The sequence below is a fragment of the Miscanthus floridulus genome, chromosome 8, assembly GCF_019320115.1.
Source record: "Miscanthus floridulus cultivar M001 chromosome 8, ASM1932011v1, whole genome shotgun sequence".
NCBI classification, from domain to species: Eukaryota; Viridiplantae; Streptophyta; class Magnoliopsida; order Poales; family Poaceae; genus Miscanthus; species Miscanthus floridulus.
In genome coordinates this window covers 175340189-175412277 of record NC_089587.1, presented here as the reverse complement: position 1 = coordinate 175412277, position 72089 = coordinate 175340189, and the positions used below count along the sequence as shown (strand labels likewise).

Here is a 72089-nt window from a genome sequence, read left to right as displayed (position 1 = left end):
CAAGAGGCAAGTGCAGCTAGCAATGAGTCAAATTCAATCGCAATCAACGCCGGGAGTCACCATTAGCCCCGTTGGTTAGTTGAAAAGCAGTTGTGCTTCCACGGAGCTGCCAGTTATTCAAGATGATGCTGGGTTGCGCTTCCCTATTGATGACATTACCGAGCCTCTAACAACATGTGAGCTGCACATTCCAGATGGTAATAATGCATCAATTATGGTGGCTGTCGGGGTTGTATCTCCAATAGACCGAACAAAGACACCAAGAATCCATGGGTCAGTTATTCAACCTAGATATGCTAGTGTCTCGGTCAATAGAGTGCTCAAAGGTTACAGCAATGTTCCTCTTGACATTGAAGGCGGTGATGGGGAGAAGACACTAGGAGAAGCAAAGAAGACATTTATTGAATGGTGCAAATGCTTCATCATCATTCCTGGGACGCCACCGCTTCCCCTACCTCACCCTAGGTACGAATGAAAGTGAATGAAATATTATTTTCCATTAATTTTATATTGGCTTCAAAAATAATTGACTCACAACTTATTTTTGTAGCAGGGTCTCCCCCCAGTCTAGCCCAATCATTCATTCCCCATCTCATCACAGCGTCGTGGGGGGCGAGAGGACTTCATCCCCACGGCGATCTCCAACTCCTACACTGGCTCTATCGCCTCCACAACGATCTCCAACTCCTACACCGGCCCTACCGCCTCCACAACGATCTCCAACGCCTCCACGCTGGTCTCCAACACCGGCCTCATCGCCTCCATGCTGGTCTCCAACACCGCCCCCACCCCCTCCATAGCGACGCACTACAGAGACGTCTAAGGTCCCGGTGGCAAAGAAGACCCTGAAAAAAAGAGTTATTTCTCAAGAAATACTTCCTAAAAAGACTGATGAGCAAATAGCAGCTGAAGAAGACAAAGAAGTGAAAGATTTTTTTTATAGATATCCAAAAGCAGAGACAAGTGAAGCTTAAGGAGAAGTCGTACTTTTACATACCACGAGATCTGCTGAGGCAGAAGGTCGAAGCTCACAAGAAAAAGATGCTTAAAGTTTGTAAGCCTCCACCACTATCAGACTATGATCGCTCCCTCGTGAAGTCACATGATGCAGATAAGAAAAGGAAAAGAGCATCAAGGAAGGATGTCCCACAGCTCGGACAACAGAAGCAACTAATGCAAAATCTTGTTGTTGCTAATGAATATGGTTCCAACATAGAAGTCTATCGACCAGACAACTCTAGGGAAGTATCGGTTCAAGACCTTAATGCTTTTTTTGAACTAACTGGTTTAACCTTGGATCAATTGATGGGCAAAGCTCCAATCCAGAACCTAGAAATTGATACCTAGAAGACTTATAAATTTGGCAAAAGTCTGTACAACCCTACAACTCTGAATGAATTGGGTACGCAAATGTAGTTGCTCAACAAGTGGTACATGCAGGCATGTGGTAGGGGTGAGGAGTGGATCTTTGTCAGATTTAGAGACCATCATTACTTCCGTGGCGATGACATCTTACATATTAGTTTCGAAGAATTACATCAACTATACCACATGGACGCTCTGGACAAATCAATCATTAGCTCCTTTTGTTTGTAAGTGATTCATACTTTTATTTAATAAACTCACTTCCATGCGTACGTGTATATAATTATCCTCACATGTAACTTATATTTATATATAGATTCTAGATGTCAGAGCTCCAAAGAATACAAGACACCAGTATTGGCTTCATTGATCCTTATATCGTATTCAAAACTGATATTATTGCCGAGGAGCATTGGGTATCTGAAGCATAGAAGAATATCATGAGGTTCTTTGTGAAGCAGCATGACAAGACAACAATACTTTTCCCGTATAACTTTGAGTAAGTGTTAATAATAATGTAGTCTACACATTTTATGTAATATCAATACAACTTATATGCATGTACGTGTGTGTATAAACCAATGCAGGTTTCACTGGATACTCATTGTCATTGAGTTAAACTCAAGTCAGTTAGTAATCTTGGACTCGTTGAGAAAAGAGCGGGCACTATACCAAGATATGATAGACATTATCCAGGGGTAATTTTGATATCTCGCGCATAACTATTATTGAATAGACTTTGCCATAATTTATTAACGATCATACATTATTGGTCGCACAGGGTTTGGAAAGAGTTTATTCAGCAACACCGCAAGGATTGCAAGGCACCACTTAATATAGTTGAAATACCAGTAAGTTGTACTATATATACTTCCCCACGTGTTTAATTACTATATCGTACTTCAATTTACGTGTGAGATGATGAGAATAATCTTCTTCTCGTACAGTGGTGTTTGCGGCAGCAACCAGGTAATAACTTGTGTGGATACTACATTTGTGAATTTATCACTGCGCACATAAGAAGAACTCCTGAAGATGTCCTCAGAGTACGTATATATCAATTTTTTTATTTATTTTTAAATGAATATATATATATATGTATTAATACTTTTCCTTTTATTTCAAATGCAAGACTGAATGGTTGAAACAAAGGGTCATGCAAAAATACCATCTGAAAGCAGTTCAATAGTCAATAGCAGGATTTCTTCTAGAAAAAGTGCTAAATCCCAACGGCGAGTTCTACTTTGATCCTAAGGAATAAATGATGTAAATTAAATGTTTATTGATATCGTTATTTTCGAGAACAAGATTATGAAAGTGTTGTATATATACATATATATCTATAATATATATAGTTTCATACTTTATTCGAATATAATAATGCTCGAGATGAGAATTAGATGTAATTATATGCGTGCGTGTATTTATATTAGCAACGTAGAATATGTACATAAAAACATATTATATATTAAACAAATATGTGTAACTGAACTAAAAACAAATTAAACAAAAAAAAGAAAAAAAGGAACCTTTAGTCCCTGTTAGGGTTACCAACCGGGACTAAAGGGTGCGACCACGTTTGCTCGGCTGGAGGGCCTTTAGTCCCGGTTGGTAACACCAACCGGGACTAAAGGTCCCTCTTTAGTCCTGGCTCGATAACCCAGGACTGAAGGTTCCACCTTTAGTCCCGGGATCATTGTCCCGACGCGGTAACCAGGACTAAAGGCCATTACCGCTCGGGACAATAAGGCCATCCTGTAGTAGTGATATGAGCTCTTAAATGATAGAAAGCCCAACATTGCATATTTTTTGGTCTTTGGTTGCAAATGCAATATCTTAAATAAAGGCACTAGATTGGGCAAGTTTGACAAGAAATATGATGAAAGATTCCTACTTGGTTATTCCACTACAAGCAAAACATATAGAGTTTGGAATTTAGATAGTGGTACTCTTGGGGAAGTCCATGATGTTAAATTTGATGAAACCAAGGGTTCACAAGAAGAGAATGATAACTTAGAAGATGTTAGAGGCATTCAACTTTCAAATGCCATGAAGAACATGGATGTTGGTGAATTGAGGCCTAGGTAAGTGAATGATGATGAAGATGATCAAGTACAAGTGCTCTCTAACTCAAATATGCAAGATGATACAAATCAAGCTAGTGCAATTGGCTCTCATGATAATGAACAAGATCAAGTGGCTAGTATATCATCTCAACCCAATGATCAAGCAAGTGCAAGCAATCAAGTTTCAATGCTCCAACCAACAAATATTGCAAGGGATCATCCATTGGACACTATAATTGGTGATATTTCTAGAGGTGTACAAATAGGATCAAGATTGGCTTCATTTTGTGAGTATTTCTCATTTGTGTCATCCATTTAACCAAAGAAGATAGATGAAGTATTAAAGAATATTGATTGGGCGAATGCTATGTATGAAGAATTGAATAATTTCATAAGAAATCAAGTATGTGAATTAGTAGAAAGACCAAAGGGACACAATGTGATTGGAACCAAATGGGTCTTTAGAAACAAGCAAGATCAAGATGGGATAGTAGTAAGGAACAAAGCAAGATTGATAGCACAAGGCTATACATAAGTTGAAGGTCTTGACTTTGGAGAAACATATGCTCCGGTTGCTATGTTAGAAGAAATTAGAATCTTGCTAGCTTATGCTTGTGCCCACAACATCAAGCTCTATCAAATGGATGTCAAGAGTGCATTTCTCAATGGTTACATCAATGATGAAGTATATGTTGAGCAACCTCTCGGTTTTAAAGATGATGAGAAGCCCGACCATGTGTATAAGTTGAAGAAGGCATTGTATGGCTTGAGGGAAGCACCTAGAGCATGGTATGAGAGATTGAGGGACTTCCTACTCTCTAAAGGGTTCATAATGGGCAAGGTTGATACCACTCTTTTCATCAAGAAGATTGAAAAAGATTTATTTGTGTTGCAAATATATGTTGATGACATCATATTTGGATCAACCAATCATGACTTTTGTGAAGAATTTGGAAAAATGATGGCTAATGAGTTTGAGATGTCCATGATTGGAGAGTTGAGTTACTTCCTTGGTCTTCAAATCAAGCAATTGAAGAATGGTACATTTGTGAGTCAAGGCAAGTATATCAAGGACATGATCAAGAAGTTTGGTATAAGTGATAGCAAAGCCATTAGTACACCAATGGGAACAAATGGCAACTTGGATAGTGATACAAGTGGCAATATGGTGGATCAAAAATTATATTGGTCTATGATTGGAAGCCTACTCTATGTGACCGCATCAAGACTGGATGTCATGTTTAGTGTATGCATGTGTACAAGATTTCAAGCCTCACTAAGAGAGAGTCATTTGAAGGCTACAAAGAGAATATTGAGGTACTTGAAGCATACATAAAATGTTGGTTTGTGGTATCCCAAAGGAGCAAAGTTTGAGCTAGTTGGTTACTCCGACTCGAATTATGCGGGATGCAAGGTTAAAAGGAAAAGCACCTCAGGCATATGTCAATTGTTGGGAAAATCACTTATTTTATGGTAATTAAAGAAGCAAAATAGTATTGCATTATCAATCGCCGAAGCCGAATACATATCCACCGGTAGTTGTTGTGCACAAATACTTTAGATGAAGGCCACTTTGAGTGACTTTGGAATCAAGTTCAAGAGAGTGCAATCAAGTTGACCAATAATCTAGTTCAACATGCAAGAACAAAGCACATTGATGTCCGCCACCATTTCATAAGAGATCACCAACAAAAAGGGGATATTTGCATTAAGAGTGTAGGCAACGAAGATCAACTTGCCGATATATTCACCAAGCCATTGGATGAGAAAAGGTTTTGCAAGCTAAGGAACGAGTTGAACATATTGGATTTCTCAAATATGTGTTGATGCACCCCTCACTTATATGACATGCCTCTCCTTCGAGCAATCCAAGGTAAAAGTTGATTAGCATGGCATACATCCTTGCTAAGGACATGTTTAGTGTATTTAGTCATTTTCACATTTAATAGACTCATTCATGAAAATCAAATGAATTTGATGATTGTATGGTACCACTATTGCTTCAATGCTTGACTTGATCTAGTGGTAGTATATGATATGTTTGTGGGCTTGTAAACCTAGTGTTTAATCTAGAAAATGAGCTCTAAGTGTTTAACTCAACATGGTACAAGATAACCCTTATTTGGAGGTGTGAAGAAGCTTGTCCTTGGATCAAACCGAGTTAAATATCTTTGGCAAATGATCAAGATTGGACCAAATTTGAGAAAATGATCCTCACCCCATTGATTAATATTGATAATCTCAACCTATCTACATTTTGAACCTTTGTGGTCATTGATGACAAAGGGGGAGAAAAATAAATATATTAGTACTATGGGGAGAAAAACAAAGAAATAGTATACTAAGATAGTGAAACGACAACAAGGGGGAATTTGACATAGGGCGAGAGATATAACAAAGGAAACAGATCAATTAAAATTTTGAGCACACAAGTAGGGGGAACAAGCTCATGAACTTGTATGGTGCATTTGAATGTGCATTTCATATGTTTGCTTTCATGGCCCAAGCTTTAAATTTCAATATCCATGCTTATGTGGTGTATGCTAGTTGTAGGTTTGAATGATGAAATGAAAATCTAGCATGCATTGGTTATCTAGTGATTTCATTTCCAGGTGGTATCAAGCTAACCATGGTGCTAAGGATGGTATAATGGTGCACCCCAATTGGTATCACGCTTCAAAGGTGTAACACCTCGGGTGTTTAAATATTAAAATATGCCATGTCATCATATGCATAGCACCTCATTCATGTGGAAGTGAAAATTTTGATATACATACACTAAAACAAGTTTACCTTTACATGGTATGTGTTGAATTGTATTGTTTGAATCAAGTTAAAAATTTGGTTTGGATTTGAATTTTCAAGAAAACCCTGATTTTCAGTATTTAAATCCTACCCTAAAAACTCATTTTAAAATCTTAGCATATTTTGGGGTTGGGCCTAAAAGCAAAAGTGTAGAGCTTGTCAAGTTATACAAAGTTTGTTTTTGGAGTTTTCAATGTTGTTATGAAAAATTTGAAAAGGCGAAATTCGTTAAATGTCCCCTATTTGAATTCAAAATTTCATTTCAAAATGTAGACCGAATTAGGGGGTGGTTATAAAAGCAAAGTTGTAGAACTTTGAATTTTGAGCAACTTTTATTTTTGGAGATTTTTGAGTTGTTATACAAATTTGGGAGTAATTTGGATTTTTAAAATGAATGGCAATTCTGTAATTAAGTGGAACAGTGCCACGACCACCGCCCCACCGCCGGCGTCCTTCTCCTGGCTTCCATTCGCGCCTATGGCCGCTCTTGGCTTCGCGCTGGCGCAGAGAAGGCCACTACGTGTCACCTCCTTGCTTCCTTGGCTGCTCTATAAAGCCCTGGTGCCGTCGCCGTTCTTCCTTTCTATGCTCTGCTTTTCCCCGTCGCCATTGTTCAACTCCGGCGAGCTTCCACCATCGCTGTAGTGCCTCCACCATCATAGCTAATCCAGTCCCAGCTCTATCTCCTTCTTGCACATCCATCCAGGCAGCTTTGGTCGCTTGATTCCGCCTGGAACCCGCTGTGCGAACCTTTCTTCCTCGCGGCCGGCAACCTCACCGTCGCAAGCGCATCTCCGTGGCCAGCGCTCTCTGGTGAGCCATTGCCCTTGCTTTGTGTACCTACAGCTCTGTCTCGATGCCGTGTGCTTAATACCTTGTTGCTTGGTCATTTTGTCTAGCACAGTCGCTGGAGCACCACCGTCGTCGTCGCTTGTTCCGTCGTGGCCACTGTGAACGTCGACCCACGTCACCGTTGCTCCTCCGACCTTGCTCCAACGCGTTCGGGGTGAGCTACTGATGCTTCCTGGACCCTTTGTTTAACTGCTACCAGTCTCTTATTGCCAGCGTAGCATAGCCATGCCACCGTGCCCGCCATGGCCGTCAGCAAGCTCGTGTGTCACTGTAATTAGTCTCGATAGTGCGCTCAATCGATGCGGGGTGACGAGGGGAGTGTGTTGGTGCCTTGGCCGTCTCTGGTGACCTCATCATCGATGAGAAATCATCGGTCAGCGCCGTCGTCGCCATAGTCAAACGCCGAAGGTTGAAGATGACATGTGGGGTCAGTTTGTCAGTGACTGTGAGTTCAAAATGGAATTTTTCTATTTTCAGAAATGGGTGAATAGTATGAGATTTTGTTATTTTTGTGTAGATTTATTTGGAGCTCCAAAAATTATGAGAATTTTTATGCGACCTCTCTGTGATGTATATTATTTAAGAAAAATATGAAATGTTGATTTTCAGCACTTTTTGAATGTGATAAAAATTGCTCAATTAATTAATAAATGGGCTTCCATGATTTTTTTAGGCTTAATTAATTATCCAAAAATTATGAAAATTGTTTTGCCACTTAGTTATCATGTGATGAACATTTACAAAAATTTTAAGCTCAATTGGAATAAGTTGATTTATTTCTTAATTTTGAATTAAATAATTAATTCATAAAAGCAAATAGTAACCTTTAATGATTTAGGTTTTGTTTGAAATTTTGGATTGAGTGATGACCTTGAATCATTAGTTGGTAATGATCCTTGGCAATTGATGTATGTGTTACGAAAAAGGTTTAGTTCGGTTGACTTGCAACTGTACCGCGAAGGAAAGTTGTATTCGAATTGTTAATTTTACATCCATCATCAAGCATCATGTTTCGTATTCCGCATCATATTAAACATGGCATTGTTACTACATGTAGTGAACGAAGGTGAACATGTGGTAGTTAATCAAGTTGCGGAGGAGGTTAATCCGTCTATTGAGGTCGGATCTAATACTTGTGGAACGTCACAGGAACCTAACTTTTCCGTCAACGAAGGCAAGCCTCGGATGCATTTAACCCTACCTTGTGTTTTACAAATTTTATCGCTTTTGTTTTTATATACTGCATTAAGTGATTAGGAGTCCAGTGGAAACCTAATTGGTGCATTACCAACCTTGTTTTTCCATATCTACCTTGTTACCAGTTTTAATTCGTAAATAACTAGTTATGCTTAGTCATGCTTAGTCGGGTGATTACCTGTCACCTGCGAGTTTCAAATGGATCTTTGGTTACTTATGTTATCATGAGATATGAGCATGTGAAGTAATAAATCTAGACCAGACAGACTCGGTGTGTGAGAGCCACAAGACATGGAGGTCTTGTGAGCGACTTCTTTCCGCCTGTGTCGATTAAGGTCTGTCCGTTGTTGAATTGCATGAGATGAGACTTTGTAGTACTAACCACATACTCCGGTAAGCCTTAACTTGGTGATTCTATTACGAGAATGGCTACTCGCACACTAGGAGTGGAGAGATGGCTGGAGTAGCGTGTACCCACGTGGCCATGGGCTAGATTGGTGGAGTACTGTATTCTCGGGTTGCGCGGACCCATTCTTGTTTTAGAAGATCCGAGGGTAGGTTGATATATGCAAGTCGGGGACCTGCATATGTCGTGTGGTCTAGAATCCCCAGCTAGGTTTATAATCGGTTCGAATCATCATTGCTCCTCGGTTATGGAGACTCAACTCACTGTTCATCATCGTAGTTAATAACTGAAACTAGAGCTGGATTTGAGAAAGAGTTTGATATGAAGTTCATGATCTCATTATGGATCATGGCAGATTCATATATTGTTCTTATGAAGTTTAAATGTTGAAATACTAAAATTTTGTAAAGAGCTTTTACGCAAAAGAACTTTGAGTATTGCTAAAGCCATACCTTGATTCCCTGAGCCTGCATTCCTGAGTCTTCTTAGTTTTTATTTTGGTTAAGTCTTGTTGAGTACTTTTGTACTCAGGGTTCGTTAACCCTTGTTGCAGGTGAGCCTCATGAGCAGGTCTATTTTGGACCTTGCTGCATGACTGTTGTTCCTATCGATGACGATAAGTGAATGTGTGATCCTTGGGCAGGATGCTTATTTTGTGTGTTATGTTACGTTAATTATGCCACTCCACTACTACTATGGTTTGTAATAATTATCGAACTTAGTTTGTAAGGTTTGAAACAACTGGTTTGTAAATTAAGTTATCGTAAGACTTCCGCTATTTTACTCTGATGTATATATTTGAATAAATATTGTAATACTGCAATGACTCTGTAATGTGATCCTGCTCAGAAATCGTGGATTATTCGGGGTTCCTCGAGGACACCCAACAGACTTCTTAAGTTACCAAGAACATATGCATAGTTGTCAAAGGTCGTTGGACAGTGACAAGTACATGTGGGTCCTATAATTTAGGAGAATCTACCACAAAAGGTCCATCTTTCATACCTTAGCATCATTTGATAGACATTGTCTCCTATATTTCCTATCTAAGCATATGTGCAAGCTACAATCCAAACTCTTAGCATATATGTAGGGAGAGCAATTGCTACCATATGGGGTTCATGAAACTTGTCCATATCCTTTTCCACATAGTAAATATGCTTGGGCAAGCAACATGGATTCAATTGAATTTCAATTCATATCTTTGTATAAGGGTTGTTATCAATTACCAAAAAGGGGAGAGATTGAAAGCTCTAGTTTGATTTTGGTGAATTGATGAAACCCTAAGTGCTAACCTAGTTTATCAGAGTGATTATGAGATAGGTGGCACTACTCCAAGTGACGAAGCAATTGTGAAGATCATGATGATGGTGATGCCATGGTGATGATCAAGCGCTTGGACTTGAAAAGAAGAAAGAAAAATAAAAGGCTCAAGGCAAAGGTATAAATGGTAGGAGCTATTTTGTTTTGGTGATCAAGACACTTAGAGAGTGTGATCACATTTAAGTTCGATAGCCGTACTATTAAGAGGGGTGAAACTCGTATCGAAATGCGGTTATCAAAGTGCCACTAGATGCTCTAACTCATTGCATATGCATTTAGGATCTAGTGGAGTGCTAACACCCTTGAAAATGTTTGTGAAAATATGCTAACACATGTGCACAAGGTGATACACTTGGTGGTTGGCACATTGGAGCAAGGGTTAGGAACTTCACCGACAGAGTGTCCACCCATTGAGTACGGACAGTCCGACGATGCAACCGATGCCCTATATAGCAAAGACAGAGGTCACTGTGAGTGACCGGACGCTGGTCTCGAAAGGACCAGTGTGTTCGGTCTATAGAAGCAGCGAAGACGCTGGTGTTAGTCTCTGACCGAATGCTGGGTCACTTAGTGATCGGACGCTGATGGGGTGCATCTAGTCCTGCTGACATGGTAGCACACAGAGGAGACGTCGAGTGATCAGACGCTGGGTGAGTCCGGTCAAGCATGACCAAACATGTTCGATCGTGATTTCTCGCTTCTGGATGCGTACTGGAAACGACCGAACGCTGAGGTCCAGCGTCCGATCACTTCACAGCAGCGTGTCTGGTCATCACTTGACCGTTGGGATTGAGTGCTTAGTATTTGAATAGAGGGGACACATGGCGGGCATCGCACAACGAAACGCTGGGTCCAGCGACCGGTCAATCTGACCAGAGCATCCGGTCGCCCCATGTTCAGTGCAGCGAGGAGCCCAACGGCTATATTCATAGGGGCTCTCTATTTAAGCCCCATGGCCAGCTCAAGTTCACTCTCTTGGCCATTTGCATTGACATAGCAACCTTGTGAGCTTAGCCAAAGCCCTCCCACTCATCTCCATCATAGATTCAACATATTTGTGAGATTGGTTAAAAATCCAAGTGCATTGCTTGAGTGTTTGCATCTAGAGGCACTTGGTGTTCGTGTTTCCCTATGGGATTCACTTGTTACTCTTGGTGGTTGCTGCCACCTAGATGGCTTGGAGTAGCGAGGATCGTCGAGCGGAGGTTGGTGATTGTCTCTGGCTCCGATCGTGGTGATTGTGAGGGTTTCTTGACCTTTCCCCGGCGGTGAGCCAAAAGATACTCTAGTGAATTGCTCGTGGCTTATGTGATACTCATCTTGTGTTGGTTGTGTGGCACCCTATTAAGGGTTTGGCGTGTGATGCCAATTAGCACGTGAACTTCCAAGTGAGTGAATCGCCACAGCGAGGACTAGCTTGCCGGTAAGCAAGTGAACTTCGGTAAAAATATCATTGTGTAATCATTTGATTCTGAGGTGATTGGTCTTCATTGGTATTCATTTTTGTGATTGATTGGCTCCTTCCTCGACACAACAGTATAACCATCTTGCTCACTCTCTTTACATTCCCATAAACTAGTTGTCAAGCTCTTTAGTGTAGCTAGTTGTGAGAGCTTGTTAGTTTGGTTAGTGTGGCTCTTTAGTTAGTCTTTGAGAGCACACTAACTTAGTGTAGTGACATAACCCTTGTGTGGATAGAGACTATAAAAACTAGAATTATGGTTTGTAGCTTGCATTTTTAGTAGGCTAGCGCAACACTTGCTTCGCCTTATAATTGTCTAATCGGTTTGTTAAGTGTTGTTGTAGAATTTTTAAATAGGATATTCACCCCCTCTAGCCATTAGGACCTTTCAAAAGGTCTCTCCAAAATCTAACCGTTCAACTTGAGAGAACTCCTTTGCAATTAGTCTTGGCTTATTCCTCACAATAACGCCTTGATCATCTTGCTTGTTGCGGAACACCCACTTTGTTCCAATGACTCTTGCACCTTGTGGTCGCTCTTCAAGAGTCCAAACTTCATTGAGGACGAAGTTGTTCAACTCTTCATGCATGGCATTTATCCAATCAGAATCTTGAAGAGCTTCTTCTACATTCTTAGGTTCAACACAAGAGACAAAAGAGTGATGTTCAATAAAAGAAGCAAGCTTTTGAGATCGAGTCATTACACCCTTTAATGGACTCCCTATGATGAGATCTTGTGGATGAGCTTGTAGTAAAGGTGAATTTCTTCTATCAACCACTTGAGGGAGAGATTGTGAAGCATCAACATCTTATGCTTGTGCCACCATTTGATCATGGGAGACATGAGTGTCTTCATTTTTTACTCTCCCACCTTTATCACCATCTTGTGGCATATTTGATGAAGAAGGTGGATTGATCACTTGTACATCATCTTCATCATCTTGAGGCTTGATGTCTCCAACCGGAATATTCTTCATAGCCTCCCTCAATGGTTCTTAACCTACATCATCAAGATTCTTATGTGCTCCTTAGGAGCCGTTAGATTCAACAAATTCTACATCATATGTTTCTTCAACCAAGCCAGTGGCATGATTAAATACTCGATAAGCTTTGAACTTTGATGAGTAACCAACAAGAAAACCAATATCACAATGTCTTTGAAACTTCCCTAGGTGTTGCCACTTCTTATAGATGTAATATTTGCAACCAAACACCCTAAAGAAGGAGATGTCCGACTTCTTTTCATTGAGCAACTCATACGGTGTTTTGCTAAGAAACTTTTGAAGGAATAGGCGATTGGATGCATAACATGCGGTGTTGATAGCTTCCGCCCATAGAGCTTTGGGTGTGTTGTACTCATCAAGCATTGTTCTTGATAGTGTAATTAGTGTTCGATTCTTTCTCTCAACTACACTATTTTGGTGAGGAGTATATATTGTGGAGACCTCATGCTTGATCCCAACTCCATCACAATAAGCTTCAATGTTTGTGTTGTCAAATTCTTTTCCATTATCACTTCAAATCTTCTTGAGCTTCACTTCAAACTCATTTTGTGCTCTTTTGGCAAACTTATTGAAGTATGATGCAACTTCGGATTTGTCATAAAGAAAGAACACCCATGTATATCTTGAGTAGTCATCAACAATCACAAGACAATAAAGATTTCCTCCCAAACTCTTGTATGTTATTGGTCCAAATAAGTCCATGTGAAGGAGCTCTAGCACTCTTGTGGTTGACATGAAAGCTTTTGTAGAATGAGTGTTTACAACTTGCTTGCCGGCTTGACATGCACTACAAAGCTTGTCCTTCTCAAATTTCACATCCTTCAACCCTCTCACCAATTCATTCTTCATAAGCTTCTTGAGTGAACTCATTCCAACATGAGCAAGTCTTCTATGCCATAGCCACCTAAGTGATGTTTTGATGAATAGGCATGTCTTCAAGTTAGCATCTTCGGAGGTGAAATCCACTAGATATAGGTTGTTGTATCTAAATCCCTTGAATATTACTTGATCATCATCCTTCTTAGATACAACAACTTTCTTCTCGGTAAACAAGCATTGGAAGCCAAAATCACACAATTATCCAACGGATAGCAAGTTGAAACTCAAGGAAGCAACATATAGCATATTTGAAATAGAGTGATCATTTGATATTGCCACTTTGCCCAATCCCTTGACTTTGCCCTTTCAATTATCTTCAAATGTAATTCTTTCTTGACCATATACTTCTTCATCTAGTGTGTGAACATACGAGGATCACCGGTCATATGTTGTGTGCAACCACTATCAATTACCCAATGACTTCCACCGGTCTTGTAGTTTACCTACACATAAGAGATTAAGCTTTAGGGACCCAAACTTATTGAGGGCCCTTGACTTTCTCAACAAGTGACTTTGCAACCTAAATTTTCTTAGGCCTATTCTTGTTGGGAGGTCCAAAGAACATGACTTTCATTTTACCACTAGAATCCTTTCTAAGCATGTAATGAGCATTGAAAGCAAAAGGTCTAGCATGCTTGGGCAAGGGTTGTGGTGGTGGAGTTTGACACTCATGGGCAAAGTGGCCTTCTTGTCCACACACAAAAAACATCTTTGGCTTTAGCTTTGGCTTTGACTTGTGTTGTTGTTGTTGAGCTTGAGCCTTCTTCTCTTGATTTGCCAAGTATCCAATTCCACTTCTATCCATCTTCATGATGGTGTTCATGAGTAGCTCACTTTGAAGATGCTTGCCTCTTGTGAACTTGCTCAAGCTAATCTTAAGATATTCTTTCTCCAACTTGAGCTTCTTGTTCTCTTCTTTTAGCTCATCATGACTTCTCTCTTGCTTGTGTCTCTTGTTCTCCTCTTTGAGTTTCTGAAAGGTCCTTGTTTGGTTTTGGTAATTGAGTGACAACTTAGGTGGACTAATTGTGTTTATGTGAGATACATAGGTGATTAGTCCACAGGTACATGTGTGTGAGCAACATATGCCATGGAGGTGAAAATGGCTTGGAGATGTTGCAAAGCTCACACATGTGATGATGAAGGAGCTTAAATGCCGCTCTTGGATGCTTACTGTAAACGACCGGACGCTGGATACTCAGGGTCCGGTCACCACTAACCGGACGTGTCCGGTCGCACTTTCTCAAGTCTGGACCCTTACTGGAGTCGACCGGACGCTGGCCCTCAGCGTCTGGTCACATGACCTTCCAGCGTCCGGTCACACCAGACTTGTTCTCCTCAGTCAAATGAACTGACCGGACCCTGCGGCCAGCGTCCGGTCGCACCGAAGCCAGCGTCCGGTCAGTATTTGACCCTCCATTCACTTCCAACTTTCGATCATATGTGAATGAAGTTTGCTCCAAAGGATTTTAGGCAATCATAGGAGCTACCTAGAGCTAGTTTTCACAAGTGTGCACCACACCTAACTCACTAGACTCAACTAGGTCAAGCTACCCGTTCATACCCCCCTTCATAGTATAGCCAAAGGAAAAACAAAGTCCTAAACTACTCTAAGTGTCTCTCCAACTTCAATCGACACTTAGAACTAGTCATCCTTAACCTTGTCATCCATCCTTTAAAAACCGAAACGATTTCCATCGTAGGGGCATGACAACCTCGATTGCCCAATTGATCTCCATTACCATGACCTAACATAATTACCTCTGCAAAACACACGTTAGTTATAGTAATCTTGTATTGACATTAATCACCGAAATCCACTTAGGGGCCTAGATGCTTTCACTCTTGTCCTCTAGCTTGGTGAGGACTGGCTTCGTCTTCCTGACGTGGCCGATGTAGCCGAATGTCCGGAGGAAAGACACGCTTGGCTTGTGCCCATACCAAGCTTCGAATGGCGTCACGTCCTTCAGGGCCTTTGTGGGCTCGCGGTTGAGGATGAACACCGTCGTGGTCACCACCTTACCCCTAGAACCTTGCTGGCATGCTCTTGGCCTTCATCTTGGATTGAGCCATGCCGACCACTGTGAAAGGTCCTTGTTTGGTTTTGGTAATTGAGTGACAACCTAGGTGGACTAATTGTGTTTATGTGAGATACACAGGTGATTAGTCCACAGGTACATGTGTGTGAGCAACATATGCCATGAAGGTGAAAATGGCTTGGAGATGTTGCAAAGCTCACACATGTGATGATGAAGGAGCTTAAATGCACATGAGACATGACATTGAGTCATGTGATCAAGGTGGAGAAGATCAAAACAAGACTTGGCTTGATGGACCGGTTGCAAGCATGAAGGGCAAGTCGAAGGCTTTGGAGTGATGGACCGCGTGGCGGTGAAGCTTGAGCAAGACTTGGCGCCGATGGACGATGGCAACGATGAAGAGCAAGTAGAGTCAAGATCGATGAACCAATATGATTATGTGATGATATGAAGTGGATCATATCATTGTTGATCATGTTGGTGCATGTGTTGCATCGACATTGAAGGAGATGGAATGGAATGCGCAAGGCAAAGGTATAACCTAAGGCATTTCATTTCACCGGTCATAGGTGTGTAGAGAAGTTTATGACCGGGTTTAGGATAGATGGTCGTACTATTAAGAGGGGCAAACTTGTTTGCATATCGGTCATCTAGTGCCACTCGAGTGATCTAACTTTGCATTGTCGCTAGGATCGAGTGGCGTGGCAAGTTGAGTGGCTAACATCCTTTGGGAAATGATTGTGAAAATGCTAACACACATACACATGGTGGTGTACACTTGGTGGTGTTGGCACATTTACAAAGGAGGTGGTGTTTGTAAGGTTGAGATGGGTTTGGGTCCCTCTCTCCCTCCCACCGAGCAAGCTCGGCGGGATTCGGCGCTTTCGGGAAAATGGAATGCCTATTTTCTATTACGCCGGATGCAAATTCTTGTGGTAAGCTCATTGGAGCAAGGGTGAAGAAGTTAGAAGTGAAAACTAGTAGTTCATGAAGATGCTGGCGTCGGTCAACTGACCGGACGCTGGATCTGAATGCACCGGACGCTGGCTGGCTGCATCCGGTCAGGTTGACGTACAATGACGCAGAAGCTGGAGTATGACTGGACGCTGGCTGCGTCCGATCAAGTGTGACCGGACACGTCCGGTCGAGGTCGGTACCTTACTGGAAACGACCGGACGCTAGGGGTTCAGCGTCCGGTCAGTTGTGTGCTGCTGCGTCCAGTCAAGTCAAGTAACCGTTGGAACCGGAACACGTGGCCGTCTGCGGGCAACCGGACGCTGAGGTCCAGCGTTCGGTCAACACGACCGGAGCGTCCGGTCAGCCCGACCGTTGCCCAGTGAAGGGGTAACGGCTAGTTTAGCCCTTGGGGCTATAAATATTAGTGGCCTTCGACCATGGCTGGAGCTGAGCACCTCAAGGGACTTAGTGTCCATGCTTGTGAGTGCTTAGGAGCCCTCCATCTCACACATACTTGATAGTGATCATCCGATTATGTGAGTGAGCGATTCTAGTGCGATTGCATCATGAGGTTGCATCGAGTGGCACTAGGTGATCGAGTTGCAAGCCGGTGGTGCTTGTTACTCTTGGAGGTTGCCACCTCCTAGACGGCTTGGTGGTGGTCTCCGTCGAAGCCCGCAAGAAGCTTGTGCGGCGCTCCGGAGAAGTGCTTGTGAGGGGCACTTGTGCTCACCCCACGGGAGTCGCAAAGAGCAACTTTAGTAAAGCGTGTCATTGAGCTACCCTCACTCAAGGGGTAGGTTCTTACGGCGCCCGACGTGCGGGCTTAGCGGGTGATGCTAATTAGCCGCCGAACCACCAAGTGAGCGGTCGACACAATGGGGACTAGCGTGTTGGCAAACACGTGAACCTCGGGAGAAAAATCATCGTGTCAACCTTGTTCTTCCCGTTGGTTTGCATCCCCATTACACAAGCTTGCAATTACTTTTATACATATTAAGCTTGTGTAGTTGCTCTTGTAATTAGATAGCTTGTGTAGCTTGCTAATTACCTTCTTGCTTGTGTAGCATAGAAGTAGCTCCCTTGCGTGGCTAATTTGGTTTTAGTAACCTTGTTAGTCACATTGCTTAGTTTGTGTAACTAAGTATTTGCGCTCTCTAATTAGGCATTAGTTGCCTTGTTATTGAGCATTGCTAGTGAGCTTAGTTAGCTTTGTGCTTTTACTTACTAGCATGTGTAGGAGCTCCCTTGTTGCTTAAAGTACTAGTGGCATAGGTTTGTGTAACCTTGCTCCTAGAATTGTTTAGGAGAGCTCTAGCTAGCCCGGTACCTTTGTTGCATAATTGTTATCTTTGCAAGGTGCTAGTGAACATATATAGTGGGGTGTAGTCTTGGCCAGACCGATAGTTTTAATTCCACATTTGTATCGGTTAGCCGACGCGATTAAGTTTTAGAAAAGACTATTCACCCCCCCTCTAGTCCGCCATCTCGACCCTTCAGTTTCTCATTCTCTTCTTTGAGCTCTATATCATAGTCATGATCAAGGTTCTCTAACACAATGGTATTGGTGGTTGGTAGCTTCTCAAGATCTTTCTTTAGCTTCTCATTCTCATTCTTGACCTTGACATATTCATCATAATTATCGGACTCAACCACTTGCTTGCCTTTGCTACTAGAACCTTGCTCAATGCTCTCAATGATTAAATCATCACATGATGTAGCTATATCAATCTTAACAATATCGTTAGTAGCATCATGTGGCTCACTGGATAAAAACTCATGAGAGATAACAAGATTATCATGATTAATCTTGAGGTTTGTATATTCTTCTTTTAGCATGTTGTAGCTAGTGATGAGCTCTTTATGCATCCCCTCAAGTTTATCATGTTTATCTTTAAACTCTTTCTTAGAAGATTTGAGCTCCTTGAGTTTGGATGACATAGCATCATTTGCTTCTCTAAGCTCAACACTAGCCTTTTCCGCTATGTCACATTTAGCTAAAAGAGTCATTCTTAATCTCAAGCTTTTCATTCTTAGCTCTTGACTTTCTAATGATCTTAGTGTATTGATTTAGCAATTTAACAAGATCATCATATGAAGGTGATTCAAATTCATCATCATCACTATCACTATCACTATCATCATTGTTAGCATGATCATCACCACTACTATCATCATCATTTGATACCTTTCGTTCACCCTTGGCCATAAGGCATAGGTGTGTAGAGGATGATGGTGGTGGTGTCGGTGAAGATGATAAAGAGTCAATCACAATGGCGGGCGCCTTCTCGTTATCACTATCATCATCAGATGAGCAACTAGATGAATCAATGTCCGTGAGCCAATCACCGATGATGTATGCCTTGCCATTTTTTTCTTCTTCTTGTGGAAGTCCTTCTTCTTGCCATCCTTCTTCTTGTATGACTTGTTTTTGTTCTTCTTATCTTCATCTTCATCACTCGAGTCATCTTTCTTGCCCTTGTACTTCTTCTTGTACTTGTCTTTCTTGGGCTCGGTGCATTGATGAGCTAGATGACTAAGTTCTCCATAATTGTAGCAATCCATCTCGGAGATTGGCTTCCTTCTAGTGCTAGTAAAGAACTTATTTTTCTTGTCATCAAACTTGACGCCATTCTTGTTGAGCTTCTTTAGCATCTTGGCGGGTTTTCTCACCATGAGAGCACGACTTACATCATCAACTTCATCATCACTTGAGCTCTCATACTCAATTCTAGCTTTACCCTTCTCTTGGCTAGCCTTGAATGCTAAGTCTTTATCTTTCTTCTTGGTAGAGGATGAGCCATCTTGTGGTGTGATGTGCTTGTACATCTTATGGGCATTGATCTTTCCTAAGATTTGAGTTGGTGTAGCGGTGGAAAGATCTCCTTGATGAAGCATGGTCACAATATGCCCATATTTGTCAATGGGGAGGACACTCAAGATTTTTCTCATAACATCGGATGGTTGCATTTGAGTAAGTCCAAATCCATTGACTTTCTCTATAAGAACATTCAAGCATGAGTACATTTCATTAGCACTCTCTTTAGGAAGCATATCAAAAGAATTAAGCTTTTTCATTATGAGATGATAGTGTTCCTCATGCTCACTCTTTGTTCCCTCATGGAGCGCACAAATGTCCAACCATAGTGCATGGGCATCCTTGTGGTTCCTCACCCGGTTAAACACATCTTTGCAAAGGCCTCTAAAGATGGTGTTTCTAGCCTTTGCATTCCATTTTTCGTAGTTCACTTCATCTCCTTGAAGGTGCATGGGATCCTGAGGTTTTGGGAATCCTTGTGAGGCAGCTCTAAGTATTCCAACATCTAGAGCTTCTAAATACGTCTCCATGTGGATTTTTAATAAGAAAAATCATCTCCCTTAAAGATAGGAGGAGGACCATCCCCGTGAGACATCTTTCTCTAGGCGGTTAAGCCTAAATACGTTAGCATGAGGCTTCGATACCAATTGAAAGGATCAAGATACCCAAAATGGGGGGATGAATTGGGCTAATTCTAAAATTCTTTGCAATAATTAAACTCTACACTTAGCCCACTTTACCCCTTGTGCCTAGAAAGTGTTTCTAATATTCTACCGCACAAAAGTTTTACAACCTAAATTCCAATCCTACTCTAGCATGGCAATTCTATAAATGTAAAGACAAGAATTGAATTGCTCAAAATAAATGCTTAAAGTAAAGAGAGAAGGAGGAACGCGGCGATATTTTACCGAGGTATCGAAGAGTCACCACTCTCCACTAGTCCTAGTTGGAGTACCCGCGCAAGGGTGTAGCTCCCTCTTGATCCACGCAAGGATCAAGTGCTCTCTACAGGTTGATTCTTCGATACTCCATCGTGGTGAATCACCCACAAGTTCTCACAACTTGAGGTTGTCATCCACAAGCTCCACCAGATGATCACTAAATGCCCAATCACCATCAAGCCGTCTAGATGACAGCGATCACCAAGATTAACAAGCAAGAACTCTCACTTGACCACAACAAGCCTAATGAGAAGGGTAGATGCACACTTGCTACTCTCACTAATGAGGTCTCTCTCTTGGATTCTCAAAATCTCAATCACCTCACTAGGACCTTTGAAAGGGTCGAGATGGCGAATAGAGGGGGGGTGAATAGTCCTTTTTAAAACTTAATCTCGTTGGCTAACCAAAACAAGTACAGAATTAAAACTATCGGTCTAGCCAAGACTACACCCCTCTATCTATGTTCACTAGCACCTTGTAAAGATACTAATCAAGCAACAAAGGTGCCGGGCTAGCTAGAGCTCACCTAACTAATTCTAGGAGCAAGGTCACACAAACCTATGCCACTAGTACTTTAAGCAACAAGGGAGCTCCTACACATGCTAGTAAGCAAAAGCACAAAGCCAACTAAGCTCACTAGCAATGCTCAATAATAAGGCAACCAATGCCAAATTAGAGAGCGCAATTACTTAGCTACACAAACTAAGCAATGTGACTAACAAGGTTACACAAACCAAATTAGCCACACAAGGGAGCTACTTCTATGCTACACAAGCAAGAAGATAATTAGCAAGCTACACAAGCTAACTAATTATTAAAGCAACAACACAAGCTCAATGTATATAAAAGTAATTGCAAGCTTGTGTAATGGGAATGCAAACCAACAGGAAGAACAAGGTTGACACGATGATTTTTCTCCCGAGGTTCACGTGTTTGCCAACACGCTAGTCCCCGTTGTGTCGACCGCTCACTTGGTGGTTCGGTGGCTAATTGGCATCACCCGCCAATCCTGCACATCGGGTGCCACAAGAACCTACCCCAGAAGTGAGGGTAGCTCAATGACACGCTTTACTAAAGTTGCTCTTCGCGGCTCCCGCGGGGCGAGCACAATGCCCCTCACAAAGCACTTCTCCAGAGCGCCGCACAAGCTTCTTGCGGGCTTCAACGGAGACCACCACCAAGCCGTCTAGGAGGTGGCAACCTCCAAGAGTAACAAGCACCACTGGCTTGCAACTCGAACACCTAGTGCCACTTGATGCAACCTCACGATGCAATCGCACTAGAATCGCTCACTCACACAATCGGATGATCACTATCAAGTATGTGTGAGATGGAGGGCTCCTAAGCACTCTTAAGCATGGACACAAAGTCCCCCAAGGTGCTTAGCACTAGCCATGGCTGAAGGCCACTTCTATTTATAGCCCTAAGGGCTAAACTACCTGTTACCCCTTCACTGGGCAAAAGTCAGGCCGACCAGACACTCCGGTCGTGTTGACCGAACGCTGGACCTCAGTGTCCGGTCGTCCGATGACAGCCACGTGTCACCTGCGTTCAACGGTATTCTTCCGATCTCAACGGTCATCTTGACCTGACCAGATGCAGCAGCTTCAACTGACCGGACGCTGGACCTCAGTGTCCGGTCATTTACAGTAAGGTACCGACCTTGACCGGACGCGTTCGGTCACACTTGATCGGACGCAGCCCAGCGTCCGGTCACACTCCAGCTCCTGCATCACCATGCGTCAGCCTGACCGGATGCACTCAGCCAGCATCCGGTCACTTCTAGTGCCAGCGTCCGGTGCACCCAGTGAGACTCTGTCTTTTCTGTGTAGGGCGCCGGTGGCACCGTCGGACTGTCCGCACTCTACGGGCGGACACTCCACCGATGGAGTTTCTTCACCAAGTTGATCCACATCAACTCCAACTCCATCTCCTTTGTAAATGTGCCAACACTACCAAGTGTACACCACCATATGTATGTGTGTTAGCTTTTCACAATCATTTCCCAAAGGATGTTAGCCACTCAACTTGTCACGCCACTCGATTCTAGCGACGATGCAAAGTTAGATCACTCGAGTGGCACTAGATGACCGATATGTAAACAAGTTTGCCCCTCTTAATAGTACGGCCATCTATCCTAAACCCGGTCATAAACTTCTCTACACACCTATGACCGGTGAAATGAAATGCCCTAGGTTATACCTTTGCCTTGCGCATTCCATTCCATCTCCTCCAATGTCGATGCAACACATGCATCAACACGATCAACAATGATATGATCCACTTCATGTCATCACATGATCATATTGGTTCATCGATCTTGACTTTACTTGCTCTTCACCGTTGTCATCGTCCATCGGTGCCAAGTCTTGCTCAAGCTTCACCCCACGCGGTCCATCACTCCAAAGCCTTCGACTTGCCCTTCACGCTTGCAACCGGTCCATCAAGCCAAGTCTTGTCTTGATCTTCTCCATCTTGATCTCATGACTCAATGTCATATCTCATGTGCATTAAGCTCCTTCATCATCACATGTGTGAGCTTTGCAACATCTTCAAGCCATTTTCACCTTCATGGCATATGTTGCTTACACACATGTACCTATGGACTAATCACCTGTGTATCTCACATAAATACAATTAGTCCACCTAGGTTGTCACTCAATTACCAAAACCAAACAAGGACCTTTCAACCTTGCTCTCCTTGGCACTCTCAAAGGTGCTTCTCAGCTGTTGAAATGAGCAAAAGTAATCCCTTGAGTGAATAGAGGAAGTATTTATAACCCTTTATTCAAAATAAACTGTTATGTGCCACTACAGGGTGATTGGACGCTCCGGTCAGTTCTCCCCACTACCGAGCAGTTAAGTTGTGACCGAACACTAACCAGCGTCCGGTCAGCACTAAATAGACGGGTCTGATCACAAAAATTGCTCTTTAGAACCTTACTGATGTTGACCGGACTCTAGAACCCAGCGTTCGATCACTTTGCTGCTCAACGTCCGGTTAGTAGCCGAAACCTGACCAGCGTCCGGTCAGCACTGACCAGACATGTCCGATCAGCACTGACCGAACACGTCCGATCAGCACTGACCGAACACGTCCGATCAAAATTCTCCTTCTTTGGGACCTTACTGGAGTTGACCGGACTCTGGAACCTAGCATCTGGTCATATTTCACTCAGCGTCCGGTCACAACCAGACAACTTCACCTTGATCAAATGAACTAACCGAACTCTACGCCAGTGTCCGGTCACACCGAAACCAGCGTCCGGTCAACATTTGACCCTCCATTCACTTTCGACTCGAAATCATATGTGAATGAAGTTTGCTCCAATTGATCTAAGGGCTATTTAGGATCTACCTAGTGCTAGATTTAATAAGTGTGCACCACACCTAACTCGCAAGACTCACCTAGGTCAAGCTACCCATCCATACCCCCCTAATAGTATGGCTAAAGGAAAAACAAAGTCCTAAACTACTCTAAGTGTCTTTTCAACACCAAACGACACTTAGAACTAGTCTATCCTTAACCTTGTCGTACATCCTTTGAAAACTAAAATGATTTTCATCGTAGGGTCATGACAACCATGATTGCCCAATCAATTTCCATTACCATGACCTAACTTAATTGCATCTGCAAAACACACGTTAGTCACAGTAATCTTGTATTGTCATTAATCACCGAAACCCAACTAGGGGCTAGATGCTTTCATGGTGCTCGGACATCGCCAGCTACGTCGAGGACTCCTCAGCGTTTGGATTCTTCGTGCAAGCATCGTCAGCTAAGCTGAGGACTCCCTTGGTGGTTGGATCTTGCTATGTCTTATCGGTGTGCTATCAAGCTGCTCCATGCTGTTTGAATCAGGGTGCTGATCTTGGATAGCACATCTGGGGTCTTGATACGCGCATGTCAGATGGCGTCGGCAAGCTTTTAGACATCTTTTCTTTGACCCTGCTACAAGATTCATTCTTCATCTTCCAGCAGGCTCAGGGACTAAGTGGCTATACTTCACCTGGCGGTAAATGTAGTGCTTATTTCTTGATTTACCCTCTTTATTGACGGAGTCTAAGCGGCTACACTTCTCCTAAGTGGAAGAATTTTCAAATTTTATCTTGAGCCCCTTACATCCTTCTAGCAAGCCTTACTTGACTAAGTTCGAGGTCTCCTAACTAGTTAAACTGGTCGGCATTGACTTTCACCGTCCAGGTCACCAATTAAACTGGTCGGCTTCGACCTTCACTGTCTAGGTCACCAGTTAAACTGGTCGGCTTCGACCTTCACCGCCCAAGTCACCAGTTAAACTGGTCGGCTTCGACCTTCACCGCCTAGGTCACTAGTTAAACTAGTCGGTTTCGACTTCCACTGCTTGGATTACCAGTTAAACTGATCGGCTTCACGTCAAAGTGCTCGGACTTGTTCAAGACAGTGTTGCTCAAAGGATACAAGGCGCTCGGGGACTAGCTGTGGGGGATATGACCCCCGGTATCTATAAGACAAGACATGGGCCGCACCATCAGAGGTGGCCCGGCCCACAAGATCAAGACGTGCACGACACTGGTCGACGTGCACCGCAAGATATTGTATAATACCAAATAGGATACTTTCTTTGTAACCCTACCCCTCCAGAGTATATAAGGAGAGGCAGGGGTCCCCTAGACAACATCTACCTACGTCTCATATTCAATACAATATAACAACAACACAGGACATAGGGTATTACGTTGATCAGACGGCCCGAACCTATCTAAATCGCTGTCTCTGCGCCTTGTGTCACCGTCTGGTTCCTGTCATGCGCACCTCCACCGATCAATCTACGTTCGTGGGATACCCTCCGGAGGACTGCCGAATATCTTTTGTCGACACCAAGAGAGACATAACCCAAATCTGAGTATCATCTCTCCTGAAGACCCATTTATAGAAATGATTATCTTTTGGGTCTTGTTGTCAGATAAGACCAAAAATAGGTATTGAACTCTTTGTCTGTAGCGCTATCGAAAGAAAGAATGGGTCTCGTATTTTAGGGCACGGTTGTTGAAGACAGTCTAAAAGGGGAATATCAACCTCTCTCTTAGTCCTCTTCTTTTTTTCTCCTTTTCCTTTTCTTCGGCTCCATTTATGGTCAAAACTTCATCGAGGGAGTTTACGGGGCCTGTGTATTTAGGCTAGGGCCAGGGGAGTCCCTTGCACCCCTTAAATCTGGATACGTGAGCGCCTGTTTTCTTGTTACATTACCTGTTTTCATTGAGGAAGCATTATAAGAATTAGCAGGGAAGATCAAGCTGAGTACTAGCCATGCCAGATAAAATATGTTACATCAATTATTGGCGATACTAAATTTGTATCCTGTCCACCATCAATGGTCTTGTTCCTTTTTTTTGTGAAATATTCTAAGCGTACTTTTTAGCTTCACACACTTCATCAAAAGTTGTAATTTACCGATTATTATAATTAATTAATCTTGCAAAGCAGTCCTTTCTACACGTGGCAGCAGATTACAACCTTTACTGATTCATAGGAAAATAACATTTTATTCTACTTCTATTGGAATGTTTGATCAACTAAAACTTTAGAAAACCGCGGCAAATTACAAGTTAGCTAATTAAAAAATCGACTGGTAAAAAGTTAGAAACTGTTTGAATCGCTCAGTTTATAGGTATATTACATGCATGTAGATTATTGTTTGTTACTAATGTAAATGTCTTTATTAGCTGCTATTAGTTGGTTGGAGGCAGCTAATAAATTATTGCTAGTTGTTTTTTTTTGCCTTTTTTATTAACTATACTCCGTGAGCATAAGCTGAACCTTTTGGAGCATCTACAATTTTATTAATAATTTTGTTGTTAGTTTTAATTGGCCCATATATACTAGATGTAAATAGTTCTACTCATTTATTACTTTCCAAATGTAAAAAAATATCACGGCCATTATTACTCCCTAAATCAAGTCTTATTTGGTAGAGTATTTTCCAATTTATTTCAACTTTGAAGTCAAAGAAGTCGAATAAGCCACGCTTAGATGGTTTCTACCACGATTAGGTGGCTTCACCCTTTTAGTGAAAAAAACAACAGCTCTCTTCCCTTCTCTCACAAAGCTGTTTTATAAATTAGTGTTTAGTAGAACTTTATAAAAAAAAACCAAAGCTGAAATCCCTCGAGAAGCCTCGCTAAATAGGTCTAGAATTACACAAAATGTATATCGTTACGGTTACGAGTATCCAAACCAGGCTGCCAAAACCGGCACATTTCCTATGTGCGCCCGAGCCACACGTGACACACCTCCTCCCCTTTGCGCAATTTCCCCAAACCACAAGGCTCTCTCCACCATGACCGGAACATTAGGGTAGTTGGGCTTCCACCTCCCGCTTCCGCTTCCGCCCCCAAAAATTGGAAACAGGCCCCCCTCCTCCACTCCAACGGACGCAAGCAGCCAGTGAAAAGGCGAGGGCGGGCGGGCGCAGCAGCGGCTGCCGCGCCGCGCCCACCTCCCTCTCCGCCTTTCCGTTTTCCCGCACCTCTATTGCAACCGCCACAGCCCCTAGCACCAGCAACAACCAACTCCCCCTTCTCCCCTGTCCCCTCTTCTCCCCAATCTATTTCCCGCTCCAAAATGGCGGACTCCCAGGTGAAATTCCTCTCCCTGTACCCCGCCGCCGCTGCCGGATGCTGTTCGAGCTGATCGGGGGTTTTTTCGTGTAGGTGGAGGCGATGAAAAAGGCGTACGCCGGGATCATGCTCAACATGGCGCAGGAGTCGGCGGCGCGGGTGCTGGCGGCGGAGCGGCGAGCGGCGGCGCTCGCGGCCGGGCTCGAGGCCGCCAAGGAGGACGGCGTCGCCGCGCTCCTGCGGCTCAAGGCCATCATGGCAGCCAGGGTATACCTCTCCCTCCCTCCGCTCTCTCCGCTCGAACCGCTCGCTTTGGTTGGGTGCTTCGTGAATCGTTTCGAATTATTTTTTTTTGGATTTTGCTGGTGTGCGCATGATACGAGCAGTTTGGATTGGAGGATGCGAGGCTTTGCGTTTTAGGGGAGGTTTTGGGATTGATTGTATCGGGCGGAGTTCGGAATTCTTGTTTCTGTTCGCCGGATGTTGGTGGTGAAGGCCCATTTCAAATTTGGAATTCGGGTGACTGGGATTTGGAGCTCGTTGGATAGGGATTTCGTCTTCTCGGTTTCGTGGCCCTGGTTTCTGTTTTAGGGATGATGGCGGTGAAGGCCCATTTCAAATTTGGAATTCGGGTGACTGGGATTTGGAGCTCGTAGGATAGCGATTTCGTCTTCTTGTTTCGTGGTGCTGGTTCCTGGTTTCAGGATGGTGGTGGTGAAGGTCCAGTTCAAATTTCGCATTCGGATGACTGGGATGTGGAGCTTGTAGGATAGGGATTTCGTCCTCTCGATTTTGTGTTCCTGTTTTCTGCTATCGGGATGTTGGTGCTCCAGTTCAAATTCGGCGTTCGTAACACCTGGGTTTGGAGCTCGTAGGATGGGGATTTCGTCTTCTGGATTCTGTGCTTCTTGGTTCTGCAATCGGGATGTTGGTGGTGCAGTTCAAATTTCTTATTGGGATGTTGGGATTTAGAGCTCGTAGTATATGAATGATGGATTTCGTCCTCAGGATTTTGCAATTGTGCATTGTTGTTTTTGCAGTGGTATTGTTAGAACTTAGATAGCTTTGTATCTTTTCCCCTCGGCTGGTTCATAGAATCCAGAATAAGTAATACATTCTTTTGTGCGTGGGTGGGAGAATGGTTATTAGACTTGGAATCACCGAATATGTTTGAAAAAACAAATATCATGCTTTGGGATTGTTAGTTCTTAATGCAGTAGCATTACAGATTTGCCACGACTATGGCTGTGGAGTAGACCAGTATTCAGGGGCTAATAGACTAACATGTGTTAAACGCCCAGCTGTATGTGCTTTGTCTTACAGTGTTAGCATCTGTGTTTGAGTGCTTCTAAGTTTGCAGGGGCATGGTGCACAATCTGTTGATATTGTTGGAGTCGTCAAGCATCTGAAGGGGTATTCAGATTATTCTTTTATTCTGATAACTCAGAGGAGGGTGCTGCTGTGGTTGCTGGAAGCCTAAAACCATTAGACTGATTGGGACGCACTGGTTTTTAATTATTATAGGCTTTTGATGTGCCCTTGCTGAAGGGCGGGCCTGGTGCAAGCGGTAGAGTCTTACCGCCTGTGACCGGAAGGTTCCGGGTTCGAGTCGCGGTCTCCTCGCATTGCACAGGCGAGGGTAAGGCTTGCCACTAACACCCTTCTCCAGACCCCGCACAGAGCGGTAGCTCTCTGCACTGGGTACGCCCTTTTGATGTGCCCTTGCTACCGTGTCTTCACTGATTTGTTGCATTTGCCTTGACAATTCCTTTGTTTTTCCCACCTGTCTGGATGTTTTTCCCTGTGTTAGGAATGTGCTATTTCTGTCTAATGCTGTATGCCTCAAAATATAGCATATCTAGCCAGTACTGGTGATTTTGGCAATACTGCTGGTAAAAAAATGGGTTTATGCTTGTTTGAGGGTAATGCTGAATCAAATAAATTATAATTGCAACTTTTGGTGTCTCCTTGATTGGAACCCAGAGTTGGGGCATAGGGGCAACTGTCCTGCAGAAAATTGCTCGTGAATATATTTTCTTTTGGGTTGATTTCCATACCACACTATTGTTTTTGGTTTCTGCCAGATTGTACAGTGCAGCAGTTCCCCCTGGTCTTATTGTTAAATTTACACCAATCATTGTGATCATTTCTTGAAGGGCGGGCCTGGTGCAAGCGGTAGAGTCTTACCGCCTGTGACCGGAAGGTCCCGGGTTCGAGTCGCGGTCTCCTTGCATTGCACAGGCGAGGGTAAGGCTTGCCACTGCTTCCCCAGACCCCGCACAGAGCGGGAGCTCTCTGCACTGGGTACGCCCATTGTGATCATTTCATATTTAGAGTGATTCTTGATATTTTAGCAGACTATTTTTGGAACTTCAGTGTCGACTTTATTTCCATGTAATGCATAGGATTGGAATTGTCAATGTTATGGCCAGGTCCACTACAGAAAGGGTCCACTGCTGTTTCATGCTACCTTCAGAGACTTGGTGCAGTTTTGATTGTGAAGGTTCATGGAAACAATACATTCACATTGTGTAATGGCCAAATTGTCATATGGATTGTTACAATCCAGATAGCGATGCCTCTCCACATTAGGTTACTGTGGTGAACTAGTCCCAGTCACAGATTCATTGTATGTTATGTTCTGAACTAGAGTTATTACCAATTTTGAGATTTGATATATAAGGTCTTTTGCAATGTAAATTCATTACTCATATCCACCTACTATTTTCTTAGGACGTTGTAGAAATAATATGATTTGTCATTGGTGCCATGTTTTGATTTAGCATCCTTCTATGGTGCTTACCTATGCTAAATTTGTCAATTTTTTCCCCATGTGCATATGGTAATATTATGATCTGGCCGGTTTTTCTTTGAAATGAGGTGGAAAAGGAATAGCTGGATCTGCTCAAAGCATGGATGATCAATTAAGAAGCATATTTTTTAATTATATAATATGCTAATGCATATTTGATTGTCAAAAAGAGAACAGCTCTGCAACTATAGCTTTCAACCAGCCTAATCTTCGAGTCCATTATCCATGGCTGGTTTAGTGCTATCATCTTGTAGACTTGTACAAGGAGCTACCCAGACAATTTACAAGTCTAGAATGAAGTAGAAAAGGTCGTTTACTACAATTTTTTTTCAGAATACGAATAGAAGAAGCTAGCTATAGATCACTTGGTAGACTGCGCTAAATAGGACATCCACCATCCACCTAGGCTCAAACCACTCAACCCGGGCACATCCAAATTTGGGTACCTCCCTGAGATTTCTTAGTTCTTACTCGTTTGATGACACTAACAGGCGCTTTGTACGGAGGATTCAAGAATCGGAGGTCAGAGAAGCCTTGAAAAGGATGAAAGGGGGCAAAGCGATGGGCCCTGATGGTATCCCAATCAAGGTGTGGAGATGTCTCGGGGATATAGCTATAGTATGGCTAACCAAGATGTTCAACAATATCTTTCGATCGAATAAGATGCCTGAGGTGTGGAGAAGAAGCATATTGGTACCAATCTACAAGAACAAGGGAGATATCCAAAGTTGTACTAATTATCGGGGAATTAAGTTGATGAGCCACACTATGAAGTTATGAGAGAGAGTCATTGAGCAGCGCCTGTGAGGAACGACGTAGATATCAACAAACCAATTTGGTTTCATGCCCGGAAGGTCAACCACAGAAGCAATCTTCTTAATAAGACAGGTTATGGAGCGGTTTAGAGAGCAGAAGGACCTCCACTTGGTTTTCATTGACTTGGAGAAGGCTTATGACAAGATACCAAGAAATGTTATGTGGTGGTCTTTGTAAAAACATAAAGTCCCATCAAAGTACGTGACCCTCATCAAGGACATGTACCATAATGTTGTGACTAGTGTTCGAACAAACGATGGTAACACAGATTACTTCCCGATTAAAATTTGACTTCATCAAGGGTCAGCCTTAAGCCCGTATCTTTTTGCTTTGGTAATGGATGAGGTTACCAGGAACATACAAGGGGATATCCCTTGGTGTATGTTGTTCACTGATGATGTAGTGTTAGTGGATGAAAGTCAGGCGGGAGTAAATAGGAAGGGGGAATTCCTTGTGAGCCATTAAAAAAGATCGCAATCTCTTGTGAGCCACTGGAAAAGTTCAGTGGACTTCAGCGCCACTGCTTCAACTTTTTTTTGCCCTCCATGCCACTGTCGTCAGATTGAGCTCTAACGGTGTCAAACTGCAGGTGTGAAAAGTCGAAAATACCCTTAAGTCTAAATATGTTATTAATTTATTTTGAGCATCTTAACGACTTCAAATGAAAAAACTCAAAACTAGAAAGTTGTAGATCTCGTCGAGATCTATAATTTTCATATAAAAATTATCTTCATTTAATTTCGCAAAAAAAGATATGATTTGATATGATTAATATATCTTAGAAAAATCATATCTTTTTTGCGGTATTAAAAGAAGATAATTTTTATATGAAAATTATAGATCTCGACGAGATCTACAACTTTCTAGTTTTGAGTTTTTTTCATTTGCAGTCGTTAAGATGCTCAAAAAAAATTAATGACATATTTAGGCTTAAGGGTATTTTCGACTTTTCACACCTGCAGTTTGACACCGTTAGAGCCCAATCTGACGGCAGTGGCATGGAGGGCAAAAAAAAGTTGGAGCAGTGGCGCTGAAGTCCGCTGAACTTTTCCAGTGGCTCAAAGGAGATTGCGATCTTTTTTAATGCCTCACAAGGAATTCCCCTAAATAAGAAACTAGAGTTATAGCGGCTGTCGGTGTTTTGGAACCGGGGGTCCCTCAACCAACGAGTGAATTTGTGCTGCGTGCCCCTAATCCCGGATGGTGATGCAAAGAGACACAAGGTTTATACTGGTTCAGGCAATCGAGGCCCTACGTCCAGTCTGAGAGATCGATCTTGTATTCCTTGCACCGGAGAGCTCGTAGTAGGGGTTACAAGCTAGGTGAGAGAGGGAGCTAGCCCCAGGTCTCGGCGAGGGTGGCGCGGGCTGCTTGAGGCGTTGTTCCCAAGCAGCGTAGAAGTGTGTAGTTCTATCGGTGTGTTCGTCTTTCTGCTTCCTTTCCCCCCCAGAAATGGCCCCGGTCCCTCCCTTTTATACTCTAAGGGAGAACCGGGAACGTACATACGGTGCTGCATAGCGCTTCTATAAATGGGGGTGGCGTGTCCAAGTCCTGTAGCCGGCCACTGTTGTGGTATGGTCGATGGAGTGGCCCTGTCCTTGTCGTGCAGAAGTGACGCGCCGGTCATACTTGATCTTATGCGTCGTGGGGCTCCAGTACAGCTTGATGCAGGACACGGCGGGCGACGTGCTGGTCACCGTGCGATGACGTCGTAGGGAGCTGTGGCTCTGCAGATGCCGAGGCCGAGCCATCGCGGGGGGCTCGGCGGACATGGATCCTCAGGCTGCCGAGCCCCTGAAGCCAACTGCCGAGGCCTTGGAGGGAATTATTGGTCCTGGGTACTGATTTCGAGGCCACAGTAGCCCAGACGTGGCTCCCCACGCTGCGTTGTCCTCGGAGCAGGAGTTGGCAGCACAGTGAGGCATGGGCGTCAACCATGTGCGTGGTGGTTAGTACAGTGGCGGGTAACCCCTGCCCAGTTCGGGCGACGTGCAGGTCATCGTGTGATGACGTCGTAGGGAGCTGCGGCTCTGCAGGTGCCGAGGCCGAGCCATCGCGGGGGGCTTGGCGGACATGGATCCTCAGGCTGCCGAGGCCCTGGAGGGAATTATTGGCCCTGGGTACTGATTCCGAGGCCACAGTAGCCCAGACGTGGCTCCCCACGCTGCGTTGTCCTCGGAGCAGGAGTTGGCAGCATAGTGAGGTACGGGCGTCAACCATGTGCATAGTGGTTAGCACAGTGGCGGGTAACCCCTGCCCAGTCCTGCCTCCTGTCCCGTCGGCCATTCCGCTGTACTGTGCCGAGCATGCGGTCGATGTCAGGGGCGGCAGTTGGCTGAGTTAATGCGACACGACGTTTTGTCAGAGGGACGGGAGAAGGAAGAGGCAGCGGAGTGCTGCCGAGCCCGCCTCGCGCGAGACGGAGGGTCGGTGGCCCGGCCGAGGCCTTTGGTGGGGGATCGCTCGAGGTCAGTGGTGAGGGGGCCTCGGGCGAGTCGGAGAATCGGCCGAGGCCAGCGATGTTTAGCTGGTTTCGATTTTTACGAAGTCTAAGCAGTCGTTTTTTGGGTCTTGCTTAGGGTACCCCTTCTCACGGTATCCGACAGTAGCCCCCGAGCCTTGGGGGGAGTGGAGGCACTCCCCCTGAGGTTCTGACGAGAATTGGCTCTTGATAGTTCCTGTCGGGATGGTGTTTTGTACTCGAGGTTTCGGTGGGTGCGCGCGAGCGCACCCGCCGGGTGTAGCCCCCGAGGCCCTGGAGGAGTGATTTCACTTCTTCAGGGGCTTTTTTCTCTTTCGAGTGAGGCGTTTTCATTGTGTTTGCCGGGCCCGTGGGTGCGAGTTCGGATCGCAGGGCCTTGACGATGCTGCGGAAAGAGCCCCTTAGCCTCCGTCTGGAGCGAGAGGGCCGTCAGGGGTTCCCCCGGCTTTTTGTACGACCCTCGTGCTTCCTTTTCGCTCGGAAGGAGGGGTGGAAGATGCCATGCTACCCTCGGTGGGCACGAGCGACGGCATTTCCGGTGAGCTGTTATCGGGTAAGTCTGAGTGGAGGCCCGTACCCCGTTCGCTGGGGGTCGGCTAGCGGTCCGGAGACGCGCTCCAAGAGTACCGGCGGGTTTCTCTAGTGGGTGCCGAGGCCGTTCGCTGGGCCTCGGTGGCTCGGTGCCTCCCTACGGTGGGATCCCATTCGGAGACCTCCCTGCCGGTCTCGGACACGACACAGGGCGCGCCCGTACAGGCTCGCCCGTAGTCGTCCCTGACTCTTTTGCCCTGGGGTAGCTGTCGAAACCCCTGGGGACCCAGCCTTCGAACCCCTGGACCGTAATGGGCTTGGGTCGCTCTGTCTTTATCTTGGGTGCAGGAAGAGCCCCCGAGCCTCTGCACGGAGCGAGAGGGCGGTCAGGGGTCCTCCCGACTTTTTTGTCCGTCCCCCGCACGTCCTTTTCGCTCGGACGGGGGGGCTGTTTGCCGAGCCCACTCGTGTGCGAGCTTGAGCCGCTGGGTCTCGGCAAAGTTGCAGGAGGAGCCCCCGAGTCTCTCGCACGGAGCGAGAGAGCGGTCAGAGGTCCTCCTGGCTTTTGGTTCGCCCCTCGCGCGTGAGGGTCTGTCTGCCGAGCCCCCCTTGGGTGCGAGCCTAGGTCGCGGGGTCTCGGCGTCTTTTGCGGAAGGAGCTCCCTAGCCTCTGCACGGAGCAAGAGGACCGTCAGGAGTTCTTCTGGCTTTTTGAACGACCCTCGCGCTTCCTTTTCGCTCGGAAGGAGGGTTTGTTTTGCCGAGCCCCCTCGTGTGCGAGCCTAAGTCGCTGGGCCTCGGCAATGTTTTGCAGGAAGAGTCCCTTAGCCTCTGCGCGGGGCAAGAGGGCCGTCAGGGATTCTTCTGACTTTTTATTCGACCCTCGCGCTTCCTTTTCGCTCGGAAGGAGGGGTGGAATGTGCCACGCTACCCTCGGTGGGCGCGAGCGATGGCATTTCCGGTGAACTGTTATCGGGTAAGTCCGAGTGGAGGCCCGTACCCCGTTCGCTGGGGGTCGGCTAGCGGTCCGGAGACGCGCTCCAAGAGTACCGGAGGGTTTCTCTAGTGGGTGCCGAGGCCGTTCGCTGGGCCTCGGTGGCTCGGTGCCTCCCTACGGTGGGATCCCATTCGGAGACCTCCCTGCCGGTCTCGGACACGACACAGGGCGTCCCAAGCGTTTCGCTTGCTTGGGCCTCGGCCTCGTATAGGCTCGCCCGTAGTCGCCCCTGACTCTGTTGCCCTGGGGCGGCTGTCGAAACCCCTAAGGGCCCAGCCTTCGAACCCCTGGACCGTAGCGGGCTCGGTGCCCAGTTCCTTTGCCTGAAAGGAATCGGGGGGGGGGGGGGGTTATTTCTCTCCCTACGGCTAATAACGGCAGGCGCGTCTTTTGAGGCGGCTTTTTCGGGGAGGCGAAACGGCGCCTGCTGTTACTGCGGTTGGACGCGACGTGGCGTCAGCCGACGGGACGTATCTGCACGCGCGATTTAATGAGGAGGGAGCGGGCGCGTGGGCGGTAAGACCGGATCTGGATAACCGCGCCGGATTTTTTGGGGGAAACTTCCCCGATTTCGTCGCCCGGTGGTTTCGTCTTGTCCCTACATAAATACGCAAAGAACCTCGCCCTTCCCCTTCTTACCTTTTCCGCATTCGCTTTTGCTGCCTCCGTGCCGTTGCTGAGAGCATAGAGTGCCGGGGAGGAGAAGGGCGAGAGCGAGAGACTGAAAGAGAGAGGGAGAGAGATTACCGCCGTAGCAACGTCCTCCGCCGCGCAATGGCTGGTGGTCCCGTCATCCTCCCGGCGGATCCCTGGGAGCGGTCCGACGTCACCGAGGAAAAGCTGCAGTCGCTCGTGGAGGCCGGTCTTCTTCGCCCGATCACCGACCCTGACGAGCCGGAGTGGATTGCTCCGGGGAACGAGTCGGAGCCGAGGCCGCGCGACGGCTACGTGGTGAGCTTCGTCGTCTTCCACGAGCGAGGCCTCGGGTTGCCGGTGGATAACTTCATGCGGGCGCTCCCGCACTACTATGGCGGCCGGGGGGAACGAGGGGGGCTCGGAAGGTGCAGAGGGCCGGCGGCTGCACCCTTCACGTGCGCCAGGACCGGCAGTCCCTCTATATCCCGGCCCAGCTGTCATCGTCCAACTGTCGTTGGTATGACGGCTGGTTCTACCTCCGCAACGACGGCGGAGGACTTCCCCCTTATACCGGGCGGGTTGTAGAGAGTCAACCAGAGAAATGGGGATATGGCGTCATCAAGGTCGATCAGCCTAGGCTGGAACCGCTCTTGAGGGCCTTGGGGAAGCTGCGTGACCACGGCCTTTCGGCGGCCGTGGTTGTGGCGGCTTTTCACCGCCGGAGGGTGTTGCCGCTGATGGCCCGGCGGCGGCGGCTGTTCGAGATGACCCCGGGCGATCCGATCGCCGGTATCAAGATGTCCGCCTTCGCCCTTACCGACGACGAGACCCTGCGTCGGGTGAGAGAGGCGGTAGACGGGAAGCCGAAGATTGACGATTTGATGCCGTTCCCGATGCGCCCGTCGCGGGGGTATGTCTCGCTGGTAAGTTGGATGTTGCCGAGGCTTTCGCGGCCTTCTTGTTTTTCGCCCCTTTTTTTTTGTCTGTCGTCTTACTTCGTCGTTCCCACAGGGGATAAGAGACGTGCGAGGCTCCCCGCCGCCCGTTCCCGAGGACGCCCGGCGGCGATCCGTGAACAGGGCGCGCGCCGAGGAGGAGAAGAAGAAGAAAGATGCCAAGGAGGCGAAGCGCACGAAGAAGATCCTCGCGCGCGAAAAGCTGGACGCCCGTCGCCGGCGTCAGAGGCTCGACGGTCTCCCGTTGGAGCCGTCTCCCTCGTCGTCGGTGTCGGATTCTTCGGGCGACGGCGGCGGGCGCGAGGTGGGGACGGCCTGCCTGGAACACCTCCCCGACATTAGGGAGCTGGTGCCCGGGGCGCCGGCAAGGAGCCTGACGCCCCTAGGAGGAGGTGTCCCGGGGCCGGTGGCGGCTCGTCCCGGGGCCGAGGCCGACACGCCCGAGGCGCGGGTGTCGGAGGAGCGTGCCGTCAGCCCGATGAGTTCGACGGTGGAGGTGGAGCGAGCGACGGTGGGGGCGACCCCATTGTCTCCGCGAAGGGTCGAGGAGGTGCCGGGGTCCGACGGAGGCCAGCTGGCACCGGTGGACACCGAGGCCGCGCTGCTGCCACCACCGCCGCCGTTGCAGAGGAGGCTGGCGGTGTCGAAGCGGCTGCATCCACGTTCGCGGTAAGCGTCTTTTCTGGTGGAGTCCGTAGTACTTCTTGTTTGCCCCTTGGTCGCATGCTGACCTTGGGAGTGTCTTTGCTTCCAGCCAGACGCATCTGGTGGAAGATCCTGCCTTGGCGCCCCGTAAGGCGCTCAAGGTGAACGTTAGCTCCTCCGCCCATCAGGCAGCGGAGGCGCAGGCTGGCGTGCAGCGTGGCGCGGCGTCGGGCGGGGCCGTTTCGGAGGAGGCGGCTGCCCAGGAAAAGGGTGCCGAGGCGGCCGCGGAGCGAGTGGAGGAGGAGGAGCCCACGCCCCGCGATGTCGTGGGTCTTGGGGCGAAGGAGGCTGGGGCGTCCTCCATTGCCGAGGCCATTGAGGGTGAGGCCGGAGCCCCCAAGACCTCCGAAGTCAGGGCGGTGGACGCCGGGGCCACCGAGGTAGAGATGGCGGAGGCCAGAGCCCCTGGGTCCGTCGAGGCCGAGGCGATGGAGGTGGAGACGGAGCAAGTTTTGGCGCCGCCCCTGGTTCAAACAATCTCGTCTGATGATTCCTCCCAAGGGAAGGAGGCGGCGGACGTCGAGGTGGCCAGTACCGCGGAGCAACCAGTCCCAGATCCCGCCGAGGGGAGTTCGGCCCTTGCCCGGCTACGGCCCGAGCCCCGTGGGTGGAACTTCCCGCGTGTTTTCTGGCGGAACCGGGCTGACCCCGAGGGGGAGCCCGTGTTCGCCCTTGAAGATACCGCAGAGGGGGGGCGATGGGATACCCTCGAGCAGTACCGCCAACTGGCAGTGCGGTCGCTGCAGACAGCGATGACTATTATGGGACGGGACTTGCCCGGTGTCACCCAGGTACGTACTTTCCTCTCTCGTGCCGCGTTGTTTTCTCTCCGAGCCCCCTCGCAGTGTGTGACGTGCGTTTTTTGTTTTGCCTCTTTAGGAGCTCGAGACCCGATCGCTTGGGAAATCGGTATTCCTACGAAGGGAGAGGGATATCTGGGACCAGCTCCGGCGGCAGAAGGGCCTGCTCGTCGATGCCCAGGGGCTTTTGTCGGCGCGGAGTGCGGAAGTGGAGGACCTCCGCCTTCGTTGTGCTGACATTCAGGCCGAGTTGGCCACGGCTAAAGAGCAGTCTGCCCCTCTGGTGGCGAAGATCAAGGAACTGGAGGAGGAGCGAGACTCCTTCAGGTCTCGGGCCCAAGAAGCGACGGCCTCTGCGAAGGCCACAGCCGGGCAGCTGGGTGCGGAGCAGAGCGAGCATCAGGCGACGAAAGTCGCCTTGGCAGAGGCTACCAAGGCGGCCGAGGCCTCTCGGGTCGAGGTCTTAGCCTGGAAGAACAAGGCCGAGGGTAAGTTCCGCTGAACCGTGTTCCTTGTTTCATTTGTTCCGGTTCGCGTTTGACTCCTGACCCCTCGTTGCGCCGTAGATCTGGAGAAAGAGGCTTCCCAGGCGGCTGAGGCCTCCGTCGCAGCGCAAGCGGCGCTGGATGTTGAGGTTCGGGAGCACGAGGCGCTGCGCAGCGCTGTCCGTACCGCCTGCGAGGCCCTGGACGTCGAGGAGGTCCAATCAGCCAGCTCCCTTGGGAGCCGCCTGATTGCGTTGAGCGGCCGCGTCCACGAGAGGCTCCGGGGGGCGTTGCACACGGGTGTCAAGCGCGCCCTGGCCGTCGTCTCCTCGCACTACGCCATCAACCTCGAGGCTGTCAGCGACGGCTACGTGTTGCCAGAAGATGACGAGGAGGCTGATGCGGAGGTCGTGAAGCTGTTGGAGGCGGCCGAGGCACCTGGCACAGCGCTGGCCAGTCTGTTTGAAGAAGAGGTGGTCCCTCCCGCGCCGGCCGCCGATCCTTGAGCTTTGACCTGGGCCAAAAGGGGCCATGTAACCGGATTGGGTTAGTTGTCATACCGTGACGTCTTTGTGGCCGTCGAGGCCTTTAAAGTATTTGCGTATGTGCGTCTTTTAACCGTTTTCTGTTCTACTTCCGAGCCTGTGCCCTCTGTCTCGATCTTGGGAACCCGCAAAGAAATCCCTCGAGACCTAAGTCGTCCTTCGGCGAAGGGTGGTGAGGGAGCTGCCGTAGCCCAGAGGCGTAGGCCGTTCTCACGACTCGACCGGCCCTTTGGCCTCCAGACAAGCTTTTGGTCTTTGGGTTTCTTGTGAGGGTCCCGTCAGAGCGCGAGAGAGTTTGGCGTAGAAATTTTTTGAAAGACCATTAACAAACGGTGTTCGGGACTTAGGGGGGGTTCCCCCTTTTTAGCCCCCGAGGGAGGCTCGGCTTTGCAGAGGCAGAGCCGAGTCTCCCTTATAGCGCTATTGTGACGTCAAGCCCCTATTGATAGACAAGCTCTCTTCACAGAACTTCCTCGGAGCCTACGCTGTCCTTTGGGTGAAAAGGTGGTGAGGGAGCTGCCGTAGCCCGGAGGCGTAGGCCGTTCTCACGGCTCGGCCGGCCTTTTCGCCTTTGAGACGATCGTACGGTCCTTAGGTTCTATACAATCGACTTGTCTATAAGGGGGGGTTCCTCGAAAGATTATAACAACTAAGAACGCTTCTTTATTGTATTTCGAGAAACAATGTAAACAACGTTTGGAAATTTAAGGGTAGAAACGACGTAGCTGTTCTATGTTCCAAGCGTTGGTGAAGATTTCGCCCTTCTCGTTGGCTAACTTGTAGGTCCCGGGCTTCAGCACTTGAGCGACGATGTACGGCCCTTCCCAGGGTGGGGTCAGCTTGTGGCGGCCCTTGTTGCTCTGCCTCAGTCTCAGCACCAGGTCGCCCACCTTCAGGTCTCGGCTTTGGACGCGCCGGGCTTGGTAGCGTCGTAGGGCTTGCTGGTACCTGGCTGAGTGTAGCAGCGCGACGTCTCGGGCTTCCTCCAGTTGGTCGAGGGCGTCTTCGCGGGCAGTGCGGTTGCTTTGCTCGTTGTACGCCTGTAGCCTCGGGGAACCGTATTCTAAGTCAGTGGGGAGGATGGCCTCGGCTCCATAGACCAGGAAGAACGGTGTGAATCCTGTGGCTCGGCTCGGGGTATTCCTTAGGCTCCAGATGACTGACGGGAGTTCGGCAAGCCATTTCTTGCCAAACTTCTTCAACTGATTGAATATTCTTGGCTTAAGGCCTTGTAGGATCATGCCGTTGGCACGCTCTACTTGGCCATTCGTCCTTGGGTGCCCTACGGCCGACCAGGCCACCCGGATGTGGTGGTCGTCGCAGAACGTTAGGAACTTGCGACCGGTGAATTGTGTCCCATTGTCAGTGATGATGGTGTTAGGAACCCCGAACCTGTGGATGATATCCGTAAAGAACAGCACCGCTTGCTCAGATTTGATCTGAGCGATCGGACGAGCCTCGATCCATTTGGAGAATTTGTCGATAGCTACCAGCAGATGGGTATAGCCCCCGGGTGCCTTCTGCAGAGGCCCAACCATGTCCAGCCCCCACACAGCGAATGGCCATGTGATGGGGATGGTTTGGAGGGCTTGGGCCGGGAGGTGCGTCTGTCGAGCGTAGTACTGGCATCCCTCGCAGGAGCGTACTAGCTTCGTGGCGTCGGCCATCGCCGTTGGCCAATAGAAACCTTGGCGGAAGGCGTTACCCACGAGCGCCCGAGGCGCCGCGTGGTGCCCGCAGACTCCCGCGTGCAAGTCCCAAAGTAAGGATTGGCCAGCCTCGGTGGTGATGCATCGTTGGAGAATACCAGATGGGCTGCGCCTATACAACTCGCCGTCGCAGAGGACGTAAGTCTTGGCGCGTCGCGCAAGCCGTCGGGCTTCGGTTCTGTTAGCAGGAAGCTCTCCTCGAACGAGGCGACCAAGGAAAGGGACTCGCCAGTCCGTTCCTTGGTCGGCCTTGGGAGGCTCTGCGTCAATCGCCATGGCCTCGGGCTCGGCGGGCGGGGTCTCGGCAGCAGAGGGGGCCTCGGGCCCTGCGGTGGGCTCGGCCGATGGGCCCTCTTCCGTCGCCGAGGCGTAGTCGACGGATGGCTTGTGGAGGTCTCTGGCGAAGACGTTCGGGGGGACCGGGGTCCGTGCCGACGCCATCTTTGCCAGTTCGTCCGCGGCCTCGTTGAACTTTTGTGCAACGTGGTTGAGTTCGAGACTGTCGAACTTGTTCTCCAGGCGACGTACTATCGCGCAGTACGCCTTCATTTTGGGGTCATGGCAGCTTGACTCTTTCATCACCTGATCGACGACGAGCTGCGAATCACCCCGTACGTCGAGACGTCGTACTCCAAGTTCGATGGCGATTTGCAGGCCGTTGACGAGGGCCTCGTATTCGGCGACATTGTTGGAGGCGGCGAAGTGAAGCCGGATCATGTAGCGCATGTGTACTCCGAGGGGCGAGACCAGGAGCAGGCCCGCGCCAGCCCCAGTCTTCATCAGAGACCCGTCGAAGTACATGGTCCAGCATTCTGATTGGATCTGAACGGGTGACAGCTGTGTGTCGGTCCATTCGGCTACAAAGTCGGACAGGACCTGTGATTTGATCGCTTTCCGAGGCGCGAAAGACAAGGTTTCCCCCATGAGTTCGACAGCCCACTTGGCTATTCTACCCGAGCCAAGACTACGGTGTAAACCAGCTTCTGGATGTGGGGGTAACGCGTCTTAGTCTCGGAGAGCACTTCGCTGATGAAGTAAACAGGTCGTTGGATGGGTAGAGCATGTCCCTTCTCCTGCCTCTCGACTACTACGGCCACGCTGACCACTTGGGTCGTCGCAGTGACGTAGAGTAAGTGGTGCTCACCCTCGGTGGGCGGAACCAGGACGGGGGGGTTGGTGAGCAGTGCTTTGAGCCTGGCGAGGGCTTCCTCGGCCTCGGTGGTCCAAGAAAAGCGCTCGGACTTTCTCAAGAGGCGGTACAGGGGCAGGCCTTTTTCGCCGAGGCGCGAGATGAAGCGGCTTAGGGCCGCAAGGCATCCCATGACCCTCTGCACCCCTTTGAGGTCTCGGATCGGGCCCATGTTGGTCACGGACGAGACCTTCTCCGGGTTGGCCTCGATCCCACGTTCCGAGACTATGAATCCCAAGAGCATGCCTCGGGGAACCCCGAAGACACACTTCTCGGGGTTGAGCTTGATGCCCTTCTTTCTGAGACATGTGAAGGCAACCTCCAAGTCGCCGACGAGATCACCGGCCTTCCTGGACTTGACTACGATGTCATCCACGTAGGCCTCAACGGTTCGTCCGATGTGTTCGCCAAAGACTTGGATCATGCACCGTTGGTAAGTAGCCCCTGCGTTTCTGAGGCCGAACGGCATGGTTATGTAGCAGTACATGCCGAATGGGGTGATGAAAGAAGTCGCGAGCTGGTCGGACTCTTTCATCTTGATTTGGTGGTAACCGGAATACGCATCAAGGAAGGAGAGGGTTTCGCATCCTGCAGTGGAGTCGACGATTTGGTCAATTCGTGGTAGTGGGAATGGGACTTTCGGGCATGCTTTATTTAGACCAGTAGTAGTCCACGCACATCCTCCACTTGCCACTTTTCTTCCTGACTAATACAGGGTTAGCCAACCACTCTGGATGGAATACTTCCTTGATGAACCCGGCTGCCATGAGCTTCTGCACTTCTTCGCCGATGGCCCTGCGCTTCTCCTCGTCAAATCGGCGCAGGCGCTGCTTTGCCGGCCTGGAGCCTGCCCGGATATCTAAGGCGTGCTCGGCGACCTCCCTTGGTATGCCCGGCATGTCCGAGGGACTCCACGCGAACATATCGACGTTCGCACGGAGAAAGTCGACGAGCACGGCCTCCTATTTGCTGTCGAGGGTGGCGCTGATCTTCAGTCCTCGGCCGTCGGGGACGGTGGGATCGACTGGGACGAGCTTGACGGCCTCCGCGGGCTCGAAGGTCCCGGCGCGCCGCTTGGCGTCGGGAACCTCGCTACCAAGCTGGTCGAGATCGGCGATGAGGGTCTCGGCCTCCACGATGGCCTCGGCGTACTCGATGCACTCGACGTCGCAGTCGTATGCATGTTCGTACGTGGACTCGACGGTGATGATGCCGTTGGGGCCTGGCATCTTGAGCTTGAGGTAGGTGTAGTTGGGGATCGCCATGAACTTGGCGTAGCACGGGCGCCCCAAGATGGCGTGGTAAGCCCCCTTGAATTCAACCACCTCGAAGGTGAGGACCTCCTTACGGTAGTTGGAGGGAGTGCCAAAGCAGACGGGTAAGTCGATGCGCCCGAGGGGTCGTGTGCGCTTTCCTGGCACTGACGCCATGGAAGGGCGCGGAACCGCCTCGAAGCCGTGATTGGTCGAGCTCCAGGAGCTCCAGAGTGTTGACGTAGAGGATGTTGAGGCCGCTGCCTCCGTCCATGAGCACTTTGGTGAGCCGGGTGTTGCCGACGATCGGGTCGACGACAAGCGGGTACTGCCCGGGGTTTGGAACATAATCGGGGTGGTCATCCCGATCAAAGGTGATTGCTTCCCGAGACCAATCGAGGTACCGGGGGGTGGCCACCCTGACCGAGAAGACCTCCCGGCGTTCCCTCTTTCGCTGGCGCGCCGTGAGGCATGCCGAGGGTCCGCCAAAGATCATGAAGGCGTTGCGTACCTCGGGAAACCCATCATCTTTATCGCCGTCCCTTTCGCCGGCGCCCCTTTTCCTGGCCTCATCGTCGTCGGGGAGCCCAAGCCTGGCGTAGTAACGCCGGAGCATGGTGCACTCCTCGAGGGCATGCTTCACCGGACCTTGATGGTAAGGGCAGGGCTTCTTCAGCATGTCGTCAAATAGCCCGGGGCCGCGGGGGCCTCGGGGATTCCTGCGATCTGTTGTGGCGACATGGACAGCCTCGAGGACCTCCTGCTTCCCTGGGCGACCCTTCTTCTTTCTCTTGGGGACGCGGGTGGGCGAGGCCTCGGGGGCCTCGTCCTTCTGCTTCCCCTTGGCGTCGTTGTTGGGGAAGATGGCCCCCACCGCCTCTTCGCCCGAGGCGAAGTTGGTGGCGATGTCGAGGAGCGCGGCGGCAGAGCGCGGGACGTTGCGTCCTAACTCTCGGACCAAGTCCCGACAAGTGGTGCCGGAGAGGAAAGCCTGGACGATCTCCGAGTCGCCGACGCTGGGTAGCTCGGTGCACTGTTTGGAGAAGCGCCGGATGAAGTCTCGGAGAGACTCGTCCGGCTTCTGGCGGCAGCTCTTAAGATCCCAGGAATTCCCAAGGCGCACGTAAGTGCTCTGGAAGTTCCCGACGAAGATCCTAACCAAGTCGCGCCAGTCGTGGATTTGCGAGGGAGGGAGATGCTCAAGCCAGGCTCGCGCCGAGTCCGACAAGAGCAAAGGGAGATTGCGGATGATGAGCAGATCATCGTCCGCGCCACCTAGTTGGCAGGCCAGGCGGTAATCGGCGAGCCAGAGTTCCGGGTTGGTCTCGCCGCTGTACTTCGCGAGGTTGGCCGGCTGTCGGAACCGGGAGGGGAAAGGAGCAACGCGGATGGCCCTGCTGAAGACCCGAGGTCCTGGCGGCTCAGGGGAAGGACTGCGGTCCTCACCGCTGTCGTAGCGACCGCCTCGGTGTGGGTGGTAGCCTCGGGCGGCTCCGTCATCGTGGCGCCGTCGCCTGCCAACTACTTCGTGGTCGCCCTGTGCCTCGCGTTGGTCCCTAGGTCGATCGCGCACCGAGGGGGCTCCGTTGGCCGTCGGCGCGCGAGCGGGCTCGGGACGGACCGAGGCATCCTGGCCCCGGCGAGGTCGCGCCGTGGGTTGCTCCGAAGTGCCTCCGCGCCGGCGGGAGGCGGAACTTTCGGCCTGCTGTACCGCTGCGGTCTCGAGGAGGTCGCGGAGCTCTTCGCGGACCCGTCGCCCCTTCGGTGGTGGAGGGCTCGGGCATTGCTCGGACCAGCATCGCAGCCGCTGCGACATTCTGGCTAGCGCGATTAAAGATTGGGGGTGGCTCTCCCCCCTCGTTGTCGTTGATGCGGTGATGGACGTCGCGGGCCCTCCCTCGGGCTCCCTCCGCCCTCACCGCGCCCTTGCTGCTCCTGCTCGAGAGTGTCCCGAAGCTGTTGCAGAAGGAGTCGGTCTTGTTCGACCTTGGCTTGAAGCTCGCGGAGCTGCTCCAGGTCTGGGCGTCGATGCCCCCCGCGGACGGGATTCTCGTTCCGTGCTGTCGGGGCTTCGAGACGCGGAGGTGTGGACATCACCCGCCCCTGCCCGGGGCGGGGAATGGTTGCCTGTCCTCTCTTCCTCTTCGCCCGCCCTTGGCATCTCGAGCCCGACGTGGAAGCACTCACGGGATGGATCGTAAGTCCCTTCGTCGTCGGAGTCGGAATAGCCGAGGCAGTAGTCGCTTGCGGCCAAGAATTGGCGCAAAGCCCCAGGGTTGTGGAGTTCGGAGAAATCCACCCCGGGCCATGCCTCGTCCTCGTCCGAGGGGTCGGAGTGGGTGCTCAGGTCGAGAGCGAAGCGCTGGCGGCGTTCCGAGGGGTGCTCGTGAGCGGCAGCGTAAGCGTTGGCATAAGAGGCGGCGGCATTTCTCAACCCAAAGGGGTATGGGGACGGTGCCGTCTCCATATTCTGCCCCGCCGGGGTCGGCTCTTCAGGGAGTGGTGGAGCGGAGCTAGATGACTGGGCATCGGCGCGAGCCACCGGCGATTTTCCTTCGTCCATGCTCAGGCCAGACAGGTCCCCAGCCAGGGACCCCGTACCAACAGCTGGCCGTAGGATATCGGCGGGGAGTGGCGTGCCGCCCCGGGTTCGCGTAGCGTCGGGGTGGCATTGCTCGCGTCGTGCCTGGCGAGCGTGGCGAGAGCGGCCGCCCGGGCGCCGCCTACGCCTGGGCTGCCAGGGGCGTGACTTCATCGTCGGACGGTGGGGCTCGAGGAGTGAGGAGCACCATGTCGTACTCATGCCCTAGAGACATGAACTCCAGGCTCCCGAACCAAACTACGGTGCCGAGACGCAATGGTCCGTATGGGGTCTGCCATCCGGAACTTGCTAGGATGACGAAGCTGACACGCAGAGTCCCCTACCTGGCGCGCCAACTGTCGGTGTTTTGGAACCGGGGGTCCCTCAACCAACGAGTGAATTTGTGCTGCGTGCTCCTAATCCCGGATGGTGATGCAAAGAGACACAAGGTTTATACTGGTTCAGGCAATCGAGGCCCTACGTCCAGTCTGAGAGATCGATCTTGTATTCCTTGCACCGGAGTGCTCGTAGTAGGGGTTACAAGCTAGGTGAGAGAGGGAGCTAGCCCCAGGTCTCGGCGAGGGTGGCGCGGGCTGCTTGAGGCGTTGTTCCCAAGCAGCGTAGAAGTGTGTAGTTCTATCGGTGTGTTCGTCTTTCTGCTTCCTTTCCCCCCCAGAAATGGCCCCGGTCCCTCCCTTTTATACTCTAAGGGAGAACCGGGAACGTACATACGGTGCTGCATAGCGCTTCTATAAATGGGGGTGGCGTGTCCAAGTCCTGTAGCCGGCCACTGTTGTGGTATGGTCGATGGAGTGGCCCTGTCCTTGTCGTGCAGAAGTGACGCGCCGGTCATACTTGATCTTATGCGTCGTGGGGCTCCAGTACAGCTTGATGCAGGACACGGTGGGCGACGTGCTGGTCACCGTGCGATGACGTCGTAGGGAGCTGTGGCTCTGCAGATGCCGAGGCCGAGCCATCGCGGGGGGCTCGGCGGACATGGATCCTCAGGCTGCCGAGCCCCTGAAGCCAACTGCCGAGGCCTTGGAGGGAATTATTGGTCCTGGGTACTGATTTCGAGGCCACAGTAGCCCAGACGTGGCTCCCCACGCTGCGTTGTCCTCGGAGCAGGAGTTGGCAGCACAGTGAGGCATGGGCGTCAACCATGTGCGTGGTGGTTAGTACAGTGGCGGGTAACCCCTGCCCAGTTCGGGCGACGTGCAGGTCATCGTGTGATGACGTCGTAGGGAGCTGCGGCTCTGCAGGTGCCGAGGCCGAGCCATCGCGGGGGGCTTGGCGGACATGGATCCTCAGGCTGCCGGGCCCCTGCAGCAAACTGCCGAGGCCCTGGAGGGAATTATTGGCCCTGGGTACTGATTCCGAGGCCACAGTAGCCCAGACGTGGCTCCCCACGCTGCGTTGTCCTCGGAGCAGGAGTTGGCAGCATAGTGAGGTACGGGCGTCAACCATGTGCATAGTGGTTAGCACAGTGGCGGGTAACCCCTGCCCAGTCCTGCCTCCTGTCCCGTCGGTCATTCCGCTGTACTGTGCCGAGCATGCGGTCGATGTCAGGGGCGGCAGTTGGCTGAGTTAATGCGACACGACGTTTTGTCAGAGGGACGGGAGAAGGAAGAGGCAGCGGAGTGCTGCCGAGCCCGCCTCGCGCGAGACGGAGGGTCGGTGGCCCGGCCGAGGCCTTTGGTGGGGGATCGCTCGAGGTCAGTGGTGAGGGGGCCTCGTGCGAGTCGGAGAATCGGCCGAGGCCAGCGATGTTTAGCTGGTTTCGATTTTTACGAAGTCTAAGCAGTCGTTTTTTGGGTCTTGCTTAGGGTACCCCTTCTCACGGTATCCGACAGCGGCAGACCCTTGAGTCTAAAGGTTTTAGATTGAGCAGAACTAAAACCGAATACATGATATGCGACTTTGGCGAAGTTGTATAGGAGGAGGGAGATGTGAGTTTGGAAGGTCAAGTAGTATCTAAGAAGGATACCTTTCGGTATCTGGGATCGATGCTACTGAGGGATGGAGATATTGATGCGGACGTTAGCCATAGAATCAAAGTAGGGTGGATCAATCGGCGACAAGCTTATGACATTCTCTGTGACAAGAGGGTATCACAAAAGCTAAAAGGCAAGTTCTATAGAACGGCGATTAGACCGGCTATGTTGTTGGAGTAGAATGTTGGCCTACAAAGATTCGACATGTTCAACAACTGAGTGTTGCAGAATTGCGTTTGTTGTGATGGATTTGTGGTCACACAAAAATGGACCGAGTTTAGAACGATGATATACGTGATCGCCTAGAGGTAGCACCAATTGAAGAAAAGCTTCTCCAACATTGGTTGAGGTGGTTTGGTCATGTCCAAAGGAGACCTCCAGAGGCACCAGTGCATTGTGGAGTCCTAAGCGAAGCTAATAATATGAGAAGAGAGAGGAAGACCGAAATTGACATGGGGGGAGACAATAAAAAGAGATTTGAAAGCTTGGGATATACCTAGAGATCTATGTTTGAATAGGAGTATTTGAAAAGCAGCTATTGATGTGCCTGAACCGTGACTTGGGGCTCTTGGTGGATTTCAACTCTAGTCTACCCCAACTTGCTTGGGACTGAAAGACTATGTTGTCGTTGTTGTTGTTGTTGTTGTACTAGTGTATGCCTTCGGTATCTCCCTACCTTAGGAGCAGGGCCAGGGGGACGTGTCTCCCTGTGGTTAGTGCTCTTTTATTTTTTGGAATACGATAGTAAAAGCCTCTATTGTCGGGGACCAATACTAGGGTACCCGAAGGGGAGAAGCTAATGGCCATCAACATTGATTCATCCGAGCAGTCAAGAGCGCGACTACAGCTCCAGCCAACCCCCAGGTGCGCGGGCTCCGCCTCGCCCGACCCTTGGGTTTGTGCTCTGCCTCGCCTGTTTGTAACCTCTACTACAAACTTTCAGTGCTAGTAACACGAGAAGCAGCGACGAACTGGATGTAGGGACTTTCTGCCCGAACCAGTATAAACCTCGTGTCCTCTAAAGCACACCATCCGAGCCAGACGCGTAATACTAGAAATTTACTCGTCGGTGGTAACTCGAAACACCGACATCTATCTATAAACTCCTGAACACAGCCTATTTTGTCGCATGTATAAGGAAGACTCAACCAACCTAGGAGGGACTAAGTGGCATTGTAAATAGGGCGTAGGGCGTACCCAGTGCAGAGAGCTTCCGCTCTGTGCGGGGTCTGGGGAAGGATGTCAGTGGCCAGTCTTACCCTCGCCTGTGCAATGCGAGGCGACCGTGACTCGAACCTAGGACCTTCCGGTCATAGGCGGTAAGACTCTACCGCTTGCAGCAGGCCCGCCCTTCGCATTGTAAATAAGAAGAAATAATTTCAAGTCAAAGAGGACTCGGACGTGGGTAGTGAGCTTGTACATACACACTCACACCGAGTTAGGCCAGTTCCTGTGTTGCATATCATATGATTTTCGAGAAAATAGTGATTGTTTTTTGGCTGTGTATGTTACACGTTCCAATCGTGTCATAGTATAACTATTCACTAATATTTTTTTTCCTTAAATGTTCGATAAGGACTCATGGGATTTATCCCCTCCTAGTGTGGGGCCTTGAGTAGGATGATTGGCTTCCCTACTCCATTGCCCTAGAGTTGGGTCAGCCAGTTATGCAAGGGCTCCATGTTTGAGTTTTTTGTTTCTTTTTTTATGACACCAACAGATTGTATGGAATGAATTGAGCCAGTGGTCAGTCAATGCGATTCACTTTTTGTTCAGATTTATTTTTCTTTTAAAAAATATGTCCATATGTGTAACAGCAGCTGTCTAGTTATTTGCTTTTGAACTTCATCTATATGTTGTCTTGTTTGTAATGAATGCATTCCTGAAACTTGTTAGCGTGTCTTCTGCAGATAAAAGAGAAAGAACTGGAAGCTTTGGTGCATGTTAAGAAGATCAAGGAACTGGAAGAGCAATTGCATGGTTCACAAAATGCTATGGCCTCGCTTAAGGTTGAGCTGCAGAGGGCAAATACTGAATTAGATCTGACAAGGAAAACTTTAGCTGATGAAAGAATAAATAGCCTTCCCACATCCAATAACATTTATTCTAATAAAAACGCCAGCCCTTGTTCTAAGATGCATCAACAAGGAGTATCGTTGAAGAATAAAAAGGCTGCAGACAACAGTGATGACACTTGCCTTGTTCCGATAACCGAGAAGGAGAATGAAGCAGTGGAAAACTTGGAGGACATGGATCGTCGCAGTCCTGATCTGCCATCATTAATGGAAAGAAATAAGAAACCAAAGTTCTATCATAATGGGTGTACACAGCGTATTCATGCACTTAAACAGCAGACTCAAAGTACAGATGCATTCCTGAAGCAAAATCAGAAGCAGACCACTGCATTAAATAGCCGCTCAAAGGCCAGAAAGAACAATGCTGCTAAAACCCCATGCCACACAAGGTCCATCATGGAACAGATACTTCAAACGAAATTTCTGGGTAAGTTCAAGCGCAAGAGAGGCAGAAGAAGCAGGCCTAGTTATAAGCATGATAATTCCAGTGAGCATGGGGAAGCGGAATATAAGTTCTCTGATAGATCTGAATCTGATGGAAATGGCTGCTTGCTGCTACTTCAGGCACTTGAAGAGGATCTTTCACCTCTAAAGATGTCTGCTGAACATGATGGGGAGGCCTTTACTGACCTGAAGGAAGACTTGAAAATGAATAGGAGGGATGCTGAGTTAAGCCGCTGTACTGCTTTCCCGGAACTTATTGATGTACTTGCAGTCAACAGCGTGCAAATGAAAAGAAGAAAAAGAACAAAGACTGTCAGGGTTTTGGAAGATGATTTTTCTGAAACCAAAAGTGTTCCTGAGCCAGCTAACACCCAGCTTAGGACCAGTGAGAAAAGCATGTCTGGTAATCAATTGATCTCTGAGATGACTGAGAATCGCTCTGATACCCCCACCAGAAACAGCGGCCCTTTCTTGAAATGTGCTACTGGAAACTTGATGCATCAGACTGATGCTGGTAATGGTCAATTTGATCCTGAAATCACCTCTTCAGTGTTCCTTCAGTCGACCAAAGGTGAAACTACAGATTATGGTACGTCCAGAAAGCTTTTTTTGTTTGCATGTTCTATCCTTTCATGTAAAATTGGTCAATTTTTAATGTGGTTTTAATCAAAACATTCTTAACATGATGCAGGTAACTTGGTGGTGGACCAGCAGGAGCTGATAACACCAAACAATAATACTGCAAGCTTGAAAGAAGTTAATGAGGATGGAAGCTGCAGTTTGGCTTCACCTAAGGCTGATGCTTCGACTCTTAGCTCCGTAGACAAAGAAAATTTGAAGGCGTCTTCTGGACTTCCTGTGCAAGCTTTAGAGAAACATGATATTTCAGTTGGCAGCTCCCTGAACAAAAAAGAACATACAAAGGCATCTTCTGGAGCTTCCATGCAAGCTGAAGGTGCCAGACATATCAAATACACATTCAATCGCAGAAAGCGCAAGGGTATGTCTATTGACAGCACCCCTCAGCGTGCTGTCCCTGAGGAGAGCAGTGACTTGTGTAGTCCAACTAACAAGCAAAAGCTTCATCCAGATCATGTGGAACAGGATCATTTGATAGATTCTCCACAAGGCGACAGTCAATTAGTTCAGGTTGCCGAACAGGTAAGCGATTTTTGCCATTTCTTTATATTAGTGCTATGTACGCACTTTTAATAGTGAACATCTATCAGGCAGTCACATATCAGTATTAACCATTTCTATTGTTTTGCAGCTCATTTTGTTGTCAGAGCATATGTGATTAGAGTTTTGATACATAAAGCGGAAGAAAGGACTGGTTTGGTGACCTAATATTAGGAGACTCCTGATAAGTGAATTTTGTAATAATCTAAATCCATTTGATTTCTTCCTTGATGCGTAGGAGAGTTCCGGTGGCGACAACAGAGGTATTAAGGAAGCAGCTCAACTCGAGGGTGTACTGTAGCAGAGTGTATAGATTAAGCAGTAAGTTCAACTGTTATTAGTTGATGATGACATTGAAGTTAGTGTTTAAGTGATAAGTTTTTAGTTATCGTTGTGTAATTGTGTTATTTATCGAGTCATTAGAATTCAAAAGGGAAAGAATTGCTCCCTGCACAGATGTATTTAAATTTTAAATCATTTTAAATCATTCTCTATCACTCAATCTCCTTGCCCCCCTTAAGGTTTTCTGTTTTCTGGAGCTCCATTCTCGCAGTATATCCTTTGTAGTTTGTCTTTGTTGCCAACTTCATCTATTTATACCCCTTATTTCATTACTGTTGATGTATTATAGGATGCTATCTGATACTTGTATCCTGGCTCTGTACGCTACTCCATGTCCTATATTACTGGAGGCGGTGTAAGCAAGAACAGACTCTGTTTCTTTGTGAAACAGAACTAGTGGGATAATTCTAAGCCAGCAGCAGCTACAGTGAAAGTATCCATTCGCACAGGAACAGACTCTCTTTGTTACTCTAGGTAGCTTCTATACTCTATAGAAAAGTTCCTGGCATTCAATGTTAAACAGGTTCAGCTGATGAAAAATGAAGAGAAAATGCAATTTTCTACGCTTGATAATTTAGTAGACTTGATAATTGATATATGGCGCAATATGATGCATTTCACCTATGATCTCATTGAACAATTTGACCCCTGCTTATTTAGTCCCCACACTCTGCCACTGCCCCATTTAGGTCATCACTGCCCGATTTAGGTCATATCAGTGAACGGATAGCAATATGCCAAGGTTTTTAGGAGTTCACTTGTAGCACCCATAAGAGTCCCTGCTAACTAGTACTCCCTCCGTCTAGAAAAACATACAATTCTAACACAGTACCATGTTTTAGTATATCCGATCATGTTTGACCAATTATAGATTATAGATAAAAAACTATAAATATTTATAACATCAAATAAATATCATTAGATCAAGTATGAAATATATTTTTATAATAAATTAATTAATTTAGAGTCATAAATATAAATATTATTCACTAAAAACTTAGTCAAATGTGAACAATTTTATTTGGCACGTAACTCATAGTTGTATGTTTTCTTAGAAAGAGGGAATACGAGGTTACAAGGGGACTTAAATGCCCCTAAAGATACACCTTCACTCAAAAAAAATTATAGACACATTTTGTTTTTCTTTCTAGAACTTCCAAATTTTCCTCCCAACCATGCCTCCTGGGAACACAGTCCCCTAAGGCCCTATTTCTTTTGTAGAGATGTTTGCCATTTTTTGCACAAAATTTTAAAATATTTCTAAAAAAAGTTTACCAAAGTTTTTTTTGAAAAAGATAATGTATCTTTATAGTAACAAAAGTTGGAATTTTTTTGGAGAAACAAAAAAAATGGAGTAAAGAAAGAAAGGATTGAAGGAGGAGGTGATGCCCTTACGCCTACTGCTATCACCTCCAAGCGTGCTCCTTTGCCTTTGTTCGTAAGTCCCCACTTCATCCTATCGCTCCCCCCAACCCCCCCCCCCCCCCCCACCCCACACACAAACAACCCATGGATAAGGACTCACGCGTCAAGATGAGGGGGAAAGGGGATTGAGAGAAAAAAAGATGGCAGATCCTCTAGGGGAGTTTTTGCGGGATTGAGAAAAATGTAGTGAAAATGGATCGAGAAAGGATCTGGTGGAGCTGATTTTTTTTCAACTCATTTCTATATACGGTAGTTTTTGAAGAAAGGGGATTGCTTTTTCTCAATCTGATGGAGATACTCTAAGTTAGCTAGCAGAAAAGATATCAGAAATGCTTTGTTCCGAGCGTCCGAAGTTTTTCCAGAGTATCGGATAGACACACGGACCTTAATTCTCGTGTATTCCCATCCAACTCACACCACCTTGTCCATTCTTATCCACTCAATTCATCACCCTGTGCGGGACCCATATATCATCATCTCAACTCTCCTTTTCCCTTCATCTTCCAAAGCACGAATGCAAGAGCTTTCTCCTCCATCTTCCAGAGCACGAACGCAAATTCTTGGCTACTGCCCATGTCTGTCGCCGCTGCACGACTTCTCCAAACTTGTCCATCGCAGGGGCCGAACGTCATGGCCTTTTCCACTTCGGCGGCGCCGCACCCACTCTGCTTCGCGCGCCCGCGCCGCACCACCATCTAGCGACGTGCCCCCATCCACCTCGCCCATTGCGGATGGGGAGGTAGGGGAGGCCTGCGCCCCCATCCATCTTGAGTCGTCGGCAGGAAGGGAAGGCATGCGCTACCGCAGTTCCCCACACAGGTAGGCCGTGGCCGTCGGCGACACTGTGTTTCAAGTGTTTTAGGTGTTTTCAGACATGTTGCAAGCCTATGTTTCAAGTGTTTCAGTTATTTTAGATGTATGTTTCAAGTGTTTCATATGGATGTTGCAAAAGTAGATCGGGATGTTGCATATGTTGCAATGGTTGTACACGTACGTTGCAAGCTTATATTTCCAATGTTTCATCTATTTTTCAGACATATGTTACAAGTGTGTTTATCTGGATGTTGCATATATTTCACACATATGTTGCAAGTGTTTTATCTAGATGTTGCATATGTTTGCAATAGTTTTCAAGTGTTTTTCAGGTGTTTTTGCAAGTATTTCAAACACATATTTCAAGTGTTTCATCTGTCTTTTCTTGTATGTTGTAATTCATTGTTCTGATGAAGAGGTAGCGCTTACGACTGCTATCCTCTCTTGCTCTATCAAGGAGTTCCCTTGTACTTACCTCGGGCTCCCACTCTTAGTTGGCAAACCAACCAAGGAGATGTTGCTACCTATAATTGATAAGATAGCCGATTACCTTCTAGGTTGGAAAGCCTCCCTCATGAACAGAGCTGGGAGGTTGGTATTGGTGAGAGCGGTTCTAACTGTTGCTCCCATTTACCTACCGATCGCCATGGATCTTCTAAAATGGTGTCTTAAAGCAATTGACAAAAAGGCGGGGTTTTCTTTGGAAGGGGTAGGAACAAGTAAATGGTGGCAACTGCTTGGTCGCTTGGGAAAGGGTGCAGTGGCCCCTTGAATTCAGAGGACTTTGAATTCATAATCTGGAGCTTCTAGGCTGGGCACTTAGAATCTATTAGTTGTGGTCCCAAAAGATATACCATTCAAGGCCATGGGCTGGCCTCCCAATCCAAGCCCCACGAAATGCCCAGGCTCTTTTTAATGTTGCTGTGGATGCCATAGTTGGCAATGTGAATAAAATTATGTTTTGGACTTGTCGGGGTCATAATCCCAGGGTGTCTCAAGGTACCAATTAGTTAGCAGGTCATGTGGCCTACAACGCAATAGTCAGCAAGGGCCCAAATGACCGAGGCCTCGTGAAAGCCGAGCGGAGCGGGCTAGCCGCCAAGGCCAGGGTCATCCCCGACCTCCTCCACCCGCCTTAGCACACAGCGCTCATAAGACGCATGACCTCTCCCTGTCATGACCCCTGAGAGGGACAGGGGAGGTTGAGCGCAGCTAGGCACGCCTGCTCTGACAAGAGCGAGCATGCCGCACTGACCCCGCGAGGACCAAGGGGACAATAGTCACCTCGGCCCGGTCATACACCATCCCTGCGCCACGCTGCGTCGATGAGACAATACCGCATAGCAAAGGCAACTGGTACAAAACCCACCGTCTAGATATGGATCGACAAGACATATGTATGATCCCACCCACTATAGGATGGGATCCACGACAAAGGTCTCAACACAGAGGCCATCTAGATCGGCTGAAAGCCCTGACCCCGACGAATGGGGTCAAGGCCCTCAGCGCCACGAAGCGAACAGGCGATTGACGACCCAGGGCGGCTACCAACTCCTGTACAACACCCTGGGAAACTAGGAGATGGCAGCAAAGGCCATGACGGATACTACGTCGCACCAAACAGCTGACAAACTACCACCATGCCTACAGTGCCGCCATGGCCAGCTCAGTAGCACCACGTCACACCCTACTACGATGCTGCCTCAAGACCATGATGATAGCCACGCCCAGACAAGCACCAGAAGATGGCGTAGCTTGCAAGCCAAGTTATCTAGGACCTCCCTTAGGCTCTCGACCCCTCGGTCGGGAGAACCTCCTGCTTTGTATGCGCCCTGGCCCTAAACTCTATATAAGGGCAGCCAGGGCACCCTCTCCATTCATTCTAAATCCTCTACCATTCCATTCATTCACCATTGTAGTAGGGCTCCTGGAGCTTCTCTTTGGGCAGCCCTTCGCCTGGCATAGGATCTTCCACCTTTCTTGTAGCCCCACTGTAAGAACTTTAGAGCACTCAAGCGAGGAACACGTACTCGATCATCTCTAAGACTAGACGTAGGGCTTCGGTCTGAACCAGTATAAATCCTCATGTCTATTGGATGCTACCATCGTCTTACTAGAGCAGCACAATCGTATAAGTTTACTAGTCTAATTTACAAAACACTGATAGTTGGCGCGCCAGGTAGGGGACAGTCGCGCACTCTCGTTTGTTGAGAAGGAAGCGATGGCTCCTCGCACTGCTGGTGAACTCGCTAGCGGAATGGCCCACGGTGGCCACATCCGCCACAAAAACTACGAGTTCATCAACGTCAAAGGGCCAGTGCCCATGTCCGCCTACAGCCGTGGCTCAGACCTCCACCCTAGAAATCTGGATCCCGCGGCCCACGACAGGCACACTGTTGGAACTTCGCTCGGGGGCTGCATCCTAGAGTTCACCTATCCAGAGGGGCCAGTACCCTCACTCATCGCCAGCCATGGCTAGGCCTCCCATCTAGGAAACCAAAGGTCCACGGATCGCAACAAGCTCACCTGGGGAATGGCCTCGTCTGGTCACATCCCTTTGGGGAACCATGCAGTTGACCACCTTCGAGGGCTAGTGCCCACTTCCGCCTTCAGTTGTAGCTTGGACCTCTGCCCTGGAGGTCTAGGTCTCGTGACCCATGGCGGACATACTCTCAGAACTCCCCATAGGGGCTGCATTCTAGAGTTCACCTACGTAGGGGGACTAGCGCCATCTCTCATCATTGGTCACGACCAAGACTTTCACCCAGGAAGCCTGAGGCCCATGGCTCATGGAGAGCTCACTCGAGGAATGGCCCATGGTGGCCGCATCCATCTAGGGAATCACAAGATCGCTCGAACCAACGGATCAAAGCCTATCATCGGCTTCTATCCAGTCTAAATTCATCGCATGGAAAAGCTAGACCCTTTGGTAGAATCACACCCCGGACAATGTCTCCACCGCTAGCAGAACACAACGAGACAGGGCACACACCAGCGACGTAGCTACCCACCGCCGTGCGGCATCATCACTAGTGATCGGATGGCCCCCCGACACCATGCCATGCAGACCAAGCCCAGAACCAGGACCCAACCCTGCATGATGAACAGGACACATGAGCATCTAAGGAAGTAGGCTTCCTGAGCGCACCACGTGCCACGATGAGTGGATCAAACCGCGTTGCACTTGGAATAAGCTTCCACAGCGACAAGCCACGCCAGCGCTCAGTCGAGAGCAGTGACCACAACCGGAGGCGGGGACAAGACGACCGCGGCGTTGTCGCACTAGGGGGACTCAAGCACCAGAACACACAAGTCCTCTCAGCTAAAGACTACAACAGGCCAGACATGAAGAGGCCATCCTCGGGGGCTTGCAGGCCCATCGAGGATATCGAGTCAGCAAGGAATGGCCCAAGGCTACCTAAGGGGTCGATCCTCGCTAGTTATGACCGCTCAAAGCGGTGGAGAAGCGACCTCATCGGTTTGTGGCCTAGGGACCATGATGGCTCCAGTGCAAGCAAGAGCTCGAGGGCTCACAACGTCTCGAGTAGAAACTCCGTCATGAATAGATGCGCGGGGGCTCAACACGCGTTGAGTTACGACTACCAGATCTGTAATGGCTTTCGACACATCGGCCAGTAACGTTATCTCTGGCTCTAGCCGCTCTACCCAAACACATCCACTTACACATATAAGCGCACTTTTAGCTCCACAACACCGCGACCAATCCGTGGAGTGAGCCACGGAAGGGTGTGCCCACACACCTCGCCTTGAAACCGCTTAGGTTCCCGAGCAACCCGATCTGACTCGTGCTAGCAGCCGGACACAACCCGCTCATGGAGTCCACGCACGAGAATGCGTATGCATGCTCCATGATGTAGCACTGCTTGTCGCCGCTCCTAGCGCCACAACGAGCCGGTGACCCACGTTTCGACCTCTCGTTTAGGCTACCCTAGCTAACCCAATGGACCAGCTCCTAGGTGAGGCCAGGCACCTGCGCGCGAGCCTGAGAGGACGGGAAACCTATTCGATCAGGTCTAGAGGAGCGTAGGGAAAGAGAACTAACATTGACCTCTCGCTTTCTTCTCGCATTGTGCCGGATCTGCTATAACCCATTGCCACTCTGCCGCTTCAATGGACCATACATGTTTTTAGCCCCATGGGCCAGCCCCCAGGTTGAAAAATGTGTCCACAAGCGCAGGACCACAGGGGGAAAACACATTCCACCTCGAACAAAAAGTGAACGAAAGAACGACAACGTGACAAGCGAATACGCCAGTCACGCATTATGCGCAAGGAGCCCAAACATTATCTATCGCCAAATGAGAGGCCTATTTTGAGCCCCTCCGTGCACACCCGTGATGGGACAAGACGACAAGCTGTTCCTCGATGCCTTGACCGCGGCGTTGGGCCACACAACGTTTAGCCCTACGAACCAAACCACGAGCAAGAACTCACACCAAAAGAACACAAGGCTGAGGGAGAAGATCCCGAGCGATGAGCGACGAGCTCAATGAGGGCCGAACTAGCAAGGACAACTGACCTACGGAGCACTCATGCTTGCCCGAACGACCTTGGCAGAGGCATCATCTGGTAGAATGAAACCGTCGGAAACTCCCCGAGGCCCCGAGAAGCACGACTCGCTCGAGAATGCCGGGCGCCTCGATGCACACTCAAACGGTGTATCAGGACCACTCCACCCAGGTCCACGGCAACTGCTCCCCCGTAGGAAGGCCCAGTGGGGAACGACAAACACCGCCCCTCTCAATTGTGGCGGAGCATGCCGCGGCGTGTGGGCATGAACCCCATAGCCTGATAATGGCTCAACGATGAGCCTAGCCAGACAAAACGATCCACGAAGGTCGACAACACAAAGATTGAACAGCTTGGGCAAAAACCCTTCATGCCAAGGATCATCGAGACAAGTCATTCAAACAACTGACATTGGCAATGACAAAAGGGAAATAAAAAAGGGCAACGCAAACATCACAGCCTCGGGGGCTTACACGTTTGCTAATTACAACATTGTCCTAAACATTAGGATCATCGGCTTCTAAAGCCATGAACAACATCTAGCCTAAAACATTATAGGGCTAGATGGACCCGAGGTTACGATAATCGTCGGATCCCCTCCCGCTCGTGATGGACATCTCATGAAGAGGAGAACTCGGTACATGGTGTCTCCAACCTTTAGAGCTACACCATGAGCAGGAGAGGACCATTGAAAGAAGCCTTGGGGACGACTGCCTCATGGAGCTTCCTCTAACATCTGAGGAAGAGGAGCCCACCAGAAACCGCCCCGACGTCGCTTTTGGTAGTGCCGGGGAGGAGCGCCTAGCGATGAACCAGTGAGCAGGCCACCGAGTCAATGCTCAAATGCTCCTAGACCCAAAGCTAGGAGCCGCGTGCCCACCAACCATGTGGAAGCCCAATGGTCTAAGCCTCCCATGGCATCATTCCTCCCCATCTTTGTGGAACTTCCTCTAACACCCATGGAGGACAAATGCCGGCAAGGTGCGATGGAGCCTGATATCCAAAGGTCCCTCCCAGCGGCGACGAAGCCATCGGAACGGACTGCGAACCATAACGCCCGATGGAGACAGCCATTCTCTCACTTAGATTGTACATCAGGGAAAACTCAGAAGACAGGGCAAAAGTGAGGACGAGGCACACTGCTCCCTTCTCCCTCGACTTAAATAGACGGCACGAAGATGAAGGCAGAGAAGACGGCGGTCAACATTCAAGACAGGCACGAACCCCAAGATGCACTCACAATCAAGAGTCAGAAGACATGGCGGTTTAGTCTCCCAAGTGACACAAGATCCCGCATGATCACAGGAGGTACATCAAATGCACGCATACACTATGCCATTTACTAACCACCTTGTCGCAGCGCAAGGGAAGCAGTCAGATGAAAGGCCAAGTGGTAGATGCCAACACGATAACATATCCCGAGTAAGCCTGGCATCTTTCATTATCTTTCGATTCACGTGCCCACATTTTATGGTGCACAACCATTTATAGGAGGGCACCGCCAAGACACAATGTGGCTAGGGGAGGTCGATAGCCCCCTAGGTTCACATGCTGAGCGGCCCTCCACATCCATGACCCCGTGTTGTGCTTAGGAAACTCTCTATCAGGCCGGTCCTTAGAAGGGATCGAGGCCACAAAAGGGATAGGGGCAGGGAGGAGATGGGCCCCTGCATTTCTAATCAATGGTACAGAGCCACATGACCATCTCTCCCTGTGTCTGAGTCATCTGCTTTGAAGTCACCCAAGTTGACCCCCTCTAGAGGGAGGCATCTTGCCCTCTAGCCACTGCGGAGGCGGTCAAGGACCAAAGGGATTGACGGCCGACGATTTATGGGACGTCTCACGTAAGGCATAGCCGAACTCCACGTCGATTGGGGAGGATATCAGGTCTTGCTCAGATTACCCATAGACCCTGATGAGGCGCACCACTCTAACCACGTGGTTACGGTGGACATGCCTCTCCCCATGTGGGGCGAAACCGAACCCACCTGTAACATGGCAATATGACCTCCTAGGTTCAACAAGGGCACCAAGAAAAAATAGAGTCGGGTCCCCGTGACCCTGAAAGAGGTCAGGGCCAAGCCTCGACCAACTCCGCATTACATCCTGGGTCTTTGACCTAAGGCCTGCTCTAGAGACTCATAAACTGTCAGAGGTCCACGACCTCTCCTAGAGAGATCAATGAAGTAAGAGGCCAGGGTGATGCGCAATGTGGAACCCAAAGTGTGATCATAGCTCGGTCACGTGGAAGAGACAGAAGGTCTAAGACCTACGAGCCAAATGGGCGTTCATAAAAAACCTCATGACCACAAAGGAAGAGGTCGAGAAAATGCTTCCTCATGACAAACCAAAAACCGCGACCCTGATTCGCGACCCAAGGGCTCACCATGGGCATAAAGAGAACATACAGAAAGGGTCGTTCCCTTTCACCCAACTCCAGGCAGTACAAGAGCGGTCGAGCCGCTTGAGACACATGGAACCACGACACCGTTGCTAAGTTAGCGTTGTCAGGGGCCCCGGAGGTGCCTGCTACAAGTGAGGGAGGAAAAGAGGTGAGAAATCACCTCCCACTCCTCCTCGTAGCACCCTAGCCTTATAGGTAGGGGCACACATGGAAGAAAGAATAGGGCAGGAATAAGCCTTCAGGCCACCATCATCATGCCTCAAAAAGCATGAAGGGGACACCTTGGGACGGCAACGCCTCCCCCAAACTTAAGGCAGCTTTCCAAAGCCATCTACAAGTATGGGGAGAAACTAGAAGTTGTCCTTGGTGCTCGTGCTCCGGCAACCCGAGACCTACGGGTCCGGGTAAGCGCTTGAATCACGAGACCCTATGGTTAGCCTGAGCACCACCCCACTCCTTCCCTACTCACAAAATCCCTTCTAGCACCAGTTGTTGGAAGGGCGACTCCAACTTCGGCCGCCGTAGGAGACCCCGAAAGGAACACCCGATGGGAGCCACGCAGTCCCCCTGAGCTTTTCTCTCCCATTTCCTCTCTCTCAGCAGGAAGGTGGGAGAGGATATGTAGATGCATCGACGTATGACTCAAACGGCGGGGGGACCAGTACTTATAGGGCCAGGGGGGATAGAGTAGCTCGAAACCCCCTTGCCGCATGGTGAACCACGAAAGGTCTCAAACAGTAATGGATGCCCACGTAAGGACAAAAAGTCTAGACCTCCCCAAAGGTAGGACCGATGCAGCATTGACGAGACCACATGACCCCACCTGGGTCAGGAACCCCGATGAGCGGCATGTTAACACGACAAGGATCAGCCATCATGTACCACTTCAACAAGACGGGATGGGGTGCAACATCAACCTACTGCCCTGAACACACTAAGCCCGAATGGGGTCGAGCGGCGAAGCTTGGAAAAGCCACGACAGCAAGTCCGCGCCCTAACGCACACGTGCATTAGCGCTTTCACGATCACTTCATGATCACAAAAATGCTCAGGGGCTACTATTGGGGTCATAACCCCATGGTGTCTCAAGGTACCGATTAGTTAGTAGGCCACATGGCCTACAACGCAATAGTCAGCATGGGCCCAAATGACCGAGGCCTAGCGAAAGCCGAGCGAAACCTCTTGCTTTGTATGCACCCTAGCCCCAAACTCTATATAAGGGTAGCCAAGGCACCCTCTCCATTCATTCTGAATCATCTACCATTCCATTCATTCACCATTGTAGTACGGCTCCTGGAGCTTCTCTTTAGGTAGCCCTTCACCTAGCATAGGATCTTTAGGTTTGGGACTTGGTGGAAGATTGTTGGCATTTCTTAGCATCACTCTTTACTAAGTTGTCATCCCAAGCAATGATGCCATAAATGCGTTGTTGGTAATTATTGAGAACACTTATAAATTTATATATATTAAGTATCCGCAAGTGCACAAATAATATACCTTTGTAGCATTTCACCCAGAGTATATCAGGTATCGTTATTTATATTTTATCCCCGGGGAGGAGCGATGGGGTGGCTAGAGATATTGACAAATATGCATACTTATGACAAGATCATTAACTCTCATGCTATAGCAGGGGTAAGTCAAATGATAAATAAATGATAAGTGTAAGGCATTGATGGGTTGGCTGGAGATATTTACTGTCTTTTGTTCACCCAAGTATATACACTCTCATCTATAGCATAATTAACTTTGGATCTATGCATAAGGAACATTACTAAGGAATATCAAGATCAGAGCTTGACTCCCTTCACAACCAGGTTCTACTTGCTCTACAAATGGGGAGTGGACTACAAAGGACTCAACGGGAGTGTCACATCCCTGATCTACCACATGACCTAGAGAATGCATCCGCAGGTAAACAATATTTAAGCACCGTGCTTACATAATGTTGACCACTTAACTCACTCGAGTATTGAGCTAAGCGCTTTGCGAACATATGCATATATTCATAATCAATCATGACTATATCAAACATGTAACTAGAGCAAACTAGGAACATAATAAATAGCAACAGATTATTGAAGTAGCACAAAGTCATAAATAAAGAGGGATACAATGGATAAACCGGTCTCTAGATGGCGAACCCAGAATCCTGAGCAATAGCCCAAACTCTACTTGAACCTTGCTAGCTAGCCTATATTAGAACTTGAAGAATTGGAGCTCTATTCTCTTCTCTCTAGGAAACCCTAATTTCTGATCTAATCTTGATTTATGGTAGATCTCTTGAGGGAGGGGGCAGGGGCTGATATATAGGCCAGGAGTGTCAATTCTGAGCCCTTGGATCAAACCGACTTGAATAAACAGCATAGATGCAATCTAGGAGGTGGTGGAGAACCAACATAAAAACCGGGGGCTAACAGGTGGGCCCTAGGGGCTAGCTAGCCTGCAGGTGGGGCTGGCCGGCCCCACCTGGCGACGCCTCACCCTCCGCTTTAGTGTGGTGTCTTCTCGAGTCTTCTAGAATCTTCTGGGGTAGTTTTTGCTAGTGGATAAGCACAATTTACTTTGATGATTTGATTCACCTTTATGGTTTTCTGAATAAACCTTGCTAAAAACATAAGATTCACCAAAACTCGTGGAAATTAGTCAGTTTAAACCCCTAAGTCTATGTTGGTGATCATTTTTATGCATGATTTCAATTTTTATTGATGGTTCATGATGGATGGTAATTACTATCAACAAACTCCCCCAAGATTAACCTTTGCTCATCCCTGAGCAATGACAAACTTAGCAATGGATCAGGAGTTGCTACAATATTTTCACTCCTCAAAAGTACACATGCGTTCAAACAAGAATTCTCCTCCAGATTAGAACAAACTTATCTGACTTTCAAACTTACCCATATTACCTTCAACCATGGGGCTTGTAGCCTTCACTTGGGTCTTGAGCAATTGAAAGACAGAATGATCAAGTCAAGCACTATGTCTTAAGTTCTTTGCTCAACCATTATTCCAGAGTTTTTGCAAGTTTTTCAAAATAAAACTCAGAGATTCTATTGTATGACACTCTCAAGTCTCTAAAAATATGTGGTATTTATGGGTCCCCACTAAAGCAATAGTAATGTTATGCCTTTCTCTTCCTACAACTAAGGCTTATGTGGAGCTCATAGGAATGGTGATAACACGAAAGAGCATACTTGCAATACAATCAAATCAAGATGTGTGGAAAATATAGTATATATATATATATATATATATATATATATATATATATATATATATATATATATATATGTGGTGGCTAGCCTAATTCTACTATGCTCCTTGAAAACTTTTCTCTCCTTTGACACTTGAAAGTTTTTGTAAGAAAACATGAGCTATCTTATTCATCTCTTTTTTAGGCGGGCATCTAAGTACCCATTGTTTTAAATATCTCGGACGCTTATCCATTTTTTTCAATACTTTCTTTTTCTTCTCTTTTCCTTTTTTATGAATAACTCTTGCATAGCCCACGCTTCTTCTCTGCAATAAAACTTTTGAGAGATAGCAACAGGAACTTAGAGCATTTATTCGATGCAAAACCCTATCAACATATTTTTGGTGTTCTCTCCCGGTGTAGGAGTAAAACATTTTTGGGTGGATCTAGATGGAAAGCATGTTTTTGTGCCTACCCCCAGTGTAGGAGTAGTGCATATATAGGTGGTGTGTACGTGATCTTGATTTTAAGAGCATGTCCAAACCTCTCATAAGGGTCAACAAAGCTTGATAAAACTCAATGCAAAAGCAAGCAGCATATGTGAGTGAAAGTTTTCCTAGCCTCAATTATCATGTTTGGCTCTGGTAGGAATTCAAGTTTTGCCATACAGGAACTCATCATGTTGTATTTTTATGTTTTCAAAAAGAAATCTCCAAAATTTAGTATCACTTGGAACAAGATAAATAGCAGCTCAGAACTTCTCATATCATATCCAGTCAATTACCTAGACTTAGATCAAGCATTTCTACCCACGAGTTTCAAGTTCAGAGCAAATCCTCATGTCAAAACAATTATATCCAAAACTCAGGAGAAATTCAAGACTTAAAACTAGATACTTCTAAGGAATTACAACAGAGCAACTGTTCATCATTTTCATCATCTTCAAGTTCCTTTTATTTATTAGCTCTTAAAAACAAAAATTTAAAGCAACCTTTATACACACTCTTTTTATTTGGTTTTTTTAGATCACACCTTACTAAAATAAAAGACAAAGACAAATTTTTATTTTGTTTTTGAGTTATGCATTTTTTAATAATAATATATAACAAGCTTGAAAATAAAGAAAGAAAAGAAAACTTACCTGAGGTAACAGGTGAATTCTCCTCCCCCAAGCTGGGTGTTGCTATGGTCGGTCGATCAGAATGGTGGGTCGACGTTGAGACCCTGGAATAAGTAGTGTCAATTCTCATTCTCCTGCTCCTGGTGCTACTAGATGTTGGTGATGCAGGTCTCCCATTTCTGCTTGCCACTAGGGAGTGTTGGTGAAGCAGGGTTCTGAATGTCTTGCTACATCTCTTCTATGGTCAGTCAACCTTGGTGTCGAGGCGAGGATGCACCATCTACTGGTCATGATAGCCCATGGGCTGATCATGGTAGCCATGGGTAAATAATGACATACGTCTTCCCTGGTGGCCATTCGAAACTTCTTCATAGGTCTGCTGTTGATAGTAGTCGAAGTTGCCATCCTTCCATTGCTCACTTGAGCCCTACTGCCAGGAGCTCTCAGCATGCTGAGGAGCGGGCTGCTCCCAACCAGCATGCTCAGGTTGATACATGCGGGAGGATCCTGGCTGATCCTAGTCTGCATAGCTAGTGAAAGGAGGTCCCTCCAGAATTGGATCATCGCCATGGTACCTGGGCTGTGGGTTGTGAGTCAATCTTACAAAGGCACTCTTGCGAGGGGCTACCTCCTTGACCTGTAAATCAAAGACAAAAGAATCCACCACATACAAACTGAGGTTTTGGTCTTGTAACGGGATCTCGGTTGTATAATCCGTGTGCATCATGACAAGTTTTCCATCCTTATTCTTTTTGTCGGCGCAAAAATGTAGCGATGCACCTGACACACAGCAAGCCAGACGATATGAACAAAATGAGATTGGAGATCTTCTTGGCTTCAACACAGTACCGGTCAATTATGAAAATCCAACGTCGTGCCAGTCAATTTGACCTACAATTGACAAGGAGAGAAAGCTTTATCAGTAATTTAGGGTGAAACATGTCGGTGTTACCCAGACAGTTCCAAATATGTGGCTAAACAGCCGATTCGGTAAGGCTATCAACTAAATAGTCAATATCCAACATGTCAGTATAGCAAGGATCATTGAATTGAATGATTATCGGCTAATATCAATGATGATGGTACGAATTCAAAACAACCAATACTCATGGGTCATTGCAATTTTATTATGATTGATTAATCCAGACAGAATAAGTACAATACACCCATATATAAGTAATATGAAGAAACATCATCAGCTAGATGGATATAACCAGTGTAAAGCATTGAGCCAATAAGTTTAACGAGAAAGGATATAACATGCGAAACAAATTGAATATCTAGTACAAATGAATCTACAAACGCTCTAATCTAATATGTTACTATCAATAGTGAGGTTCGATTGGATCGATACAACTATGATAATAATAACAAACTAAAGCCAAAGAATCTATAAAACCATCTATATATTGACAGGTTCATGAAAAAAACATGCTATATGTGTGAAAGCACAGGCGAATCAGCTAAAATAGCCGATGCATGCATAGCAAACAAATAGAGTACATATCTCAATCATGAACAAAGTCACTAATTGATAATCTCTAATCTAAACTCTTACCAGTGAGGTTTGACTAGATCGATGCAGCAATGGTAGTGTCATTAGATTAGATCTCATTAACTAGTGAGTTTATTCTAGATTGAAATATATCTTTGGATGCATACTATGTTTGATTGGAATAGAGATAAAACAACCGATCTAGCGGAATTATGTCGTCAATTATAAGATTTAAAGCGTGACCAGATCAAAGGACGATAAATTAAGATGATATGATGCCGATCTATCTCTATCTCAATCAGGTGATTTGTTATAATTAATAAAACATTAATTATAATGAGATCAATAGCTGGTGAATCAACCAAAAACAGCAAGGAAAAATCTTACTAATCTTAGCAGATTCGATAACTGGTGATATTGTATTAAACAACAAGTCATTTAACACAAGATTGATAACTTTGATCTATATTATGATTCATAAGAGATCAATCAGCTGATGCATCCTTACAAATTACGAATACAGATCGATAACTAACTTATATTATGGCTCGTAAAAGATCAATCAACTAATGTAGCTTTACAAGCACAATACAAGTCATGACTGATACTCACAAGCAAGCTGAAGGTTGATCAGTCGATGCAGCCCTGTTTGCTGAAGAACTCATCGAGATCTACAGTACTCCTACTCCTAATGCGACGGACGAAAGCCTAGAAAGATTGTGTTGATTGATTGTTCGTTTTCTTTTTTTTTACAATAACCGAGGTCCAATATTTATACCTGGTACCTAAACATAAATCCTACTCAAATACGACTCAGTTACAATTCTTAGAATAAAAGAAAACATTCCTAACTTAAAAATAACTTGGATCCCTAATCTTTTTATTTTCGTAGAGTCTGACATAGTTTCTCCCTAAGGCCATCCGTACGTAGTCCATTGACGTTGTCTGCTGACAGTCATCTATAAAGTAGCCTGATTCTGATACTGCATCAAATCCAACCTGATATCGATTCACATCTGATCGATTTCTTGATGATACAATCTTAGAAGCTTCGAGTTCCAGCAGTTCTTTTTTCCAAATTTTGGTGTAAACACATGCCCCTCAATTTTGGGATAAAAATGATTTTATTCCAAAATTTTTATTTACCTACTCACCAGTGTCGTAACCATTTATTCTAAAATATACGCATGACTCCTAATTTCTCAGTCCGAATTTTATATAATACCTCGACAGTATTATTTTCAACTCACTTAGCCTATTCGCTTTCCCCTTCTTTCTTGAGCAAGCCTCAACAACCAAAGCCGTCCATTGCCAAGGCCTTAACCCTAGCAAATCCTCTGCTCTATCAAGCTATTATTCAAGTAACCCCCTTAGATTCAGATCCATTTTGGTTGTGATGGTGACCAGTGACCATGTCCCTGAGGTATGCTTTCAAGTTACCCATCTTCCAAGTATTAAGCCATTACCCTGTATTTCCTTTCTTCTCAAATTTATTTTATCTAGTTCCTAGGAAATGAGGAACAAAATTTTGATTCCATCGGCTATTGTTCCCAATGTCTATTATCTTTGGCCTATGGGTGACCCTGATTCATCTGACTTTATCAGTCAAGAAACCAACCAAAAACCCTTCAAACAATCTGTAGTAGATTTGTCCTCCTAGAACACCAGAACTCCCTTTAGAAACTGACCCAAAATGCCTAAGGGATGGAGAGATTGATTTCGTAGAGTATCAGAGGAAAAGGCTGGAGATTGGGAGATTTATGACTTGAATCAATGCTTGACACTCTCACTATCTGGAATGGAGAGGAATGATTCACTTTTGATTTATGCATCTTACTTCTGGTCCAACACCTTAAATGCTTTTGTTTTTAGTCATGACCCAATGACCATCACTTTGACCGATGTTTATATGTTGACCGGCCTTAGAATAATAGGATCAATACAACCTTATGACTTCTTAAGTGTTGGATCCAAGAAATTAGCCAAAATATCAGACTACACAGTATGGGCAAGCTACATTCTAAACCATATTGGAGACGGATCAACTATTGCCAAAAGGGAACATGTAGCTTTCTTGAACATGTGGCTAGAAAGATTAATCTTTTGTGGATCGTCTTGTGGTTCGACTTTCAATCATAAATACTTGGCAGAGCATCTAGCAGCTGGCAATGAAATCCCTCTTGGAAAATACCTACAAGGTTCTACTTATCATCTGATGCACCAGGTAGCTGTCCAGTTGCTGAATAATGAACCACTGCATACCATTAGTGGCCCTTGGTGGTTGATACAACTATGGCTGAACTTGTATATGCAAAAGATTGTAAGACCCAATCTCAGAAATCTAAGCTTTCCTTCTTCCAACTTTGCTGAAGATTACAAAGAAAAACAAGGAAGAACTCGACAGTGCATGAATTGTGGTGAGGCTGCATCAGCCATAACAATTGTTGTAGATGTAGGCCATCTCTTTAAGAAATTCTATAGAGGTTTTGATGCAAACATCTTAACTTGGCTACCTTATGATGAAGATGAAGACAATGAATTAGTTCAGTCAGTCAAATTTCAGTTTGAATCAGGCTGCTCAGATGAAACAGCTACAACAATTTTCAGTTACATCATCAAACCCTATGTATTGCCAGCTGAATTTCACCATGGCCATGGCAAAATGGCTACCAGTTCTTTTCTCTCAGAAAATCTTCCAACTTATGAATTCTACAATCCTTGTTTTGTGGCCCATCAATTCGGCCTTGGTCAGCTGCCTCCTCAACTGTTCTTCAAGAATACACTGAAGCCAAGAGAAGGTATCAGTGAAGTAATGGAAGCCTCCAGAGTCTTTCAACTAGGATCAGATATTCCTTCCTTTTGCTTGCATGACTAGACAAGAGTCACCTTCTTTTCCAACCTGTTTGACTCCTGGTGGCAAGAATGACACTCCCATCTCTTCTATGGATCAGTCCATCCTAGCTGCATAGCTTTAGATGAAGATTTCGCTTCTGACTATGAGGTAACTTACCATTCCTTTTTAGAAAAATTATTAATAAATTCCCCTGCCAACTGTTCTAACAAACTTTTTTAGAACACCGAATTTGATCCTCCAAGCATGGATAGGAAGGGGGCATCCCATAGAATACTATCCACCATGTCCAGCCATAAGAATGGGATCCACAGCACCCATCTTTCAAGAAGCTGATGAAGACCCTAGCTACTCCAACAATACTTACATACCAGTCTTCCAAACGTAAGGTAGCTAGAGGTGTAACTCAAAAAACTACCACTAGGAAAAGACTCTGTAGAACCAAACCATCAGCTACTCAGGTAAATCAACTTATCTCCCTTCTCACATTAATATTTAATTTTTAATTCCAATTCCCTTTTGCAGCCATCAAGTATTGCACCCCAGTCTATTTTGGGTGCCAACTACTGTCCCTAGGCACTTGAATCAGCATCCAGCAAGCTCTCATCGGCTTGTTCCCCTTAAAGAGCTGATTATAGTTGAAACAACTAATGTTTCTAATAGACTTCAGGTAACAGAAGATGAGCATCTCTCGATTTCACCTCCTGATGCTACCAAGGTATCCTCTCAAGCCTCCTAATTTTATATAATTTTATTCTCTTCTGACCATTTACCTTATCAAACTCTTCAGTGAAAAGATATTTGCACAAGAACAAAGGTCTGAATAATTCATCAGCTGATGATCATCCTGCTTACGCTGATGCCCAAACTACCGATTCTCCAGCTCAGCAAATAGTTGATGGTAAGAAATTCTTATGTTCATCTATCTATTCATAGCAACATAAACTAAAACACTCCTTGATGCTTGCAGACACTATCCCTGAAAACTCAGAGCCGATTCAAACGACTATTGTAAAAGATGCTAGCACATCATCAGCTTGTTCCTTCTCTTCAACTAGAGCTTCTTCTAGAAAAGGTACTATGTTTACTTGCACCATTTATCTTATTATCAACTAATTCGATTCTCCTAATAAGATTTCCTTTGCTCATATATAAACACTTAATTCTCCTAGTTCTGAGCTACTCCTTCAACTTTGAAGAATACATAGATGAAGGATGAGATTAGCTCATCAGCCACCTCTCTCCAAGGGACTTTATCAGAAGAGACCTAGAAATTGGCTAAGGGACATATTGCCAATGCTTGAGAAAGATATAGCCAATTGGTCCAAGATGCAGATCCAATGCAAAGAATCGTCTTAGCTATCAACGATAATTTGTCTCCAGATCTTATCGAAGCCTTAACACCTTTATCCATCATTGAAGATCAAGCTCCAAGAGTGAAAAGGGCTCAGAGAAACCTAGTTGAACACGAAGCTTTATTGTCCAAGAAGAACTCCAACAAACAAGAAGCCAAAGAGCTAGCACAGCTAATTGATGATTTGAAGAACTCCCCCTTCAAGATTGAACCAGAGTTGAACCAACTCAGAGCTAAGTGCTGCCGAACTTGAGAAAGAACTAGAGAATGTGAAGGCTACCATCGATCATCATGAGTGCAACTTGGTTCAGATCCCCAATGCCATCAAACGGAAGAAACAAGAAATGCTGACCAAGGTCAAAGAAGGAAAGCCCTTCGCAGCAGCCTTGAGAACATTCCTGAATCAGCCAAAAAAGATAGGCAACAAATTGCAGAAGTTGACGCCATTCGGCTAAAAGCTTTGAAGGCAATCCAGGATGTTTTGAACTTGTAATCTAAATGTCACTATTTGAAATATATATCCTGTGTGAAACTAATGAGAACCAGCCTATCGATCTGTTTATCCCCTATTTCGGCTAAAAGAGCCGATTTAAAAATAGCCGATCCTAGACTTCTGACTTCAATCCAATTAAGTCTAAAAACAAGGCCTCCGCTAAGAAAACTCTTCAACTTCTATCCTTAGTTATCAATGCCGCATTTTCTTCGGCATTAGTAGGGCGGAGCTTCATCTTCTATTAATTGCAGTTACTCTTCGCACGTCCTGAGATATCTACCATTTAATGTTCTCCATGGCTATAAACACCAGCCAAAGGCTTTGGCCTCAAACACATCTACACTTGTAACCGCCTTCATTTTCTCAAACCCTGTAGTAGTTTTTTCCTTCTCTCCGTAGACCCAAACAAAATCCATGGCCGATGAGGACAACTGTGACAAGCATGTAGCAGAGGAGGTTCTAAAGGAGAACTTGCCGATGAGCCAGTGCCTCTGCCGTATAAGGTAAGACCAACATTTTCCGCTTATGGCTATGAATCCTTCTAACTCATTAACAGGTTCATCTTAAATGATAGCCTCTAGCCACTTCTTTCTAGGGCCGACGAGCTTTCTACCGCCATGTCTGTTGCTACCATGCCAGACTCATCGTCGGACTCCTCTGACTCCTACAACATCGACGACGCTCGGTGTTTTCTTTGGGAGTGAAGGGCGGCCAAGGACCGTTACTCTGAGGCAACTCGAGAGAATGGTCAGCTTGAGAGCTACCTTGAGGCCTCTCAAGCCACCCTCCTCATCATTGAGGAAGAGGCCAACGCCGCCCGGGCACAGTTGGCTGAATACAATGCCATGGTGGTGGGTAAGATGATTTTTAAGAAAACCTCTGTTCTCACTCCCTCTGCTTCTATTCTGACAACCCGTTTATTCCTGTGATTGCCAGCCCTGATGGTCCAGTTGGAAAATCTCCAACTAGCGGCGAACGCGGCTATGGTGGCCGTTAACGCCCAAGGCCCCTTCATCAATGCCCGCCTCCACGACATCCCGGTGTGCATCCAGGAGGTTGCCCTTCACGGCGTTCGCTATGGCGCGTCGGTAGCCCTGGCCGCGGCACAGGTCCAGACCGGGTACGAGCTCCGCAGCATGGAGACCGGCTTCCCAATGGGTGACAAC

The 72089-nt window shown here is 47.6% G+C and overlaps 1 protein-coding gene across 1 annotated transcript; it reads left to right on the top strand.

Annotated features, from left to right (window-relative positions):
* The first annotated feature begins 26501 nt into the window (after positions 1 to 26501).
* LOC136474073 (uncharacterized) lies at positions 26502 to 51466 on the top strand. The gene is made up of 5 exons (XM_066471687.1): positions 26502 to 26732; positions 26807 to 26980; positions 49114 to 50311; positions 50414 to 50883; positions 50993 to 51466. Exons 1-5 carry the CDS (start codon positions 26718 to 26720, stop codon positions 51017 to 51019), a joined length of 1884 nt encoding a protein of 627 aa, XP_066327784.1. The 5' UTR covers positions 26502 to 26717; the 3' UTR covers positions 51020 to 51466.
* Positions 51467 to 72089: the final 20623 nt, after the last annotated feature.

What these genes read in the sequence shown, in the direction of transcription:
- LOC136474073 (XM_066471687.1), top strand. An exon ending in AGGCCATCATGGCAGCCAGG is followed by an intron (nt 26,981 to 49,113) that starts GTATACCTCTCC and finishes TGTCTTCTGCAG; the next exon opens with ATAAAAGAGAAAGAACTGGA. An exon ending in TAGTTCAGGTTGCCGAACAG is followed by an intron (nt 50,884 to 50,992) that starts GTAAGCGATTTT and finishes ATTGTTTTGCAG; the next exon opens with CTCATTTTGTTGTCAGAGCA.